This window comes from Schistocerca serialis, chromosome 5, assembly GCF_023864345.2.
Source record: "Schistocerca serialis cubense isolate TAMUIC-IGC-003099 chromosome 5, iqSchSeri2.2, whole genome shotgun sequence".
NCBI lineage: Eukaryota > Metazoa > Arthropoda > Insecta > Orthoptera > Acrididae > Schistocerca > Schistocerca serialis.
In genome coordinates, this window is record NC_064642.1 from 607,026,066 (window position 1) to 607,098,154 (window position 72,089).

Here is a 72,089-nt window from a genome sequence, read left to right on the forward strand (position 1 = left end):
GCGAAACGCAATCTGACTTTCAATAATCTCTACAAAAGAATGGCCCTGACTAACAATAACCTATACCTTTCATGAATCACTTACCTCACAAAAACCTTCGTTACTCGAACTACTGCAATACAACGAGCGCCAATACTGCCAGCTAAATAAAAGATTCTAACTACTGAAGGCACTAACTACTGATAGGCATAGTTAGCAAATAAAAGATTTTAATAGAGAACAAACAATGTATTTACCTTAATAGTGTTCAAAAGTCATAACAAATAATATATCAGTTCATGACATCCAGTCTTACAAATTTACTGTCTCTGATGGGCACACGTCCAGTTCATCCGCTCTCAAAACTCCGCCATCTCTCTCCCCACATCCACCACTGCTGGCGGCTCACCTACAACTGTCCAACACTACAATAGCGAATATTCTAACAATGCTAACCAGCCATAGACTGCACACAGCACAGTCAGTGATTTTCATACAGAGTGCAACGTGGCGTTACCAACATAAAAAACCTAAACAGCCTACTTACACCTAAACAGCCTACTTACAGTAAGAATGTTCAAATGTGTGTGAAATCTTGTGGGAGTTAACTGCTAAGGTCATCAGTCCCTATGCTTAGGCACTACTTAACCTAAATGATCCTAAGGACAAACGCATACACTCATGCCCGAGGGAGGACTCGAACCTCCGCCGGGACCAGCCGCACTCGTCGTAAGACAAGACAGTCTTTTTGTATATCGAAAATGAATATTCCACGAGGAAAATGCTCCAGACGAAGACTATAAACATCCTAGCCTTCGCACCACTTCTATGCTTTCATCATACATTTCTCTATTAATAACCTATTGCTTCTAAGATTCTTTTCAGACCACGTCCGAATCTGAATTCACTTTAGAGCAGATAGATAAATTAATACCTCTTACAATCATGATCATTTATCATTTGAAATCAAATAAATCACACCAACGTATATAAAGTATTTTACATTCTTGAAAGTAAAATTCGTTAGGGTCAGGAACCATCAAACCAATCCCAATCTACACCTATCTACTAACCAACTTGCAACTACAGTAAGTGGTAAGAATGTAGCAAAATTTAACTTTTCACTATCGATGATTCTCCAAGTCCCTAAAATGTCACTATCATTATAAATCAGAACACCTCGTTCGGGTAAGTTCAGTCAGTTTAAGTAAACTTCCTCTCACACGAAAGAGTAACTTATGGTGCATGAAATTGAGTGAGTAAAACACAAGGACACATCCTAAATCAAAACTTAAGTAATTAAAATTAGAGATCACATAACCACACAAATACACTCCTGGAAATGGAAAAAAGAACACATTGACACCGGTGTGTCAGACCCACCATACTTGCTCCGGACACTGCGAGAGGGCTGTACAAGCAATGATCACACGCACGGCACAGCGGACACACCAGGAACCGCGGTGTTGGCCGTCAGTTGGCGCTAGCAGCGCAGCATTTGTGCACCGCCGCCGTCAGTGTCAGCCAGTTTGCCGTGGCATACGGAGCTCCATCGCAGTCTTTAACACTGGTAGCATGCCGCGACAGCGTGGACGTGAACCGTATGTGCAGTTGACGGACTCTGAGCGAGGGCGTATAGTGGGCATGCGGGAGGCCGTGTGGACGTACCGCCGAATTGCTCAACACGTGGGGCGTGAGGTCTCCACAGTACATCGATGTTGTCGCCAGTGGTCGGCGGAAGGTGCACGTGCCCGTCGACCTGGGACCGGACCGCAGCGACGCACGGATGCACGCCAAGACCGTAGGATCCTACGCAGTGCCGTAGGGGACCGCACCGCCACTTCCCAGCAAATTAGGGACACTGTTGCTCCTGGGGTATCGGCGAGGACCATTCGCAACCGTCTCCATGAAGCTGGGCTACGGTCCCGCACACCGTTAGGCCGTCTTCCGCTCACGCCCCAACATCGTGCAGCCCGCCTCCAGTGGTGTCGCGACAGGCGTGAATGGAGGGACGAATGGAGACGTGTCGTCTTCAGCGATGAGAGTCGCTTCTGCCTTGGTGCCAATGATGGTCGTATGCGTGTTTGGCACCGTGCAGGTGAGCGCCACAATCAGGACTGCATACGACCGAGGCACACAGGGCCAACACCCGGCATCATGGTGTGGGGAGCGATCTCCTACACTGGCCGTACACCACTGGTGATCGTCGAGGGGACACTGAATAGTGCACGGTACATCCAAACCGTCATCGAACCCATCGTTCTACCATTCCTAGACCGGCAAGGGAGCTTGCTGTTCCAACAGGACAATGCACGTCCGCATGTATCCCGTGCCACCCATCGTGCTCTAGAAGGTGTAAGTCAACTACCCTGGCCAGCAAGATCTCCGGATCTGTCCCCCATTGAGCATGTTTGGGACTGGATGAAGCGTCGTCTCACGCGGTCTGCACGTCCAGCACGAACGCTGGTCCAACTGAGGCGCCAGGTGGAAATGGCATGGCAAGCCGTTCCACAGGACTACATCCAGCATCTCTACGATCGTCTCCATGGGAGAATAGCAGCCTGCATTGTTGCGAAAGGTGGATATACACTGTACTAGTGCCGACGTTGTGCATGCTCTGTTGCCTGTGTCTATGTGCCTGTGGTTCTGTCAGTGTGATCATGTGATGTATCTGACCCCAGGAATGTGTCAATAAAGTTTCCCCTTCCTGGGACAATGAATTCACGGTGTTCTTATTTCAATTTCCAGGAGTGTATATATACACTCTTCCGAAAAATAAAGAATTAAGTTCGTCATCAATAAAAAGAATTAATAAGTTACTTACTAGATAAACACTTTCTAAAGTACTCACTATGCGGTGTGTAGTCTCTAATTAGTAACACTGATCTCACTACGGGTGTGTCATAGTCCAACACTAAACACAATTACTATAAATTTAATCATAGTCCTTCACTCCTTACTGTTCAATTGCTAATCACTACTAATTTAATCGTCATAATCCTATTCACACGGTTAATCATTTCACATGATGTTTCGTAATATCGTGCTGGGGGTACAGTCCTGTGATTCGTAAACTTTCTGGATACGCCAATAAATACGCGCCAGGGTTAGGAATCTTCACAATTATGAATGGTCCAATGTATAGTAGTTGCCACTTCCTATTCTTTTTGAAAAGTAATGAGGATCGCTGATGCACTCGCAGCAATACCTTCTCGCCGTTCTTGAATGTCTGGATCCATTTGAATTTCCTGTCATAATACTTTTCTCTGATTCTGACCCTCTCGGTGAGATTAACCAGAGCTTGTCTAATTTTCTCCTCCCAAGGTATGTCTTCGAAATTTTATGTTCTCATTCTTTTCTTTTCTTTCTTCTAAACATCAATTCAGCAGGCGTGAATATGGTTGAGGCGTGAATATGGTTGAAGCGTGAAGCTCATTGTTCATAATTTCCTCTTATACAGGTTTATTAAGACGCTTGCCAACCGGACAGAAGGTATGACAGTATGTCCTATGTGGCCCGCCCAGTTAGCCGTGCCGTCCAACGCACGGCTTTCCGGGCGGGAAGGCGTGCCGGTCCCCGGAACGAATTCGCCCGGCGGATTAGTGTCGAGGTCCGGTGTGCCGGCCAGCCTGTGGATGGTTTTTAAGGCGGTTTTTCATCTGCCTCGGCGAATATGGGTTGGTTCCCCTTATTCCACCTCAGTTACACTATATCGGCGATTGCTGCGCAAACCTTTTCTCCGCGTACGCGTACACCATCGTTATTCTACCACGCAAACATTGGGATTACAGTCGTCTGGTGTGAGACGTTCCCGAGGGGTCCACTGGGGACCGAACCGCACAATAACCCTGGGTTCGGTTTGGGGCGGTGCTGGGGTCAATTGACTGCTGTAGCATGTTGTGGGGTTGTGCACCGCTGAGGGCTTCGGCGGGGACGAAGCCTCTCCGTCGTTTCTAGGTCCCCAGTTCAATACAATACAATACAATGTCCTATGTGGCATAACATCGGGATGACACTAATATCCTTTGATAATTTCAAGTTTTTCTTCAATAACAACTGAATGAGATAATAAGAGACTTGATAATTGATGCTTCTGTTCATCAGTGAGGTTCAAGGGTTCCTTCAATTTCTCGATTACTTGATCTGGAAATGTTCACTGTGTTCGTGGTAAACAAATTTCGGCATTTATTATTTGTGATGATCAAGCTTATGCTGGCCACACGCCAGTACCTCTCGTATTCCTTCTTTCCGTATTAAGTCAAGCCCCACTAAAGAACCGTCGATTCAAAATTTAGCTTTCCCTGATGAGAAATCTATGCTTCCGTTCCTCTCTCTTATGCTACTAATGCCCAGAATACAATCCACGATCAACTTTTCAACAATCAGGAATGCACATGTAATTGCTGTATTTCCCAATTTCTACTTCAATTGTGTCTGCATCCTGACACTTGTGGATATTGTTCTTAAGATTCCTGTAATTCTACAGTGCCAACGGTCTTGCCGCAGTGGTAATACCGGTTCCCGTCAGATCACCGAAGTTAAGCGCTGTGGGCTGCGCTAGCACTTGGATGGGTGACCATCCGGTCTGCCGAGCGCTGTTGGAAAGCAGGGTGCACTCAGCCCTTGTGAGCCACACTGAGGAGCTACTTGATTGAGAAGTAGCGGCTCCGGTTTCGGAAACTGACATACGGCCGGGAGAGCGGTGTGCTGACCACATGCCACTCCATAACCGCATCCGGTGACGCCAATGGCATGAGGATGATACGGCGGCCGGTCGGTTCGTTGGACCTTCAAGGCCTGTTCGGGAGGAGTTTAGTTTTTTAATTCTACAGTTCTCCACTGGCAAAATTATTAGTTTTGATTTCCGCGATAGCTTCTGGAACAAAGCACTTAAAATCACATTACCCGAAGCTCCCGGGTATAATGTTACAGTGACTGGAAGTTCTTTGATTGTAGCAAGGATTTCCGACACTGGCACGAAAGAATAAACCTTGTCACATCGATAAATATCCTTATACAATTCCTCCGATAATTTCTTTCCGTCATTATACCGTAGGATCTGAACTGCTGGTCACAGCACCTATTCGAATCCCTGACCGCGTCTCTGCGGCAAGAGTGGGTGACGATTAATTTGCTGGACGAGCGTCATTGCCACTATTTGCTTCGTTTATTAACTCGTAATTATTGGTGTCTGCATGGGTCAATCTCCTGGCATAGACTGCAGTTGATTCTGTTGTTGCTGTTGTGAAAAGTTATTGTCTCAAAACTGGATAGTTAACGGTTGCTGTATATTAGATTGGAGTGGATTTTACCTCCGATCACCTCTAATGAATTTGTTTCTGGCTGGTCGGAAGCTGCTACCATTTTCATTTCCCGGTTGTTCTCCAGGTTATTGTTTGAATTACCATTTGGTACAATGCTTATATTTGCTTTACCCATTCGGTTGGTTTTTTGTGCATTACTACCGTTTACAAGACCATTTGGTGTGTGATAGGCACCAGTGTTTCCATTATTATACCCATTATTTGATCCTGACGTGCACTTGAGGTCTTCTTAGATTATGTCGATCGAATCTAATACACAGACAAAAAAAATTTTCGTCTGACACATTAACTAGATGATTCCTCACACTGGCCGATAATCTAGCTTTTAATATTCTCAATATGTCCTGTGGTGGTAAAGGATCGTCCCAGTAACGATATTTATTAAGATATTTTTCGAAGTACTTTCTTAACGTCCCTTGCTTGAATGAGAACAGCTCAGGGTAAAATAGTTCTTGCCGCAACCATTGTTGAATTCCACGCGACCAGTATTTTGCTAAGAACGCCTGCTCAAATTCAGCGTCAGCCCAACAAGATTCGCATGCGTCGGTTGCCCATAGTGCACCTTCTCCTTGAATATAACCTGATACAAAGCTTATCTTCTATGCATCAGTCCAGTTCCATGGCAAAGTTCCCCTGAAGCTTCGCACGAACACTACGGTATTTACCGTCCTCTTATCAGGATTATATGACTGAAATTGGCGATACTTTAGCATTTTCTCTTCGATATTAGGTGTAGAATACATGAAGGGCTTATTTCAATAGTGGTACAAGTCCATTTTTGTTCATTTTGAGATACAGAGTCCTAAGTTAAATGAGGGCTGAAAAATCTGCAGTTGAGATACCAGAAATATTCAAGCATATGGCTTCTTGCTAGAGATGAACCATTCTTTCTGTTTGGATCATTAATTTCAGGGGCATTATAGGCAGAAAAGTGAAGGTAATAGACTTGTACCACTATTGAAATAAGCCCTTCACATGTACTGACCCGTAGCGGCTTCTTGTGGCATATACAGGGGATTACAAAACGGCGAATATACGTTTGGATTTCCGTAACTAGTCGCGTGGCCCAAAGTTTGCGGTCGTGGAGCTTGATATACCTTGCTACCACTCGAAACTCTTCTAGCTTTCCTTTGGTTATGTTGATAGATTCCCCGACTTGTTACTTCCATTTCACAAAGTCAGAACCTAGGGGCGTCTTAACCTCTTTTAATCAGTTTGTAAGTAGGCTGTTTAGGTTTTCTTATTGGTAATGCCACGTAGCGCTCTGTGTGTGAATCACTGGCTGTGCTGTGTGCAGTCTGTGTCTAGTTTGCATTGTTGTCTGCCATGGTAGTGTTGGGCAGCGGCAGCTGGATGTGAACAGCGCGTAGCGTTGCGCAGTTGGAGGTGAGCCGCCAGCAGTGGTGGATGTGGGGAGAGAGATGGCGGAGTTTTGTAATTTGTCATGAACTGCTATATATAATATGACTATTAAGGTAAATACATTGTTTGTTCTCTATTAAAATCTTTCATTTGCTAACTATGCCTATCAGTAGTTAGTGCCTTCCTTAGTTTGAATCTTTTATTTAGCTGGCAGTAGTGGCGCTTGCTGTATTGCAGTAGTTCGAGTAACCAAGATTTTTGTGAGGTAAGTGATTTGTGAAACGTATAGGTTAATGTTAGTCAGGGCCATTCTTTTGTAGGGATTTCAGAAAGTCAGATTGCGTTGCGCTAAAAATATTGTGTGTCAGGTTAAGGACAGTCGTGTAGAAATTGTTCTAAGGGGACGTTTCAAGTTCTTAATGAAATTTCCTTCTGGCAATTCATCCATGGATAAGAATGAGATACCAGATTTTACACAATCTGTTATCGCCTGATTCAGCTGCCGTTCCTTCGCCTTTGCCCAGTTGTCGATCTCCTCCGAAAAGTAACTATTATTTACCTCAAAATTTTCATTGATTTAATCTTCCTGTCCTGAGGAACTATTTTGCAGTGTTTTGCTGATGCTAGCAACCGTTTCTTCTACCTGATTCTGTCGATTCATAATTTCATTGACAGTATCACCTCTCTTTTAGATCTCTATCGGAAATTTGTCTTGTGCCTGTCGCAACTCTTGTCATTTAACAAGGCCTCTTGCTTTCTGATAAGATCAATTACCGTCTCTTGCATTTCGTTTTGATTTTGAACGTTCAGCAGAATTACGTCGACCTGTGTTTGCGTTTCAGACTGCGCTTGTGCTATCTGATCGACTTGAATTTTCATATCTTTTTGCTCTTGAGCCATGGTTGACTGCTCTTGTGTCATGGTTGACGGCGCTCGCAACATAAGAGACTTGTTATCAGATAGCAAACTAGACTTCTGCATAATTAAGGTGAGGGGATCAATCGCGGATGCTGAGGATCTAGCTAGATCCTGTGCCGCAGCTGTGGGATCGTCTATAGCGCTCGTTTCATCAGTTGACTGCATTTCGCTTTCTTGTTCCGCGCGAGTTAAAACCATGAAATACTGCCAACAATTTCGTTAATTCTACTTTTTCGATTAATACACACAATAAATTTAGTCACTATTTCACATGCAATTAAAATCTCGTAGCACTTCAGAAACTACCGCTACAGAAGTTTGTCTGCAGAATGATAGCGAATATGGAAAACAACCCTTTACAGAGGACAGCAATAGAGTCCTTGCCATTTCTAGAAGAAGTGGCATGAAAGATAATTGGTTAGAGGTTCTGCCTTTATACAGGGTGTTACAAAAAGGTACGGCCAAACTTTCAGGAAACGTTCCTCACACACAAATAAAGAAAAGATGTTATGTGGACATGTGTCCGGAAACGCTTAATTTCCATGTTAGAACTCATTTTAGTTTCGTCCACCTACGCTCAATGGAGCACGTTATCATGATTTCATATGGGATACTCTACCTGTGCTGCTAGAACATGTGCCTTTACAAGTACGAAACAACATGTGGTTCATGCACGATGGAGCTCCTGCACATTTCAGTCGAAGTGTTCGTACGCTTCTCAACAACAGATTCGGTGACCGATGGATTGGTAGAGGCGGACCAATTAAATGGCCTCCACGCTCTCCAGACCTCAACCCTCTTGGCTTTCATTTATGGGGGCATTTGAAAGCTCTTGTCAGCGCAACCCCGGTACCAAATGTAGAGACTCTTCGTACTCGTGTTGTGGACGGCTGTGATACAATACGCTAGTCTCCAGGGCTGCATCAGCGCATCATGGATTCCATGCGACGGAGGGTGGATGCATGTATCCTCGCTAACGGAGGACATTTTGAACATTTCCTGTAACAAAGTGTTTGAAGTCACGCTGGTACGTTCTGTTGCTGTGTGTTTCCATTCGATGATTAATGAGATTTGAAGAAAAGTAATAAAATGAGCTCTAACATGGAAAGTAAGCGTTTCCGGACACATGTCCACATAACATATTTTCTTTCTATGTGTGTGAGGAATGTTTCCTGAAAATTTGGCCGTACCTTTTTGTAACACCCTGTATATGGTCTTCCTTCGAGTTTCTGGTCTGAAATTCGCATGTGACGGACCTTCGTAGTCTGCACCAAATGTCGTAGCAGCAGTATTCGTTCCATTGTGGCATGAAACAGATACACACAAATATTATACACAGAGTCCTGGCCTAAGCAAACGCCAAGTTAACTTCCCTCCCCCTCTGAAATTGAAGTTAAAAAAATGGCTCTGAGCACTATGGGACTCAACATCTTAGGTCATAAGTCCCCTAGAACTTAGAACTACTTAAACCTAACTAACCTAAGGACATCACACACACCCATGCCCGAGGCAGGATTCGAACCTGCGACCGTAGCAGTCCTGCGGTTCCGGACTGCAGCGCCAGAACCGCTAGACCACCGCGGCCGGCAATTGAAGTTAAATAGTTATGACTGAATAACATGTAGTTACTTGAATGGAAGCTTTTGGATGGGAGAAGTCGCTTCCTCAATATTTTTACGCAGTTATCTTCCACACTTCCAGGTACAAAATTAATTATTCGTTGAATTCTTAAACGCATAAAACAAAATGAATAGAAGTTATGGTTCATAATCATACTCTGCTTGACGCTTGTTGTCGAAGTTAGTACCTGGAATAAAATCTCTGTGGACCTGCAGAATTCCGGCAATCGTCGACTCTGAAAATTCTTAAAATAATCAGAGGCACAATTGTACGTCTAGGGGATGCCATCTTGGGTGGTATGACGTGCTCACTCTGCAACATGATAATCAGCGTCCAAATCGTGTATCAATTTCGATAACGTCCAGAATTTAATCTCTTAAAATAGAGCATGAGAGATCGTCATGCAGGCTCTACTAATTTGCCAGGACACAAAGTTCCCTACGAGTTAGGACACACCAAATAATTTTCCGAGACACGACAAGGGGGAAGTAAAAGTAAACAAAAAATTGAACATACCATCCCCATTCATGAAATTATATTTTTCCATAAACTATTTTCCTAGTTACATTACAGTATACATCATCCTCTTGTATGAGATGAAATGTTATTACAATTAATGGAATTGTATTCCATATTCAAGATGACAGCTTACAATAATGTTGCTAATTACAATTCCACTGCGAACCTAATCTCCGCAATTCTCAGTCAGAAATAGTACTTCCATCGTACGTGTAATATTCCATATTATGTCAACAGTGTTTTTATATCACGAGTCAGAGATAATCTGTCTCTCGCAGTCGTAAGGAGTCTTTGTGCCATAAAAATTGCTTGCTCGGTTCTGCGCCGTTTAATCACCTGCTTTTCTTATTTCTTTGCTTCTTCTGATTTAGAAAACAGATGTCTGTAGGATGTAGAGCAGCGTACTAGACTGTTGCCAGCTTGTCCCCTTCGGGGGGAATTGGAAATCAATAAAGGAGAAAAAATAATTCTGCATAATTGTGCTATGTAAGTAAAATAATGTTTGTGAGGCTACAACTGGGAAGTAATGACCAATGAGTGTGTGTAATGCTCGCCCACCACTTTTAATTTACAATAATTTATCGTCGAGATTTGGTGTCTGTGCACAACATAAAACAACCCCAGTGAGAACAATGAACTTGTAGGACAAAAGGTTTTAGTTGTTGTTACTGTCATTTAATCACGGAAAGGGATCTTGAATTCTAAGTCAATACTAACAGGCATTTATTTGCTCTAATGACCGACGTAAATCACAAGTAATTTAACAGAGAACAAAGTTTTCTTAAACTTATCAAATTACTTTAACACAGTGGGGAGGTACCAAAAAGTGTGGAAGACTACGGAGAAGGCGCAACGAGATCTACTCATTTGGGCAGCTCGCATAGCCGAAGTTAACGGTACAACAGAAAGCCTCAAACTGTAACCACATTAAGCAACACAAGGTGTGTGGCAAACTAAGCAAAACTGAGCTGCTCAGAATATTGATCACGCTAACATAATAATTACACATTTGCCCAACAACAGCTAGTATACGCTGATCAGCACTAGATGGTGGCCCACAGAGCAACAGCACAGCACTGCAGCCCGGAGCAGAATGGCTCAAAATACACTCCTGGAAATGGAAAAAAGAACACATTGACACCGGTGTGTCAGACCCACCATACTTGCTCCGGACACTGCGAGAGGGCTGTACAAGCAATGATCACACGCACGGCACAGGAGTGTTGGCCGTCGAATGGCGCTAGCTGCGCAGCATTTGTGCACCGTCGCCGTCAGTGTCAGCCAGTTTGCCGTGGCATACGGAACTCCATCGCAGTCTTTAACACTGGTAGCATGCCGCGACACCGTGGACGTGAACCGTATGTGCAGTTGACGGACTTTGAGCGAGGGCGTATAGTGGGCATGCGGGAGACTGGGTGGACGTACCGCCGAATTGCTGCATACGACCGAGGCACACAGGGCCAACACCCGGCATCATGGTGTGGGGAGCGATCTCCTACACTGGCCGTACACCACTGGTGATTGTCGAGGGGACACTGAATAGTGCACGGTACATCCAAACCGTCATCGAACCCATCGTTCTACCATTCCTAGACCGGCAAGGGAACTTGCTGTTCCAACAGGACAATGCACGTCCGCATGTATCCCGTGCCACCCAACGTGCTCTAGAAGGTGTAAGTCAACTACCCTGGCCAGCAAGATCTCCGGATCTGTCCCCCATTGAGCATGTTTGGGACTGGATGAAGCGTCGCCTCACGCGGTCTGCACGTCCAGCACGAACGCTGGTCCAACTGAGGCGCCAGGTGGAAATGGCATGGCAAGCCGTTCCACAGGACTACATCCAGCATCTCTACGATCGTCTCCATGGGAGAATAGCAGCCTGCATTGCTGCGAAAGGTGGATATACACTGTACTAGTGCCGACATTGTGCATGCTCTGTTGCCTGTGTCTATGTGCCTGTGGTTCTGTCAGTGTGATCATGTGATGTATCTGACCCCAGGAATATGTCAATAAAGTTTCCCCTTCCTGGGACTATGAATTCACGGTGTTCTTATTTCAATTTCCAGGAGTGTAGTAGTTCACGGCCCTCGACTGCCGAACCTTTCCAAAATACCATTGGAGGGAACGTCTTATTGTTATTTCCACTGTGATAGACGAGAATATCTCGTATTTCACTTTAAAAAAAACCGGAACTTCGCAAGAAGCATGCCGGTGGGATGACCCGGTTCGTTTGGATACCCAAAATTCTGGAGTAAAACAATTGTCTTTCTCATTCTGGTGGGGCAGCATCATGACATGCCGACCCTTGATGCTCATGCAGATAAGGCAGAAAATGTCAAACTCAATTACTCTCTCTGTGGAAGATAGAAGCGGTACGGTATCCGCTGCCCTCAGCTACGCCAGGGGCCTGGCTCTGCCCACAAAAGCACAAAGCAGCCCGCAGCCTAGCTTCTGAGAAAACTGCCCACCTGCCTGAGGAGGCTCACCTCTCTCTATGGTATTTTCTGGCTGCTTTCTGCCAATGACAGGAGTCTGACACAATACCAGTAGTGCAGTGTGAAAAACACACTGTCTTTCTTCCAAGACCACATTTCCAGTACTCTCAATAAAATAACCACGAAATAGTGGCAGAAAATAAAACAATATCACTTGATGGCGTGCGACAGTAATGTCACAATGAATAGTATTTGATTTGCTGATAGCAGAGCAGTCTTAGCAGATTCGGAAATGCTGGATCTAGCAAACTCCACGGCCATTACTGAATGGTGAATAAAGAATGTAACAGGAAACGTTAGCCTTCTGAAGAGGGGCATGAATGCCTGAAACTGGTTATGGTTCTAAAATAACAGCATTTTTAAAGCATCTATAGATGGTTGCTTTATCACCAGTGGACGTGAAAAAATTTTTCCTGATATCTTGGACGATTACAAACTGAAAATAAACACTAACAAGACTAAAATAATCGTGATATTACTAATCGAACAGGAAAATAAGGGCAAAAATTTTACAATGCAAATTCAAATAAATGAGTTTTTCTACTTGGGAAGTAGAATAACAGATGGCAACAGAAGGATAAGGAATATTAAAAAGCCGGCCGGAGTGGCCGAGCGGTTCTAAGCGCTACAGTCTGGAACTGCGCGACCGCTACGGTCCCAGGTTCGAATCCTGCCTCGGGCATGGATGTGTGTGACGCTCTTAGGTTAGTTAGGTTTAAGTAGTTCTAAGTTCTTCGGGACTGATGACCACAGAAGTTAAGTCCCATAGTGCTCAGAGCCATTTGAACCATTTTTTTGAATATTAAAAGAAAAACAGTCATGATCAGACAAGTCTTGAGGAGAAAGACGAATTCAGTAACAAAAAGTCACCTTAAAATAAAAGATAGAAAGAAATACATCAAAGCGTTTATTTCGAGCATTTTGACCTTTGGATATGGAGGATGGACTCTAGGAGCAGAAAAACAAGCAATAGGAATGTGAATATCGGCAAGAGTTACTGAACTAACCTGACTCAACAGAAACCAATGGGAAAATAAGTTACCGAGAAAAGTGTACAGCGTAAAGTCGAAGGCCGGCACGCCAGTCAGGAACGACAGAGAAGAGACAAGACGTCAGACAATTGCCCGCTGACCGACACCTTTCCAGGGCGAAAACGTGACAGCATCGGCCCCTATGCGGAGAGGACATAAGCGACACGCCCGATTGGTCACGGCCCAGTACTACAGCAGCTTCAAGACTAGCAACTTGGATAGAAGTATCAACTCTAATCACTTGCTTGTACTGTCTATGTAACACGGACTTAGGATTGTTTATACTGAAGAACGTTGCTTATTTTGTTTGTCGCCCTTTGCTTGCGACACATCTGTGTAATCGCAAAGATAAGCATTGTAATCTTTTCATTTTGTAATAAAACTCGTTAATACGATTTGTTTGAATGTTGTCTAGCTATCCGAGAAAGTAGGTTTCCTAGACACCCCATATTTGACTACTAGGCTGAATTTAACAAAAAAGGTCATTGGTTAGCGTGATACAGAGAAGAAAATTAATTGGACATCTAATTCGACGTAACGGCTACGCAGGAAACATCTCTGAAGAAGAAACTCAAAAGGCAGGCCCAGAAGAAGCATAACGGTTATTATTGGAAAGAACTGCAGCCACTAGAACCAAATAGTAAGGATGGCGAAGGAAAGAGAAGGATGATAAAAGATAGGGTGAGGAGCACTCTGCGACTGTCTGCTGAGGGTGCTGTAGTGTACGCGAAAATGTCGTCGTTGAGCGACTGTGGAAGGATACAAGATTGCTTAGACAGAATATATATTTGGTGCGACGAATGACAGCTTGCTCTAAATGAAGTAAAAATAAGTTCATGCGAATGAGTAGGGAGAACACCCCTGTAATTTGCGAATACAATATTTGTGGTGTGCTGCGTGACAGTCTGGTCGATTAAATACGAGGGCTATCCACAAAGTACATTACGTTTTCGTTTGTGTCCGTTAGGGGTGGGGCTAGCGCGGCCATCTTGGTGTCATGGCATTCCGCCGCTCAGTCGGCATCCTGCCATGCTAGTGAGAGGTTCGTGCCGTACTCCGTTGAGTTACTGTGACAGTTTGAAATGTCAGCGTTAATTGAAAATGGTGTGAAGTGCGTGCTGTAATAAGGTTTCTGACTGCAAGAAAACTGTACACCGATAGAAATCTATCGGCAGCTTTGTGAAGTGTATGGGGACAACATAATCACTGAAGGTGGAGTGCGTCAATGGGTCATAAAATTTAAAAATGGCCGAACTAACGTTCACGACGAAGAGCGAAGTGGAAGACCCAGCATAGTGACTGCCGAACTTGTCGAAAAAGTCGATGCCGCGGTCCGTGAAAACCGTTATTTCACAATAACGGAACTCTCTATGAGTTTTCCCCAAATTTCAAGAAATTTGTTGCACGAAATCACTACCGAAAAGCTTGGTTACCACAAGTTTTGTGCAAGATGGATACCAAAAATCTTGACAGAGATTCACAAAAATCAGCGAATGGCTGTAGCGTTAACGTTTTTGGACGCTTACGAGAAAGATGGCGACTCATTACTCGATCGCATCGTTACTGGTGACGAAACATGGGTTAAGCATGTGAACTGCGAGACAAAATTGCAGTCAATGCAGTGGGGGCACACAAATTACCCCCAAAAACCGAAGAAATGCATGTAGACAATGTCGGCAAGGAAGGTGATGGCGACTGTCTTTTGGGACAGAAAAGGTGTGATTTTTGTGGATCTCCTGGAAAGAGGCACTACAATAACTCTCAAAGGTATTGCCAAACTCTGCACAACCTCAGAAGACCAATACAAAACAAGCGCAGGGGAAAGTTGGGCTCAAAGATCTTGCTGATTCACGACAACGTCCGGGCTCACACTGCAAATGCCACTCGTGAAGTTCTCGAATCTTTTAAGTGGGAGTTGTTTCCTCATCCGCCGTACAGCCCCGACCTGGCACCGAGCGACTTACACTTATTCCCAGCAATGAAGAAGTGGTTGGCTATGCAGCGTTTTGATGACGACGCACAGCTTCAAGAAGAGGTAATCACGTGGTTGAAGGCGCAGGCGGCCGAATTTTACGACGAAGGAATTTCCAAGCTCGTCCATCGCCACGATAAGTGCCTTAATTTAAATGGCAACTATATAGGCTCTGAGCACTATGGGACTTAACATCTTAGGTCATCAGTCCCCTAGAACTTAGAACTACTTAAACCTAACTAACCTAAGGACAGCACACAACACCCAGCCATCACGAGGCAGAGAAAATCACTGACCCCGCCGGGAATCGAACCCGGGAACCCGGGCGTGGGAAGCGAGAACGCTACCGCACGACCACGAGATGCGGGCCGGCAACTATATAGAAAAGCAGTATTTAAGTGTGGCTTTCATCCGTATATAATAAAAAAAATTCCAATACTTTATTTATTTTTAATTCCAAAACGTAATGTATTTTGTGGATAGCCCTCGTATCTGCGAATAACGATGCATCAGTAACGACGTTCTGCCAACGGTCATTTTGAGAGGGCAAATGAGTAGACAGAGTTTAATTACGCTCCGTTACTCCGCCTCCGTAGCGTAGCGGTAGCGTTACAGCTTTTCATGCAGGGGACCCGGGTTCAATTCCCTGCAAGAGACTGAAGGCTCTGTGTCATACATCATCATTTTATTTATCATTGACTCGCAAGTCGCCGAAGTGGCGTCAACTAAAAAGGACTTGCAATACGGCGGCCGAACTCCCCCGAATGGGGCCTCCCGGCCAATAATGCCACACGATGATTTCATATTTTCATTGCACTCTCTCGATCCTGTGGTGTGAATCCGCCCCTAAAGACGGAAGAACCAGCAATGATCAACGGCAATCTGCATGAGGATGCAGAAGGCAATCGAAACCAGTCCATTAAAGACACATAATGTGTTTCCTGTAACTGAAAACGTGCCATAATGGTCTCCTCACTAGCAAACGATTCCGGATTCGTAACCCATTCGAATCTCAGAGGGGACAGCCAGGGCGGAAGCACCCATGAGAAAATGGTTTCATGACGAACGAAGAGTTCATTCTACCAGTCGTATCATGGAATATCTGAAGTTTGAACACTGCCGGAAAGCTAGAAAATTTGAAAAGGGAAATGCAAATGCTCAATCTAGACATAGTGGAAGTCACTGAATTGAAATGGAAAGAAGATAAGGATTTCTAGTAAGACGAATATAGGGACTTACCAACAGCAACAGAAAATGGTATAACTGGAGCAGGATTTGTTATGAAAGTAGGGCTGAAAATGTGCTACTGTGAACAGTTTTGTTCTCTTGAGTGTATGCTTTCCCGGCGTAAACAGCTGGCGAAGAGTTCTCGGGCTTCCAGCCGGGTGGCGGTGTCTTCAAACAGCTGGAAGCCCGAGAACTCTTCGCCAGTTTTGTTCTCATTAGAGTCGATAGCGAACCAGTAATCAGATTTTGGATTGTTAAGTTGTACCCAGGAACAAAAATCAAGGACAGATAACATTTCAGTAACGATAAAGAGTCGCACAAGCTCCGACATTGTCGCGAATAAAACAGTGACCCATGTATACAATAAGTGGCCTTTAATTTACGTCTATGGTCACAAACTTTATGTTAACAGATTACCGGTTTCGGTCTATAATGGCCATCATCAGCTCTGTTTTATAAAAACAAAGTCCTACTGTACTGCAGCCATAGTGGCATCGTCAAATGTTAAATGCAGAATCAGCACCAGCATCGTCATATATATATAAATAACATCATATAACCGAGTCATGTTGTCAGTAGTTACTGACTGACTCGCAAGTCGCCGAACTGGCGTGGATATTGCGAAAAGGAATGCCAGAGTAGGCAGTTCAGTTGAAGAGGAGTGCACCTCTAAATATGGCAATAAACGATATTGGAGAGACGAACATAGATACGAGGAAGTTAACTACTAGGAAACATTGGGTAACAGAAGAAATACGAGGGTTGTTCAAAAAATTCCAGAACATTCGTAATTTCGCGCCAGGGGTGTTGGAGCGAAACGCTGTTGGAATCCCTGCACACGCCTGTGTTTAATCTATGACTGCGAGAAGTTTCATTGTTCTATCTCTGTCACTGCGCAGTGCTGCATTGAGTAGAACATTGTGTCTTTGGGAATTTCGAGATGGCAGAGCTACAGGAGCAATGCGTCTGCATTAAATTTTGCATGAAACTTATGGAAACCTTTACAAAGACACACCAAATGACACAGGAAGCCTACGGTAACGCGCTTGAGCCTTACTTTATGTTATGAATGAATCACACGGTTTCAAAATGGCTGGAAAGAAGCTAAAAATGACCATTGTTCAGGATGTCCTTCGACGTCTACCGACAACGTTCATATCAGGACCGCCAACAAAATTGTGCATGTCCATGTAAGATTGACTATCCGAGAGATTGCAGAAGAATATAACATTCAGCATCTTGGAATGCATCTTGTTGCCGCCAAGTTGGTCCCGCGGCTCTCGAGTCAAGGGTAGAAAGACCTTTGCCTTGCAGTCTGCGAACAGCTTTTGGTTCGCGCAAATGAGAATGAGATGTCACTTAAGAGAACTGTAACTGGCGTTGAGACGTATGTCTACATGTATGATGTTGAGACCAAGGTTCAGTCTTCACAACGCGTCGGGAACGGTTCTCCGAGATAAAAAGAAGCTCATCGGGTCAGGTCAAATGGAAAAGACATGCTGGTGGTTTTGTTTGACTTTGGGATTATTCATCATGAAATCATACCTCAGGAAGAAACTGTTAACCGATGACGCTATCGGGACGTGTAGCGATGCCAGCGAGAAAATGTGAGAAGGAAGAAGCTTGAAATGTGGTGAGAATTCATGGCTCTTTCAGCACAATAACGCACCCGCACATTCATCCTTGTTGGTGCGTGACTATTGCACAAAAAACCAAATCACTGTGCTGGCTCATCCTCCATTCTCTCCAGATCTGGCCCCTCAGAACTTTTCTTTGTATTTTCAGCCCTGAAAACCTCGTTGAAAGTACGAAGATTTGCAACGATGGATGAGATAAAAGAAAATACGCAGACGGCGCTTCGTGCGATCCAGCAAGAGGCGTATAAGGACAGCTTCCGGAAGTGAAAATGGCGTTGGAAGCGATGTATCAATTGTGGAGGAGAGTATTTCGAAGGAGACCATGCACAATGAGAGTAAAAGGTAAACGTACAAAAATTTTATAGACAAAATTTCGAAATTTTTTGATCAGACCTCGTAGTTCAGTTACTTGACGAAAGAAGGAAGTACAAAAATGTTCAGAACAAGACGGGAATATAATTCACTTATTAGTGAAATAAGTAGAAAGTGCAAGGAATCCAAGGCGAAAAGGCTACAGTAAAAATGTGAAGGAAATCGAAAAGAAAAATTAACGTTGGAAGGACTGACTTTATATATAGAAAAGGCAAAACGACTTTCGGTAGAATTACAAGCAAGGATGGAAATATTAAGAGTGCAAAAGCAATTCCACAAGTAAACGCAGAGGAGAATGCGAATAGGTTGGAAGCGTACATTGAAGGCCTCTATGAGGATTGAGGATTTAACTGATGACTTGATAGGAGAAGAATCAGTCGATATGGAAGATATAGAGGATCCAGGATTAGAATCAGAATATAAATGATGTCTGGAAGACTTGAGGTCAATTAAGCCAGAAGGGGTAGACAACATTCCATCGCAAATTCTAAAATCATTGCAGGAAGTGGCAACCAATGACTGATCTAGTTGTTGTTTAGAATGAGTGAGACTGGCGACATACCATCAGACCTTCGGAAAAATATCATCCACACAATTCCGAAGAAACAAGAGCACATAAGTTGTAGACCAACTGCACAATTAGCTTAACAGCTCATACATCCAAGCTACTAACGAGAAAAATATTTAGCAGAATGGAAAAGGAAAATAATGTTCTGTTAGATGACGATCAGTCTGGCCATATGAAAAGTAAAAGCACCAGATAGGCACCTCTGGTGTTGCAGCTAATAAGTGTTCGAAAAAGTGCAAGATGTTCGAAATTATGAGAAAAATAGGAGTAAGCTATCGGGAAATGTACAATACATACTAAAACGAAGAGAGAAGAGTAAGACTGGAAGTCCAAGAGTGAAGTGCTCGGATTAGAAACGGTGAAAGGCAGAGATGCCATCTTTCACTCTTGCTGTTCAATCTATACATCGATGACGTAATGATGGAAATAATATGGAGTTTCAAGCGTGGGATTAAAATTAAGGGTGAAAGGATATCAATGACGAGTTCACTAATGATATTGCTGTTATGAGTAATACTGAAGAAGAATTACAAGATCTGTTGAATGGAATGAAAAGTCTAATGACTACAAAATATGGATTGAGAGTAAACCGGAAAAAGACAACAGTAATGAGAAGTAGCATAAATGAGAATAGCGAGAAACTTAACATCATAATTGGTGATCACGAAATAGACGAAGTTAAGGAATTTAGCTACTTGGGAAACAAAGTAACAAATAACGAACGAAGCAAGGAAGGCATAAAAAATAGAGTAGAACTGGTAAGGTGATATTCCCGGCCAATAGAAGACTACTGATGTCAAACGTAGGCCTTCATTTGAGGAAGAAATTTCTGAGAATTGCATAGCATTGTAAGGTAATGAAACACGGACTGTGGTAAAACCGAAGCAGCAGAGAAGCGAAGCATTTGAGATGCGGTGCAACAGGAGACTGTTGAAAATTAGGTGGACTGATACGTAAGGAATGAGGAGAGTCTCCACAGAATCAGCGATGAAAGTAGCATACGGAAAACACCGACAAGAAGAGGGGTCAGGATGATAGAATATGTTTTAGGACATCAGGGAATGACCTCCATAGGGGGAACTGTGCAGGGTAAAAACTGTAGAGGAAGACAAAGCGGAATACATCCAGTAAAAACTTAGGACTTAGTCTGCAAGTGCTACTCTGCTATGACGTGTGATGGAACTAGCACGTTGAGGTCGGTTGTAGTGAAGGCGTATATTCGACGCCGGCTAATCGGAAGCATTCCAGAAAAGAGGTACCGCATGTAGAACGCTAGTGCGACCCATTCTTGAATAATGTTTGACTGTTTGGGATCATCGTCAGGTCGGATTAAAGAAAAACATCGAAGCAATTGATAGGCGTGCTGCTAGATTCGTTATCATTAGTTTCGATCAACATATGAGTTAAATGGGGATGCTCTGAGAACTCTAGCGGAAATTATTTTCAGTAAATATTTGGAAAACCCTGGAGAGAAGACGATGTTCCTTTCGCGAAACACTGTTAAAAGAGTTTAGAGAACTGCGTTTGTGGCTGACAGAGTTACGTTTCTTTTGCTTCCAACGTTCATTTCGCATAAAAATCACAAAAATAAGATAAATTAGGACTCGTATAGAGGCATAAGATAGTCGTTTTTGCTTCGCTCCATTTGCGAGTGGAACAGGAAAGGGAATGACTTGTGGTACTAGGTGCCCGCCGCCAAGTACGGTCTGGTAGCTTGCGGATTATTTATGTATGTATGTAGAAAGACTGCAGCAGGATTTTGGAACATATATTGTGTTCGAACACTATGAATTACGTCGAAGAGAATGATCTATTGACACACAGCCAATACGGATTTAGAACACATCGTTCTTGTGAAACACAACTACCTCTTTACTTACACAAAGTGCTGAGTGCTTTCGATAAAGTATTTAAAATTGAATCCATATTTCTAGATTTCCAGGCGACATTGTACCTCAGTAGTGGCTTGTAATCAAATTGGGTGCTTATGGAATATCATCTCGATTATGCGACTGGGTCCGTGATTTCCTGCCAGAGAAGTCACAGAACGGAAAGTCACAGAAGTGATTTCTGTCGTTCCTCAAGGTAGTGTTATAGGCTTTCTGCTGTTCCTTACCTATATAAATGCTGTTTGCAGATGATGGTGTCGTTTACCGCCCAGTAAAGTCATCAAAAGATCAAAACAAATTCCAAAATGATTTAGAAAAGATATCCGTATGGTGCGAAAATTGGCAGTTCACCCTAAATACTGAAAAGTGTGAGGTCATCCACACGAGTCTAAAAGGAATCCGATAAACTTCGATCACACGGTAAATCAGTCAAATCAAAAGGCCGTAAATTCAACTAAATATGTAGGAATTACGATTATGAACACGTTAAATTGTAAAGAACACATAGAAAATGTTTTGGGGAAAGCGAAACAAATACTGCGTTTTGTTGGCAGAACACTCAGGACATGCAACAGGTCTACTAAAGAGACTGCCTGCACTAAGCTTGTTCGTCCTCTTTTGGAGTACTGCTGCGCGGGTGTGATCCTTACCAGATAGGATTAACGGGTACATTGAGAAAGTTCAAAGAAGAGCAGCACGTTTTCAATTATCGAGATATAGGGGAGAGAGTGTCACTGACATGATACGGGATTTGGGGTGGACATAATTAAAACAAAGGCGTTTCTCGTTGTGGCAAAATCTTCTCACGAAACTTCTGTCATAAACTTTCTCCTCTGAATGCGAAAATATTTTGTTGACGCCGATCCACATAGGGAGAAACGATCATCATAATATAAACAGGGAAATCAGAGCTGGCACGGAAAGAAATAGGTATTCGTTTTCTCCGCGCTCTGTTCGAGAGTGGAATAACGAGAATTATTGTGAAGATGGTTCGATGAACCCTCTGCCCGGCACTGAAGTGTGACTTTCAAAGTATCCATGTAGATGTAGCTGTAGCTCAACAAGACGTTAGTTTGTGATGAAGATCACAAAACCTCGAAACGGACGAACGATAATAAATGAGCCCTGTATAACGTTCCTTCTGAATAGGAAGAGCTCATTCATTTCATCTCCATCTCCGACGCGCAAGTCGCCCAATGTGGCGTCGAACGAAATAAGTACGAGTACTTGCCCTCAGCGGCCGAACTTCCCCAAATAGGGGAATCCCGGCCCACAATGCCGTACGCTCATTTCCATTCCACTGGCTGTAGTTAATCATACTTGCTAAGTTAATTAATGTTACACAGAAATAAAAGCTTGACAATCCCTTCAGTAAAATGTGTACTGCTTCCATTCGGCGAACATTTTTCTGCTCTGTTTCCCCCCCCCCCCCCCTCCGATATAACAGAGTTGATGATGTAAACAAAGAATTAGACTCATAGTGTGATAAGTCATTGTTTATTAAGTAATCTGTCGAAATGAGTTATATTATAGTGAGCGTTCGGGCCGGCCGAAGTGGCCGTGCGGTTAAAGGCGCTGCAGTCTGGAACCGCTACGGTCGCAGGTTCGAACCCTGCCTCGGGCATGGATGTTTGTGATGTCCTTAGGTTAGTTAGGTTTAACTAGTTCTAAGTTCTAGGGGACTAATGACCTCAGAAGTTGAGTCCCATAGTGCTCAGAACCATTTGAACCATAGTGAGCGTTCGGACAAATTATATCTCTGAAGAAGAGATATTTCATGAAGAAATACATTGCAAGGAGAAAACTCGCTATAGCCTAGTTCAGAATCACCGTAACAACATGTGATTATTACTTTTTAAGAGAGTGTGAATGTGGTTGTCTTCCAGCTACATGGTGCAGGCGCGGATCAAAGACATCCCAAGGAACATTGTGTTAAAAGCATTTACATTGTTACACACCCGTATAATGATTTACAAGTTTCCCAAATAACTTTCCGCAAGTAAATTACTTTTACTCTCAAAAACCATAAGGAATTCTAAAAAAGTGCAAGCTGTATGTAACACAAGATATTTGTCCATTTTTCGCCTGAGTGCTAGGCCTCGTAGATGCCTTTACGGCCTGTCCCGTACACAATAGAAAATCCAACACTGTTCGTGAGTTCACAGACAGAACCGGTAAACCATACAAGTCGAGAAAAGCAAGACACCGAGAGAAGGATCCTACACTAAGAAAAAAGACACAGACATACTGACTTCCCGAAAGGAAGCAGGAACTACTGAAAGAGACGGTTCAAATGGCTCTGAGCACTATGGGACTTAACATCTGAGGTCATCAGTCCTCTAGAACTTAGAACTACTTAAACCTAACTAACCTAAGGACATCACACACATCCATGCCGGGGGCAGGATTCGAACCTGCGACCGTAGCGGTCGCGCGGTTCCAGACTGTAGCGCCTAGAACCGCTCGGCCACACCGCCCGGCGAAAGAGACGGTAGCCCCCACATTTAGACGCTCACATTGCCGAAGTTTTGCGTAGGGATAGTGCTACGATAATACTGGATTATGAGAGCACAATTTTAAATCCTATAAATTACGATATTGTCAAAGTTGGAAAGTCTGATGGTATTATAATTCTTAAATTAGTTATATGACGAACTTCTCAAATTTTCGGACGAAAGCCTAAAAAATGATAAATTTTTCTGAATGATGACATCTTGAAACCTATATTTAAGCAATATACTATGCATTTTTCTAGATAAATTATTATTATATTAAATAGTTCATATATTTTATTGTTATTACTATTATCAAAACCATACGCACCTTTAGTACAGTACATGTTGGAGTACCAGCAAATTATATATATTGGGGAGGGGGGGGGGGGGCAGAGAAGGCAGAAGAAAATAAGAAACTGGTCACCACTAGATCTGTGCCTGACATTAAATCACGTATGTAGGCTGTAGATAAGTTAACAACAATCAGGCCATTTTTAGTCACTCCAGAGCTCACTTATATTTTGTGATTTTGTCTTATGTCAAGGTGTTCCAGTCAAGAATAATAAACATACGCCACACCTACTGGAATCGATATTGCAAACCTGGTAACATCCAGAATTAATCGCACTGTCACTGCTCCCATCTTCCCAAAATTAATAGGTATATTTGGAAATAATGGAGTGCAATGGATCCTATATGAATCTTCAGTGTTACTATCATATTCAAATACTGTAAGCTTATGTTCATAAGTAACCATTTTTCTGTTTCAGTGAACAAACTACGCTCTCTCCAACTGTTCCGCATATATTTTCTGTTATCATTTTCATGAAGGTCGACACGCTGCTTTCCTTTCTAGCTAATTTTCTAAGAAAGTCGACATGTTTTTTGTTCTGACTGATAACATTGTACCCGACTGCCTTATCGTTCTTTAGTAGGACTTCACACGTAGGCACACGGCGTTTAGTTTTCTTTATGCAGTGAAACGTTGCTGATGCTACCCCGAACGTGTGTGAGTACTCTCAAAACTTTCTTTGTATAAAACACAGCATCTGGCTACGATATAGAGCGTGTTCGGAAATTCCCGTTACAAACTTCGACCTGAAGAGGGGAGTGAGTGCACAATATTCTGAATAGGAACTTGTGTCCGGAAACATACCATTTTCGTTCTATAAATATTTCAATTCAGATTTTAACTCGTCCACTTCTTCTTGAGGAATCAAATTAGGCGTGACGCAGTACAATTATTACGTAAGAATTCGAAAGGAAACATAATGAAACACCCATTTATCACGTAAGCATATTTGATTGTTTAACGCTTAAACATTACGAGTTAGCTTTTTCCAAAACAAAAAGGAACCCAGCATGCTGTACGTACAGAACAGTACTGACGCATTACAACAGCGGCTCGATGTGATGAAGTGATGAATGGATGTTTCGTTATGTTTTCTTTGGAATTGTTATCTAATATTTAAACACCGTCACGTCTGATTCAGTTCCTCAAGCAGAAGTGTATGAGAACAACATCTGAACTTGAATCCGCCATAGAACAGAAACGGTATGTTTCCGTATACAAGTTCCTACTCAAAATATTATGTACTCACTCCCCTCTACAAGTATTAGAAGTTTGTAAAGGGAATTTTCGAACATCCTGTAGTTAACTTATGTGATCATGTCGTACTGTTGCCGGCCGGTGTGGCCGAGCGGTTCTAGGCGCTTCAGTCTGGAACCGCGCGACCACTACGGTCGCAGATTCGAATCCTGCCTCGGGCACGGATGTGTGTGATGTCCTTAGGTTAGTTAGGTTTAAGTAGTTCTAAGTTCTAGGGGGCTGATGACCTCAGATGTTAAGTCACATAGTGCTCAGAGCCATTTGAACCATTTTTGTCATACTGTTCACACCCTCCTTTTGGTTTATGTAGGTTTTTCGCACGCAGTTGTTGAGTTATGAAATCTTACGGAATACGTTTTTCATCTGTATTTTTCACAATTTTGAATTTAACGTGAAAGAGTGACTGAACTATTGTTAATCCTCAGAATCATTATAAACGCGGGAATCGTGATATCTGTGTGAAATGTTGCAGAAATGGCAATTCCTTTTATCACACAACACCTATCGTATATCCCTAAAATCATTTCTGTGTTAATGTTCTTACGTCTGTGTTCGGAATAACGAACTTCAATAACTGTAAAGATTGTTTTACTCCAGCTGTCTGCTTCACTTCCAAACCTTGGTTAGATTTTGGCTGTTAATGTATGAAATGTTCCCACTTTCAGCAATGTATTTCCTTTTCCTCAAGGCAAGTGTGCCCCTTACAGAGCAAAGAGAGAGAAAGAGATAAAGAGAGAGACAGAGTGAATCTTGGAAGGAAGGTGCTTTCCTTCACGTACTCGTTGCTGATTGGAAAGGGTAAAATAATTTGCAGCGTATTCTTTTTGTAAATTAGGTGATACATTAAATTATCGGGATACTAATTTCCTTTGTTTTGATAGTTAACACTAACACATAAAATACACTTGTGATGTTAAAGAAAGATAGTTAATATTCCTGTCTAGAGTTAGAGAGAGATTTTGACCATTATTTCTCTCAGGAGTACCATTCCACCGAAATTTTAAGACAGATTATGGTGCATAAAAGCTATCCTTCGGATCTCTACAAGTGTACAGGTTGTTCAAGGGCTAACAGTGTTCTTTCCAAAGGATAAGAACTGCGTTCAGGCCCCGGTCAGGCAAATAGTTTCAGTCTTCAGGGAAGCTTCAGTTCAGAATAGACACTGCTGCAGTGTCTAAATCAGGATTATTACTGGATCTTTCGTTCCAAACATGGCTTAAATATGATGCCCACAACGGTTTCCGTTTAGAGCTGTAGTCCACAGCTGCATATTCCAATATCGGTAAATGGGGAAGATGCAGTTGTGTTTATGTATGAAGTTCTCGAAACTATTCGGTTATAGAAGTGCTAACATCACGTTCGTCAGTTATCGCAGAACCAACCTAAACGATTGTACCTGGTGTTTGGCAGCGTTGCTCATGATATTCGTGGTACTAAAGGCTAAAAACTAAAATTAAAAAACACCTCAATGACGAAAAGAATAATAGCTCTTAGAGACTACAAAAAAATCTGGGAGAATTGGATTCCCTGTAACACTAGCTCGTTGCAAAAACAAGTGAATTATGAACTGAGTACGAAATTACATAAAATTTATGTGTTGTTCTTTATAAAAGCAATATAGCAAAAGAAAACAGTTCTTCATTCTTCCCTAAGCACTAAATCATACAAATGCATTTGCATAAGAAAATTAGCTACGATCATTAACGGCGACAGCGCACTATAAAGAACTGCTTAGACGCTATGATGAAGGTCTGCAGTTCAGTGTTTTAATGAAGATTCCAAACAAGTCAATTCTAGTGTAGGGGCATCATATATAATTGTAGAATTCTTGAACTTATTATCAGTTCCAAAATTACACATTTCCTTGAGACGGGAAAGCTCCTGTCCACGAATCAGCACGGTTTTCGAAATCATCACTCGTGCAAAACTCAGCTTGTCTTTTTCTCACATGATATCCTGCGAACCACGGAAGGAAGGCAAAAGGCAGATTCCATATTTCTAGATTTCCGAAAAGCGTTCTACAGGATGCAGACTGTTACCGAAGATAGGAGCATACGGAATAGCTTCCCAGATACACTTCGTGATCAAAAGTATCCGTCACCTGGCTGAAAATGACTTATACGTTCATGGTGCCCTCCATCGGTAATGCTGGAATTCAATATGGTGCCGGCCTTGGTGGTCTAGTGGTTCTAGGCGCACAGTCCGGAACCGCGCGACTGCTACGGTCGCAGGTTCGAATCCTGCCTCGGGCATGGATGTGTGTGATGTCCTTAGGTTAGTTAGGTTTAAGTAGTTCTAAGTTCTAGGGGACTGATGACCACAGTAGTTAAGTCGCATAGTGCTCAGAGCCATCAATATGGTGTTGGCCCACCCTTAGCCTTGATGACAGATTCCACTCTCGCAGGCATACGTTCAATCAGGTGCTGGAAGGTTTCATGGGGAATGGCAGCCCATTCTTCACAGGGTGATGCACTGAGGAGAGGTATTGGTGTCGGTCGGTGAGGCCTGGCACAAAGTCGGCGTTCCAAAACAACCCAGACGTGCTCTGTAGGTTTCAGGTCAGGACTCTGTGCAGGCCAGTCCATTACAGGGATGTTTCTGTCGTATAACCACTCCGCCACAGGCCGTGCATTATGGACAGGTGCTCGATCGCCTTGAAAGATGCAGTCGCCATCCCCGAATTGCTCTTCAACTGTGGGAAGCAATAAGATGCCTAAAAGAAGAAGAAGGCCTGTGCTGTGATAGTGCCACGCACGACAACAAGGGGTGCAACCCCCCCCCCCCCCCCATGAAAAACACGACCACACCATAACACCATCGCCTTCGAATTTTAATGTCGTCACTACAAACGCTGGAAGATGACGTTCACCTGTCATTCGCCATACCCACACCCTGCCATCGGATCGCCACATTGTGTACCGTGATTCGTCACTCCACACAACGTTTTTCCACTGTTCAGTCGTCCAATGTTCACGCTCCTTACACCAAGTGAGGCGTCCTTTGGCATTCACCGGCGTGATGTGTGGCTTATGAGCAGCCACTCGACCATGAAATCTAAGTTTTCACCTTCCGTATAAATATCACAGTACTTTCAGTGGATCCTGATGCAGACTGGAATTCCTGTGTGATGGTCTGTACGCTTTTATGCTGTACGTTGTAACCTCCCCACAAAAATTAATTAATAATAATATGAATAATGAATGTGATTCTAATTTAGTGTAACCTCTCTACAGAAATTCATTCACATTTAACCTCCACACAAAATTTGTTTCCCATTTAATGTACGCACAAAATTCTTTACTCATTTAATGTAAGCTCGAAACAGAAAAATTCCTAAACCTCGTAATAAAAAATAAATTCAGTAACCTGGTAAACTTTGGACGACAGCAGTGCTGCGTCATGGCCCTGTAATATCATTCTGAATAACAAGCAAAAACTCTTACCTCAATAAAGTCGCCAACTATCTGCTCTTACAACAACTTTTTCCGGCACAGTTCTATGCAACGCTGGCCGATAAATTGTCATTTATGAAAGGAAGCAACTGATTTTTCTTTTGCAACAATCGGAATGATCATGGATTGGAGAAATTAGTAAATTCTTTAAATTGAAATGAATGCTTGTTAGAAATTACTTTATATGACAAAGATTATTATTAGGACATTTTTAAAAGATTTACATGGGAGTTCACATAACATTACTAGATAAGCGCGACGCTGCTTTTACCTTATACTATAACGCTCAGGCTCCGCCATCCCGCCCAGCCAACACGATACACCAGACCAGACTGCTCGCTAGCAACAACTTACTGCTACTGCTACACAGTTCCTACTGCATACAACACTGCTCTTTGGTCTCAGATTCTCTTACAGCTTACATATCGCAGCCAGCGCGTGAGCAATTACATCTGCTCGAGTGCGCTAGCAACAAATTCCTTAATCATGGACCTCTTACAACGTGTCCGTAAGTGACACCCAATCACCAGACCACATTCTAAGTTCGTGCGTTCTACGGAGCACCACATTCTGCTCTCTCACGATGTCTAATGAGTACTGAGGCCGCTGATGTGGAGTACCTGGCAGTAGGTGGCAGCACAATGCACTTAATACGAAAAACGTATGTGTTTGGGGATGTCCAGATACTTTTGACCATTTAGTGTATGTGAGTGGCTTGAAGACTTCTTAAGTAACAGAACACAGTACTTCGTCCTCGACGGCGAATGTTCATCAGAAACAAGGGTGTAGTCAGGGATACCTCACTGAAGAGAGATAGGGTCGCTGTTATTTTCTATATACGAGGTGTGGCTAGAAAAAAACCAGACTAGTACTGGTGAAACAATAAAACGAATGCAATAAGGCTGAAAGTCGCGTGGCCTGTCACGTGACTCTCGTTCCGCCTACTGCTCGAGTTTCATCTGCCTCCTGCACTCAGTCTGCCCGTGCCGTCTGTTTTAAGTAGTTGACGTTTTGTCTGTGCGTCGGAAAATGTTGAGTGTACAGAAAGAACAGCGTGTTAACATCAAATTTTGTTTCAAACTAGGAAAATCTGCAAGTGAAACGTTTGTAATGTTACAACAAGTGTACGGCGATGATTGTTTATCGCGAACACAAGTGTTTGAGTGGTTTAAACGATTTAAAGATGGCCGCGAAGACACCAGTGATGACACTCGCACTGGCAGACCATTGTCAGCAAAAACTGATGCAAACATTGAAAAAATCGGTAAACTTGTCCGACAAGATCGCCGTTTAACAATCAGAGCAGTGTCTGAGTTAACAGGAGTTGACAAGGAAAGTGTTAGGCAGATTCTTCATGAAAGTTTCAACATGAACAAAGTGTGTTCAAAAATGGTTCCAAAGTGTCTCACAATTGAACAGAAGGAACGCCGAAGAATGATTTGTTCTGACATCCTGGAAAACATTGAAAGTGATCCCACCTTCTTACAAAATGTTATTACTTGCGATGAATCGTGGTTTTTTACTTACGATCCCGAAACTAAACGCCAATCGATGCATTGGAAAACTCCCGGTTCTCCACGACAAAAAAAGCACGAATGTCAAAATCGAAATTCAAGGCAATGATGATTTTTTTTTTTTTTTGACATCAAAGGGATTGTGCACATTGATTGGGTACCAGAGGGACAAACAGTGAATCAGCATTACTACATTAGCGTCCTGGCTACCCTACGTGAGCGAGTACGGAGAAAACGGAACGATTTGTGGAGAAAAAAGTCATGGATCCTTCACCAAGACAATGCCCCAGCTCACAGTGCGTTTTCAGTGAAGACGTTTTTGGCAAACCACAACATTCCCATCTTAGATCATCCACCCTACTCACCTGATTTGGCCTCCTGTGACTTTTTTCTTTTCCCTTAAGTCAAGTCAACTTTGAAAGGAACTAGATTTGATACTGTTGAAGCAGTAAAAGAAAAAGCGACGGAAGTAATGTATGGACTTACCGAAAATGATCTGCAGCATTGCTACGAACAGTGGAAAATTCGTATGGAGCGGTGTAGAGACCGAGGAGGAGAGTAGATTGAAGGAGATAACATGAAATTGTAAATAATTGTAAATAAATGTTTTTTCCAGCATCAGACGGTTTTTTTCTAGCCGCACCTCGTACATAAATGAAGTGGTGGACAGGGTGAGCAGCAACCTGCGGCTATTTGCTCATGATGCTGTAGCGTCCGGGATGGTATTGGGTTGGGTTGTTTGTGGAAGGAGACCAGAGAGCGAGGTCATCGGTCTCGTCGGATTAGGTAAGGATGGGGAAGGAAGTCGGCCGTGCCCTTTCAAAGGAACCATTCCGGAATTTACCTGGAGCGATTTAGGGAAATCACGGAAAACCTAAATCAGGATGGCCGGACGCGGGATTGAACCGTCGTCCTCCCGAACGCGAGTCCAGTGTGGGATGGTATTGTCATTAAGTGACTGCAGGAGGGTAAAAGATGTCTTAGACAAAGTTTCTAGTTTGCGTGATGAATCGCAGCTAGCTCTAAATGTAGAAAAATGTAAGTTAATGCAGATGAGTGGGAAATAAATCCGTAAAGTTCGAATACAGCATTAGTAATGTGCTGCTTGACACAGTCACGTCTGTTAAATATCTAGGCATATTGTTGTAAAGCGATATGTAACGGAACGGTTTATTGGGCGAATTTTAGGAAAATGTGGATCATCTGTGAAGGATGCCGCATAGAGGACACTATTGTGACCCATTTTTGAGTACTGCTCAAGTGTTTGGGACCCGCACCAGGTGGGTTTGAAGCAATACATTGAAGCAATTCAGAGACGGGCTGCTAGATTTGTTAGCCGTTGGTTCGAACAACACGCAAGTATTACGGAGATCCTTCGCGAACTCAGATGGGAATCCCTGTAGGGAGAGGGACGTTCTTCTCGAGGTACGCTACTGAGAAAAGTTGAATCTGACTGCAGAACCGTTCTACTGCCGCCAGCGTACATTTCGCATAAAGACCACGATGACAAGATAAGAGAAATTAGGGTTCATACACAGGCATATCGATAGTTGTTTTTCACCCACTCTGTTTGCAAGAGGAACAAGAAAGGAAATCACTAGTGGTGGCACAGGATGCCCTCTGCCACGCACCGTACGGTGGCGTGTAGTGTATATATGTAGATACAGATGAAGATAACTCCATTTTGGGCTATTACATTCTGGATTATGTGCTGCAGTACAGCACATACAACACGGAGAAGGAAGCAATGGATGGCAGTAAATGGAGAAGCTGTGGACCTGCTAACACAGGAAAAGACTGACGATGACAAGTAAACATTTGGTTCAAACACTGAATGGTTAGTCATAAAACTTTTTTTATTTATTTCTATCGGCCTTCTGACTGGTCTGATGCGCCCCGACACAATTTTCACTCCTGCGCCAATCTCCACATTTCAGATAAGCACTTACATCGCGATGTGTTCGATTTATTCAAATCTCTCTCTTACTCTAAAAGTTTTGCACTATGCTGAACTATTATCTGATACCTTTATAGATGTCGTACCACCCTGTACCTTTTTCTTGTCAGTATGTTCTGCATATTTCTTTCCACGATAATTCAACATTTAATTTCTGCATTTCGATTCTTATCAGCCGACTTAATTCTCAGCACAACTCAGTAACACCACAACTCAAACGCTTCCATATTTCTCTCTACCGATGTTCTCATGGTTCATGTTTCACGTCCAAAGAACACTTTGCTTCAGACACACATTCTCAGAGCTTTTTGCTACTAGTAGGCTTCCCTTTGAATTGTTTAATGTTCATGGTATTGCTTTTAAGTTCACTGAAAATCAGGTTGGCTTCTTTATATGCTGAATTTCTCCTACCGAAGACAATTTTTTTTTCGATTTCTTCACATTTCTATGCAGTTATTTTGGTTTATCTTACCTACACTCACTGTTCATTTCATTCCTAAGTGGCGTATATTGCAGTGTTCCGGCATTTTCCCTGATATTTTTCTCTCTTCCATCAACTGAGTATCTATTCTATTACACAAGGGGTCTTCGCATTTATCTTACTTGCTCTGTATTTGTTTTTCCAGCTTCTGTGATTGCCATTTTTAGTGATATCCATTCTTCTTCATCTGAACTGCCTATTGTGTTATTCATTATCGCAGTATCTACAGCCTTAGAGAACTTAAAACGCACCTCGTCGTTCCTTCATATTTCAGCGTCTAACTTCTTTACACATGGGTTGTTCCTTATAGTTATCGCAACCTTTAACATACGTTTCGTCATCACTTAATTGCAGTATCAGTCTGTATCTTGTCCTCGGTGCACCTGATAATCACATGTCTGATTTCGAAACCTCTGCTCCACCACGATGTAATCAAACTGGTATCTTCCCGGGTCTCCAAGCTGTTTCTAAATGTACCTCTTGATCTTCCGATTTTTGGACAGTGTGTTCCCTATTACCAGTCAAAATTTATTGTAGAACTCGACGCCTTGTCTCCTGTGTCATTCCTACTATCCAACCCTTATTCGTCTGTGATGCAGTCATCTACATCCTCCCTTACCACAATGTTGGAATCCCTCATGACTGTAAGATTTTAACTTCCATCCACATACAGTGTTCCTAATTCAGTGCCCTCATATACTCTATCTCTTCATCTGCTCGTTTTACAAAGGTAAGTATACCATAACTGTTGTTGTCGGCCTTGATTTCCTGTCGAACCGGTAAGAGCAACCCTATAACTGAACCGCTTACTGTAACTACCTTCTTGCTCTACTTTCCTATTCATAAAGAATCCTATTCCATTATTACATTTCTGATGCTCTAGATACTGTCCTGAATTCACCTGATGAGAAACCCTTATCTTCTTCCCATTTCACTTCATTGAGTCCTATTGCACCCACAGGGTGTCCCAGAAATGTTGGGACAGACTTCGAGGGGTTGTAGAGGATATCTCGAGGAAAAAATCGAGGCTAGAAAACCCTGTCTTGAAACGTATCCAACGACTATTTTCGAAAATGATGTCTGTGAGAAAGTAGGATGATAACTATATCTTTTCTGACACCTTTGTTGTAAATAGGTTTAACAGTGGTACATTTGTACCTGTCAGAAGAAATATTTTGTGTTGATAACTCTTCTCATAAATAGCTAGTGACGTGATTTATTAAGTTAGAACAGTTCTTCCAGGTTCTAAATTCCATCTACAACATGAAAGAGCTTTTGTGAGAACTTTTATGAGTGTGATACTGTCAGTGGTAGGTTGAGCGCATTACGTCTACTTCCGTAAAGTTCTACAGAATCTATTTTTACTGCATTCCCTTGCTTCTTCAACCTAACTACTTTATCCTTTTGTTGCTACAGTTACAAATTGACCATTGCAGCTTGTGACTCATTAACCACAACAGTCATTCCGCTTGAGATGGTATCTTGTATACTAATTGGCTGTTCTGGCTCTCATTTAACATATCCCATATTGTTTTAATTTTGTAATCAGTACTATTAATCTCTGTCATTTTGTGTATGTTCTGGATCTATTAACAAATCTCCTTAAGTTAACACAGTGTTTCTTGTAGAATGCAAGTAACATACGTTTTTTCAACATCTTTTGGTTACACAGAAATTCCTCTTTTCCTTTTAAATGATATTTTACTCACTTCTGTTACCTACAGCAAACTTGCTTTTTATAGTAGACTTTCTGAACTATTTTTTGGAAAAATTACTTACAAACACTGACAGAAATTAGTTACCAAATACATTGAAATTCGCATTATCATTCATTTCCCTGTTTATCTCTTTCCATTCCACGCGTTTAATCTTATTTTTAAAACATTGATGTAAGAATTATTAATGAAGATGTCTTTTGCATAAATATGTCTCGGACCAAAATAGTGTTGCCATCCTGTATGTCTGTCTGTTAAGATTCGTTTTTCTCAGGAACGAGTGGAGGTAACAAGTTGAAATTTAATGTCACATACTATGGTCTGCGGCCCACTGCGGCATAAAAATTTTAACTTTTCATCAATGTAATCAAAAGATACGTATGTATGTCTGAAGTGCATTGCATAGTAGACCGTTATACACGTGCACTGCAAACAGTATTTACATGCCTGGGCAAAGCCCACAACATTAATAAATCACTTCCTATGAGGAGAATCACGAGCGAGTACAGGACGTGGGGCACACGGTGACGATGGGGGGGGGGGGGGGGGGGGGGGGGGGGGGGGGGGGGGGGGGGGGGGGGGGGCGCTTGGGTCCGGCCCTGGAAGCATGCCCAGACAGCCAGAGTGATTACAGCGACCACGTGCGTAAAGAAGGAAATCTGGATTCGAGTACCAGCCTGGCACAAATTTTCGTACATCGCCGATAAACTTTACAGCTGGGGCTCATCATATTCACAACTGCAAATACACTTAACCATACAGCTATAGATTAGAACAGTGTCTGTTCCTTCAGACATGCATGCAACTCTGAAGTACATTGCATAGTAGACCGTTATATATAGACATTGGAAACAGTATTTTTTTTATACTCGCAAACTCACTCATGAAAACCCATAGCGTATTTGATGTTAACTTATGGGGTGCTTCCTGTTGACCTATAATCGTGATATTTATGAAGAATCAAGGTTTCACAGTAAAAGTAACTGAAAAAATACGAACATTGTTAATTTTTAATTATAACAAATAAAAAATATTCTTTTGCCATTACAAACTTACATTGCACTTGTAATCTGTCATAAAATCATAAAATGCTGTAGAGATTTTGATCTGGTTTTCTGTAATAGGTAGAGCGAGTTACAAGCAAGGTTTGTATATACAATTTATAAATATTTCATGGCTATTGGCCGTGCTACGATGAAATAAAGTCACCTACTGCTGTGGAAACAACGCCTTTGACATCTAGTAGTGATAAGTGTAAGACCACCCGACTACCAACGCCATGCTGGTGCTAGCATTACAATTCCTTTATGAACTGCTTTTTCTACATACAAACATCCTCTGGCAGTCTTTGCGTATGATGCATACAGCATCTGTAATGTTTCAGAGCAAAGCAATAACGGTATTTGATTCAGGATTGCATTTCCATTGTTTCGGATGAGGTTCCAATATCCCATTAAATACCCGTTGAAGCACACAGAACATTCAACAGATGTGTAACAGCAATAGACCTATGGCTGGCTCTATTGTTTTCTCTCTGGAGACTTCCGTTAAATCTTACCATTAATTGCAACAGGAACAAGAGCAGAGAAGTCAACGCGCATCTGCAATTTCAATTAGTGCAACATTTCAATATAACTCCAAACAACGAATAATTTAAATAGCGAATGTGAAATTACACAAACAATTTAAACTTAAAACATTCTTGAAAGTCTTGGAATTTTCGGGACCGAGATCCTGCCAGTGTTGACATCGATAACAGGCAAATATCGTCGAGATTCTCAATTCCGAGGATGAATGAACCATCTATAAACATAATTAAATTTATATGAAACCTTCGAAATTTAAGTCCTACTCGTACTTCCCCGGTTTCTTTTTCTATCAGCAACTTTTAAGGAATCTACGTTGATATAGCTACAAACTATTAACTGTTTCCTTTTATTTGACAGAGGAATCAAACAAAACTGAACCTACCAGAGACTTTCTTAGTGTGGATCCATAAGACTGTAGCATCTTACACGCACATACCAGGTTCTGATTTGCGCAAATATGACTGAGTCATTATTTTTTACTTTTTGTTCGTCTTTTACGTATGTAGCAACACCTCATTTTTTTCATGTTGATCTTACGTAAAAATGATGCTAGGTTATATCCACATTTATTTAATTTTTTTATCCGTGTAGTTACACGACGTTCAAACAGGCAAAGAACATTTATGTCTTCTGAATTTTCCAATCTTCTAAACATATAAGAAGTTCGTTTGCATTGGGTCTCAGTACCCATATTCATGAATTTAGCTTTACACTTAACTTTTGTATCCCTTTTACTCAAATATCGGATTTCGACTTGACTCACGTGTGATGAAATACCCCTGCTGTTCCAACTGAAAAATCGCTTCATTGTCTGGTGCAGTCCTTTTCCATGGTTACCTTTCGAATTCCTGTCTTATCTTGAGGTGTATGTATGTTGTCATCATACTAAACACTTTTGCTGCCTACGCAAACAGCACGGTGGCACACACATGCATCAAACAGGCAGAAGTATGCGTACGGAGTCATTTAATGTGGAACGACCACATATAAATTATCGTAGGGAAAGCAGATGCCGGACTGAGATTCAGTAACAGACGAAAGAGACAGCTTACGAAAAAAACTGCAGCTGATACTTTTGCTCGTCCATCTAGGACCCTTCCCAGATAGGATGGGTTTTTTATTTTTTATTATTATTTATAGTAATTTATAGTAACACAAAAAGTAAAGATAGAATGGATTAAGGAAATAAAGAAGATTTAAAGAAGATCAGTGTGTTTCGTCACTTGGTCGCTTAGTAGGCGCGAAAGCGTTATGATCGCCCGTCTCCAGTACCAGACGCATATCAATGCTGTTAACTGTTAAAACTCCGAGACAGTACAGTGCTAGAAGATTCAGCCAATATACTGATACCTCCTACATATATTTTACGAAAAGACCATTAAGCCAATATTAAAGAGATCTGAACTCTCGCGGAGGCTCGCCAACAATCTTCCTTCCCGTGCACCACCGAAACAGAAACGGAAGAAAGTGACAATGCTACACAAAGTACCCTCCATCACGCACCATAAGGTGGCTTGCGGAGAGTAGACACGGATGTAGGTGGCAATCTTTGAGGTGCCTGGTCCAACTTATCTCCAATGTTTGCTAAACCAAACAGATGACTCCATAGTACAAGATGTTAGGCTCGTAGAGCGCAATAAAAAAAGAACCACGCTGTAATGTGTCTGCAGTCACAGTCTTTCCCAATAGACTGACAGCGATATGTTGCAACGGAAAATATACCATTCCGGCAAGAGCATATTTTTGTAGTCCATTCGATTCCATATTACCGGCGTAACTAATGCTGTACTATCGTATTATTTTTCCAACTGTGCAACCTGGTGTTATCATGCTGTAATGGAGGATGTAACGTCATATCGCGGTATTCTCCGTACTGTTTTCAAAGGATGAGTTCAGTTTTGGATAATAGTAGTTACAAGTAGACACATTGACTGTGAGAGGACAATAGATGATATTCAAATGTGTATTGAGAAAAAATGTAATCGTTATTTCTCTAATTGGAATTAAAACTCTGTCGCAAAAGTAACAGCCTTTAGTTTTTTACATGGATGAGAATTTAAAGAAAATCAAATTAAAAATAAAAGAGAAAAAAATGAACTACGTTAAAATATCTTCTGTGCCACCTTCCTTGTATGTTTAGTGTTTCATTCTCTTATGCGATACACAAAGTAAATGTTAATTAATTAACAATAAATCAATAACTAAGCAAATGTTCTTGAACGTGGCTTTGTACGAGGGTTACGCACAAAGTAATGCAATGAATTTTTTTCTCAGCCGAAAACAATGTTACGAATGTGAAACGTTACGTATGTATTATTTGAAGTCTCTTGAGTGAGCGCGCAAAGTTTCCGTCACTTCCAACAGATAGCGTAGCTGCGGGACAGTTCCAAAATGGCGTCTGTAGGTGATGACATACGTTACAAGCAACGTGCCGTCATTGAATTTCTTACTGCAGAGAAAGAAACTGTGGAGAATATTGACAATCGGTTGTGCAAAGTCTGTGAACATTTGCTGTCGACAGAAGTACAATTAGTGGCAGAGCACAGAGGATAAGGTTATCAGAAGGCGGTTGGGCGGAGCTCCACGATATGCAGCAGTCTCGGAGACCATGCACAGCTGTCACACCTCACATGTTGCAGCGGCTGATGTCGTTCGCGAGGAGAGACGCATTACGACTCGACAGTTGGTGCTGCATCTGTCAGTGATGAGGTGATTCACACGGTGAAGCACTGGCTCTGTCACCAGAAAAATGATTGGTACCGACACGACATACACGCCTTTGCTTCGTGCTAGAGGAAGGCCACAGAATGGGGGGGAGATTACGTGCAAAAGCCGGGGGTGCAGATAAAACACCATTCTTTCACGCGTGTAATTCTCATTATGTTCAATGAAGAATTTTTGTAGAAAAAAATGCGGTGCAGTACTTTCTGGGTAACCCTCGTAACTACACACTCAAAGAGATGAGGTGTGTCAGGTGTAGGACCTGGATGTACATAATTGTGTGATTTTTATGACTTTTATTTAACGTGGATCATTAACTTTAGGCCATGACTAAACTGTTATTATTACCATTTTCGAAACTCCAATCTTAAGCACACTAGTAGTAGACCTCTGTATTATTGCACTTGGTGAGAAAGCGCTTTGGTCGGCTTATCGTGAGTTTTTATCGTGATATTTCACGAAAATACCCTTAACCCCTTCTTAATACCGGGTGATCAAAAAGTCAGTATAAATTTGAAAACTTAATAAACCACGGAATAATGTAGATAGAGAGGTAAAAATTGACACACATGCTTGGAATGACATGGGGTTTTATTAGAACCAAAAGAAACACCCCATGTTGCTAGACGCGTGAAAGATCTCTTGAGTGCGTCGTTTGGTGATGATCGTGTGATCAGCCGCCACTTTCGTCATCTTGGCCTCCCAGGTCCCCAGACCTCAGTCCGTGCGATTATTGGCTTTGGGGTTACCTGAAGTCGCAAGTGTATCGTGATCGACCGACATCTCTAGGGATGCTGAAAGACAACATCTGACGCCAATGCCTCACCATAACTCCGGACATGCTTTACAGTGCTGTTCACAACATTATTCCTCGACTACAGCTATTGTTGAGGAATGATGGTAGACACATTGAGCATTTCCTGTAAAGAACATCATCTTTGCTTTGTCTTACTTTGTTATGCTAATTATTGCTATTCTGACCAGATGAAGTGCCATCTGTCGGACATTTTTTGAACGTTTGTATTTTTTTGGTTCTAATAAAACCCCATGTCATTCCAAGCACGTGTGTCAATTTGTACCTCTCTATCTACATTATTCCGTGATTTATTCAGTTTTCAAATTTATACTGACTTTATGATAATCCGGTATATACACAACTATCTTAAAATCATTCTCGGTGTGATGTGCTTTCCCTAGTCGGCACTGTACCTCTTTACTCTAACGTCACTGCGTGTTTCCGATAACGGCTACAGGAGGCCAAGTTCGATAATATCGTGGTTGGGTAGTACTTATAGAGTAGTGCATGATTTTGAAAATTTTCTGTTGTTGTTGTGATCTTCTATCTGTAGCCTGGGATGATGCAGCTCTCCACGCTAGTCTATTCTCCACTAGCATATTCATCTCTGCACGACTAACTCTGTCCACATCCATTTGAACTTGCTTACTGTATTCATACGTTGGTCCCCCTCTGCAACCCGTCAGTCTGTTACTAAACTGATGAGTCCTTGATGCCTCAGGATGTGTCCTGTCAACCGATCCCTACTTTTAGTCAAGTTGTGGCATAAATCTCTTTTTCTTCCAGATCGATTCTGTACTTCCACGTAAGTTATACTATCTACTCATATAATTTTTAGCACTCTTCTTTAACTCCAAATTTCAAAGGCTTCTGTTCTCTTCTTCTTTGAACTGCATATCATCGATGTTTCACGTCCACGCAAGGCTACACACCAGACGAATATAATAAATTCAGCAAATTGTTTCGTGTGCAAGTTATCATCGCTTATCTTGTCGGTTGTCATCTTTGCGTGTGTTACCTATTTCTATGTTTAAAAGTATTCTGTCCAACATAATGAGACTCGTGAAGAAGCTAACTGGTGCACAAAGGAGAAAACTATCTAGTGAACGAATAAAGGTATATCACGCTCAAGTTAAAATATTTAGTGAATACTTTTCTAAGACTGCACATGCAAATTGCAACCGCCCTATCTGTAGTAGTAATATTAATTGCTAGAGGTGAAATTTTGACACCATTACATGAAAGTTTTGGTGTCGGTGAAATGGCTGGTTCAAATGGCTCTGAGCACTATGGGACTCAACTGCTGAGGTCATTAGTCCCCTAGAACTTAGAACTAGTTAAACCTAACTAACCTAAGGACATCACAAACATCCATGCCCGAGGCAGGATTCGAACCTGCGACCGTAGCGGTCTTGCGGTTCCAGACTGCAGCGCCTTTAACCGCACGGCTGTCGGTGAAATGAGTGGCGACAGTGGCAATAGAATTAGAAATAGGAACGACGCTGTTGTTCATGTTGATGTGGCTTTAAAGCCTGGAGCTTGTAAAGGTTGCATGGAGTTTGGGGACACGGAACTAGAGGAGGACAGTATCGGTGACAAGAGAAGTTGTGAAGAGTGTATGGATGTAAACACGACAGTTGACACAGGAGGTGCTAGTACACATGTGGACTTTGCAAAAAAATTGTGTTTTAAAGATGCGAAAAATGAAAAAAGAAAAATTCAAAGACCCTGCGAATTGGGTCAATAACGATGCAGTATGAGAGTTTATTGCTGCTCCACTGCTAGGCAAAACGTAAGTGGGATTTTGATAACTCAAAATGAGAGTATTATACTCGTATTTTCCACTTAGAATCCTCAGTAAACCATAAAATGGAGAAGAGAATTTCGGGCAGTGGTTTGTTTTTTCTTTGAAGATGTGACGTATTTTGCCTCATTTGCAGACTCTTGTAATAGGAGGAAGTTGAAAAATGATAATAACTGAAATGAATCAAACTCTTTTAATAGTTTTAAAAACTATTTGCCTCTTTTCTTTTGGTCCTTTGAATGAACCACTTCGGTTTGATTTGTTTCGTTGTTACTCTACGGTGAAATTAACTGTCGCGCGCCGGCCGCGGTGGTCTTGCGGTTCTAGGCGCGCAGTACGGAACCGTGCGACTGCTACGGTCGCAGGTTCGAATCCTGCCTCGGGCATGGATGTGTGTGATGTCCTTAGGTTATTTAGGTTTAAGTAGTTCTAAGTTCTAGGGGACTGATGACCTCAGAAGTTAAGTCCCATAGTGCTCAGAGCCATTTGAACTGTTGCGCTTCCTTTCTAGGGATGTAACTATTGTTATTTCTTGCTATCAGCTTATTGTAATGTAATTGTAAATTGTCCCATATGCATTGTTTCTTCTTATTATGTGTTAATGATAATATTTATAAAAATTGTAATTATGACTTGTCCCTATCCACGTGTGGCAACACACTGTAGGGATTCTGAGATCAACAAAAGTCACATCAAATCATAACAAAACCTACTACATACTCCATATTCAGAATCCAAGAACATTTAAGTCGAAATTGCTCCTCCCCTCACTCTGATGTAGTATTCCTTTTTACAGCAAAGAGACAACTGTAAGCAGAAAGATCAATTTGATCTCGAGAGTCCTTGACATGTTTCTTTTAAGTAATTACATTAATACATATTCGTGATGTGGTCGTTTTCCACAGAAAGTATATAAATATTCGTTGTATAAATTCAAACAACTTTTTCTTGCTGTAGTTTAATATTTATTTACGTTCTAGACGCGTTTCGCCTTTTATACGCATTATGACACCTTTAGTGGATTTAATCTAGAATAATACAGGCTTCTTGCTCGTAACAGTTCACGTCATAATTTTTACGTGAATACATTATTCTTTATAGAATTATTTCATGGAGGTGGTGTTGTGCAGCTTTAGTGAATGTTAAGAACTGCGTTATGCAATGCACAACTGTATTAGTATATTTTATTAGAGACGATCGATATCGATCTGGTATCAGACCACCATAGGATCCAAAAAAACAGCTATGTAAATACAAATGCGTAGCTGATGTGAGGCATTTTTTGAACCAGGTGATGGTTTGATCCTAGACGGAAACCGATTGTCCCTAATAAAGTATAGTGATACAGCTGTTTGCATAGCTGAGATGTTTTTTGGACCCGATGACAGTCTGATCCTTGACCGAAATGGATCTTCTCTAATGAAATATGCTGGAAGAGTTCTGTATTGCATAATACAGTTCATAATATTACTTATGTTATTTGTAACATTTATGTACAGCATACACAAATAAGAAAAGGGACACCAGGTGAACAAACAGTATTGCGACAGAAATCGCTCACAGATATCACGAGAAAAATCTTCAGTCCTCGCCTGAGCACTAGTGTTGTTTTACATCATTTAAATAACGAAGTATGAAAATTACAAAACGAGCAGATCTCTATTTCGAAATACGTTGACTTTTCATAAGGAAAGCGACAGTGTGACCTTTAACCTAAGAGCAGATCTCGGCAAGTAGGAAGAATAACTGTAAGTGATAATTTATTCATGTAAACATTATTCTGTGATTATAATTTCAATCAGTGATGCTCCACAGCTCTTACGTATTTGAAAAATGTCGTATAAACACCTTGACATGCTAGTAAAAAAACTTGTTTTACACAACAAGTTGCCGGCCGCGGTGGCCGAGCGGTTCTAGGCGCTTCAGTCCGGAACCGCGCAACTGCAGGTTCGAATCCTGCCTCGGGCATGAATGTGTGTGATGTCCTTAGGTTAGTTAGGTTTAAGTAGTTCTGAGTTCTAGGGGACTGATGACCTCAGATGTTAAGTCCCATAGTGCTCAGAGTCATTTGAACACAACTAGTTTCAGTCGTCTGAGCATCATCAGGTTCATAAAATTATTCACAGTACCATGATAGGCGAATTATAAAACCGTTATCGTGAGGTCATAAAATCATGAATAATACACTGTCATCATATCACAATGTAAATTACGTCTCACTCTAAGCAGTTCCGACATGGATGTATACACTCCCTAGCAAAATTTTTATAGATTGATGACATAATTTATATTCCCAGAATGAGATTTTCACTCTTCAGCGGAGTGTGCGCTGATATGAAACTTCCTGGCAGATTAAAACTGTGTGGCCGACCGAGACTCGAACTCGGGACCTTTGCCTTTCGCGGGCTGTGAGTACCGGGCGTGAGTCGTGCTTCAGTAACTCAGTTGGTAGAGCACTTGCCCGCGAAAGGCAAAGGTCCCGAGTTCGAGTCTCGGTCGGGCACACAGTTTTAATCTGCCAGGAAGTTTCATATCAGCGCACACTCCGCTGCAGAGTGAAAATCTCATTCTGGAAACATCCCCCAGGCTGTGGCTAAGCCATGTCTCCGCAATATCCTTTCTTTCAGGAGTGCTAGTTCTGCAAGGTTCGCAGGAGAGCTTCTGTAAAGTTTGGAAGGTAGGAGACGAGGTACTAGCAGAACTAAAGCTGTGAGTACCGAGCGTGAGTCGTGCTTCGGTAGCTCAGTTGGTAGAGCACTTGCCTGCGAAAGGCAAAGGTCCCGAGTTCGAGTCTCGGTCGGGCACACAGTTTTAATCTGCCAAGAAGTTTTATAATTTATATTACTTACCAATATGATGACAGTGTATTATCCATGGTTTTATCACCTGACGATAGCGGTTTTATATTTAGCCTAACATGATGCTATGAATTGTTTTATGAAGCTGATGATGGTCACACGACTGAAACTGGTTGTATAATTATAATATTTTACTAGCAATTCAAGGCGGTATTATGACATTTTTCCATTATACTGTGGATTGTGTCCAATGTGTAAGTATCCATGTAAAACTGAAACTATATTATATCCATATTAAATCCACTGGGAAATGCGTTTCATATACGAGGGTTGGAACTTAAATAGTGACAACTATTTATTCACAACCTATACGAAAGAGTTACATGTTTGCACCTGTTGCCGTCCTTCAGAGTAGTCACCAGCGTTGTGTAGAACCCGTTGCCATCGATGTGGAAGGCGTTGTATACCGTTAGCAGAGCCTGTTCTGTTGATGGTGCGAATGGAGCGGTCTACTGCCTGTCGAATCTCTGGAACAGTTCTGAAGCGAATACCACTTTCAGAATCAAATCAAAATGACAAGGACTTAAGTCCGGGGAGTATGGTGAATGGTACAGTACTTCCCACCCGGCCGCAGTGACCGTGCGGTTCTAGGCGCTACAGTCTGGAACCGAGCGACCGCTACGGTCGCAGGTTCGATTCCTGCCTCGGGCATGGATGTGTATGATGTCCTTAGGTTAGTTAGGTTTAATTAGTTCTAAGTTCTAGGCGACTGATGACCTCAGAAGTTAAGTCCCATAGTGCTCAGAGCCATTTGAACCATTTGTGAAGTACTTCCCAGTCCAACGACCGAAGAGAGCAGCCACAGCTTGCACTGTATGCGCCCGCGCATTGTCGTGCAAAATGATGGGTGGGTTGCGCAGAAAGTATCGCCGCTTCTTTGGCAAAACTGATCACGGGTAATGCTCCAAAACCGAACAGTAGTACGACTTAAGTCCGTGTGACGTTGATATGATTCTGAAGATGAAGGAACCACTTTGTGGCATTAGCTTCAGAACTGTTCCAGAGATTTAATAGGCAGTAGACCGCTCCATTCGCATCATCGACAGAACAGGCTCTGCTAACGGTATACTACGCCTTCCACATCGTTGGCAACGGGTTCTACATAACGCTGGTGAATACTTTGAAGGACAATAACAGGTGTAAACATGTAACTCTTTTGTATCGGTTGTGAATAAATAGTTGCCACTATTTAAGTTCCAACACTCGAAAATGGGCTAAATGCGTCTAGAACGTAAACAAATATCAGAGTGCAACAAGAAAAAGACGACAGAATTTATAAAGCGAAGGATGCCGTTATTGATTAAATGTTTGGTAACGTGGAATCTTAATTTTGTAGGACAACAGAAATGTTTATGAAAACAATGAACGTATGGGGGAGGGCGGGGTGGTTCGTGGTGCTGAAAAATCTGTGACCTAGGGCACCACTGCCTGTAAATCTGTCTCTATTGTAATTTCACGATTTCATTGCTTGAACAACACTTCAAAGGAAATTCAACTCACGAAATCTACTACTATCAAAAGTTGTAGTAAGTAAATTTCCCGGTTCCTATGTTGCAGATAATTCTTTTGCTTTTGTCGCTGCTGTCGGCTGCTGCCTCAGTCGGTGGTGGCACCTCTAGTGTCGCCGGCACTGCGAAACCTCCACCAGCCGGAGCCGTCAGTAGCTTCCCGGGACAGAAGAGGCGCGCACCTGACAGGAAACGTCCAGTCAGCGCGCAAGGTCAGGGAACGCAGACCCGCCGACCAACACGGAAGCCAGCGAAACAGCGGCCTGCCAGGAGACCGCAGCGCAGACCTGTCCAGCAGACACAGGGCAACACGCAGGACACGAACGGCAACCAGGCGGGAGCAGCTGCGTCCGACCCCTGGCAGACTCCTTCCTACCTCGTTTGCTATCTGTACCCTGCATCCCCAGTCTACCAGGATATCAGTCCAAATCAACCATTTGCCGCCACCAGCAACGGAGCTGTGTATCCGCCTTACATTGGTTACAAAATCTCAGCACCGACGAATGTGGGAAGCGGCGCATCTGACGATTCGGTGAATAAGATGTTTGTGCCGCAAATGGGGTACCCTAGCCCACTTTATCCATCGAGACTAGTATGTCCGCTTCACCAATCTGTGAGCGCGTACAATACAGTTTCACCACTGCCAGTTGCACAATATGTTGACAATGATTCAGACGACACGCCGGCTACTAATGATCCTAATATATTTGTTGTGGATACAGATGCTGGAATGTTCAATTATCCTTACAATGGGGAATCCCCAATGCCCTACGACAATGTCTACGGACCATCTGGGCTTGCACCAGAGAATATGTACCCAAATGGTGGCTATGGGGCACCTCAAGCATTTGGTTACCCACCTCAATTTCCCTTTCGAGCTAATTTATGATCAAATATTTTTTTCAGATGACCGTCAACAGCATCAAATTACTTGGAGAAATGCATGATACACACTATGCTGTCTTACAGTGCATTTATTCACAACCAGTTTCGATCATGGACCGTCTTCACAGTGGAAAAACATCTATTGCGACAACTTCACATGGCATACATGCTATTTAACCACGAAAGTGTATGCCGTTGCTGACGTGAAAACGTAAGAAAACTCATGCTTAACTCCGTCATACAGGCTTAACCAAGCAGAAAACATCGTTGAAAACACGGAAACAATGTAAGAGCAGTAAGTCCACAGTAGGTTGTGCCTGAGGAATGGCGCAGCCCACTTACTGCTATTACATGTTTTGATGTTTTCAATGCTGTTTTCTGCTTGCTTAAGCCTGTATTGTGGCATTAAGTATCAACTCTTACGTTTTCCAATCAGCAATGGCGTATACATTCCTGGTTAAACAGCATGTATACCATGTGAAATTGTCGCCGTAGATATTTTTCCACTGTGTGTGATCAAAACCGGTAGTGAATAAATGTATTGTAAGGCAGCACAGTCTGTATCATGCATTTCTCCAAGTAATTTCTGATGCTGCACACACTCGTTATGGATTATGGAAATGTTTATTACAAAATAAAAGAACAGAAAATGTTTTCATTTAAAAAATTTACAGTGGCTGTAAAAAAGACCATTGATGTGATTCGTTTTTCGGAACGTTTACACAGAGTATGTCGTGAGCTGCGACTGATTATTCCGAAAGGCTTAAAATAATTTAACTACGCTTAAATCACTTCTCAAAATGATAGCGACTGTTTCACACAAGTATAGGAAGTATATATCTTTTTCATTTAATGTGCCATGTAAAATCCAACTTGATGTAAATAAACTGGGAGAGCATTGCCGTGCTTTATTTCTACTCAGCTGCACAGCACTATACTTCTGTTGGTGATCATTCTTAGCTCTTCCAAGCATCAGCTCTCTTTGTGATAAACTAACCGCGAAGAACATTAGGACGGAAAAATTGTAACGTTTCAAGAAATTTCTCTATTGTGAATTCTTTGATAAGGGTATTTGCAAACGCATATATTTCAGAATCTTTTCGTGGGAATTCACATCCTGAATGTGTTTTAAGAACGAAAACGCTGTTAGCTAATTTCGACCGTTGGACATTCTCAAGTGCCTGAAATACATCCACAAAAAGTTGACTGGCTTACACATTACAATTGTATGTGTGGTGTCTGTTCCTTCAGGTATGTTCGAAAGCACAGGCTGCGCAAAGTCGTGATTCCGCGCCGGTGTGTTTACGTGCTGAAAGACAAATAACGACGTCGGCCGCATTAACGTACTGAAATAATCCAATGGCGACAAGTGATAATTTGTGTCGCGCTTTATGCGTGCGATCGCCTAACACCTTGGCTATCCGAGTACGTTTCACGTACAACCCAAATTCCCAACTTGTCACACACGGCTTCTGTAGCGGCCCTCTGGCCATTTTCCTCATTGCTCGCAGCATCACGCATGATTTCTGTAGGAGGTACATCAACACTGAAGATATCATGAAGTACCGTCAAGGCTTCATTATATGTGTGGTATCAGTTCTTTCCCTACCTTTCTTCATATACAGAATGACTCATGGGGGCGTAAATGTCGAGAAATAACCCAAAGTGGATGAGAAACGTTGAACACGTGACGTCACATCGTCGCAAGTGTAGTGTCTGGGCTTGTCGATCCTGCCATAGCCGGTAGGGGGCAGTGCTACACATCGCATATTGGGCGATGCAATACTTGCATTCAAGCAAACGGTACAACGTTCAAACATCTTTTGAAAAAGTGGCCTTTTGTAAGGGTAGAGTCACAGAATTGCTATCCTTCATGTAACCAAACGAAAGCTGTTCTTATTTTGTGTTTCTTTCCCTTTCTCCCTTCTTCCCTTATTTACAAACTTTATTTAGTACAGAAAACTTCGGTCATTTACTGGTAACGTCGCAATTTTGGAAGCTTTACTGATTTACTTGTGACGCAGTACGGTACGTTATGTTGTACTGTACTTTACAATAAACTAGTGGAGACCGCGAAACCGATAAATAAAATAATGTTACCTCAATGTAAACGCATAACCGTCTGACGCAATGAAAAACAGTACTGCTTGTCCACCGCAGGACTCGATCCCTGAACCCGAGCCGCTAAAGTTGCATATGTAAGCCCGGAGCCACGCCACGCGGACTTGAATGCTTGACCTGGTTAGGGAATATATATATATATATATATATATATATATATATATATATATATATATATATATATATACTCTGTATGTGTGTAAAAAAATTTCAAAATTAAAAAATAAAATAAAAGTAAATAAAAAATTTTCAACTTTACTACATGCCATTTACGCTTTTAGAATTTGTTTTGCTTCATAGCACAACAGTAGAGGTATACAGACATTGTATGTTTTTATGTATATAGTCTGTTACTGTATTTTAACACACTACTTTGTTTATGTACCATTAAACTTCTTGAAAATTCCTGTAGACCTTTGTTAATACTTTAGTAGTTTCTGTTTCATTTTATGCACCTACTAGTGTGCCCCGTTAGGGAGTCTGGCATAATCTCTAGTTTTTCTAACTTGGTGCTGCAAATCCCAATTTTACATCTAACGTAACATACGATGTATGATCTTTGGATTTGGCATTGTTAAAAGGGCAAGATTTATAAGCTTTTAGTTACGCTCGTTTCTTTGCAACTATAGATACTGCTACAATATTGTATCACATTATGCAACAATTTGTGTGTTTCACGCTCATAGTTCCGAAAAATCTCCTTTTTCCTTCACATGATACCAGAAGATTCCAACATTTGTGCTGTCATATGCCAATAGATAACTGGGGCAAATATGTAGCCTGAATTGAAGCTGCTAAGTACTGGCATGAATTAATCCACCTTTACTTCCTCTACTTTACACCTGGCGTACATACTGTGAAAATCAAATAAGCTGATCAGCATAGACCTGTGAGTACGTGATCAGACAGTAATACGGTATTAAATGTTTCGAAATTTTTATAACTTTCAAATTGTTGCATCTTTTTGTATACGGTTATGTACTGATATGAATATACGCCATTCAGGCAGATAAGATTCCATACTGTTGCATTATATCACCATACTTGGGTAATAGAAAAATTGTGCCCTTTTCATATATAATCTGCTACTGTTTTTAATATAATACATAATGTATAAATCTTTAATACATTTAAATATCCAGTTACATACCGTTAATGTATCACTAACATCTGATCTTGAACATCGTATGGCATGGCCCAGTGGGAGAGTCCGACGTGATCTTCTGTATTTCTTACTTGGTACTGTAAATTCCAACACTACATTTAACATAAAACATGATAAAGTTCAGTTCTTAACTTTCAATAAGATTGTTCTTATAGTTACGCTATCGCCATTTTGAACTGTTGCTGCTGCTTCAGAAATGTATACGTTGCTCAATAAATTTTTTCGTGTGTTTTATGCAGATAATATCGATAAAACTCTTGTTCCCTTCACATCATACTGAACGTTTCATACTTCGGTGATTTCATAACCTAATACGTAACTAGGGCGAACATACAATTTGGATAGCGACAGTTAACTGCTAGTATGATTCAGCCTAACTTTACTATATCTACTGCATATTGTAAGAAGCAAGTATGTACCAACACAATCTCTAACAGATACCTAGGCAATCTGTAATGTATAACGAGCACGACTCACATACCGTTGTTTTGTTATTGTAGCTTATAGTCTATCGATTTGTGTCTCGATTTGTGCTCTGCTTGTAACGCTTAAGTGTAACGAACATAACTTGCCAGAAAATATTGCAGCACAACCGTACATAGTATTATCGACCATCCACGGATATAATTCTAAGCATCTTTGGCTACATCATAACAGCTGTGTCTGTGTTATGATATGGCAGCTTTCTGTATGCGTATTACCAATGGACGTAGTCTAGGGCACTACTGGATTGTATTTATGATACGAAAGCACATGAAAACGATGTGTGCTGTTGCATATGTACTGGCTGTTTAGTCAAATTTGATGTGAAGCTTGAGGCTTGTGATAAGCAAATAACTTCGTCTATCAGGTATATATGTACGCCAGATCTTTCATGTAGATAGATCTGTATAAAACAATGTCTCCCTTTTTGTGGATGTATTTCAGGTGCTTAAAAATGACCGAGGTCGAAATTAACTAATAGCATAGACAATTAAAAGATTATAGCCTGCTTGTACCATGTTTTCGTTCTTAAAATATTTACTTCATATTAACTATATGTAGGAACAGTAGTCATTGACGTCAAATTCTCTCTGTGTCCCTCTTCCTCTATCTCTCTAAACCAGGGACTGAAGCGTGAACTGAATATCCCTCGCATGAAAGCAGTAGAAGTCCGCATAAAGTTTTATTACACATAGATCAAATATCACAAAAATAATTCATATGATTATATTCATTATTCTGGTAATTAATGTAGACATATGCATTCGTATAAGTAATGTAGCTATACATATCTTTTTACATACGGTGTTTATTACCTACATTTCATTGGTAAAATTATAAAGTGAAAAAGCCGAATTTATTTATTTTTTCAGAGTCTCTCCTTTGTTTTGAACCTCAATCAAATGAACATAACTTTGTTAACAACAAACGTTAAATGATTCAGATTTGTATCGTTGACATTACTAGTAGCAATAATTCTTTACGTGAAAATGGAACACATGCACGTTAAATCAAGATATACACATACAGTTCACCTCTACTATGGCAAGATGACAAAAAGTCGCCATAAGAATTCCGTAGAACAGCGATTCGACTAGCCATTATGACAAACCGGCAAAACATAACTTCAAGTTTGGTTGACGGATAGTACGCAGTACCGCAGGAAAAAAAAAAAAAAGTTTCACCCATTTATTTCCGTCATATATTAATAATGTATCACAGAGTTAAGAACCGTCTTACCTGAACTTCACCCACATGCTAAATATAGAACACTGCAAACTAAAAACACAGCCAAAATACAAGCAGACGGCGTGAAACGTTTTGATTGTTACTTCAAACCAATACAGAAGAGCAGAACACTTACTTCACTGCAGAACCACTGTTATCAATTTTTCTTCACGAAAATAAATTTCTTTTTCTTTTCTGTTTACTTTATTAATGAGAGTTCACAGCGGAGAACGCGAACTGAGAAAGCAATCAACGCGAGAGATGTGGAAAGCCTATAAGGGGACACAGGAGAGCAATAACAAATCGAAAGAAAATGAAAATAAACCCACAGATCATTTTATTACCAGACAAAGAGGTTAGCCAGTCACGGATATAATCTGCATACGGGATTAATAATCCTTCGTCAGTTAAACCCCACAGCCTGAGTGTGGTTTTTCGGCTGATCACCGCACTCGGTTAGGCAAATGCCGGGGAAGTCCCTAATCTCCGTCTCAGAAAAAGCGTAAGAGATGAAATGCGATAACATAAAGGGACGAAGTTTACACGATGTACCGACACACGATGTACCGCACACGAGTTTCCCCCTTGAACTAACTGACAACTGTGGCGGTAGGAAAGGTTAAATCAAATTAAGTTAAATCAAATTATAGGTAAATCATGAACTGGAGCGAACCCTGTGTACACGTATGTTACGTAGACCCACTTACAACAGTAAGAACTCCAAGTCGTAGCATTGTGATTCTCGTTCAGGAGCAAGTTCTGTTAAAATCCTGTTCGCGAAATATACACTGATGAGCGAAAATAATTTAATATATCGTGGGAACAGTTCGGAGATAATGACTGTGACAGTACACTCTGTCATAAAGCAGTATGTGTGAGGCAATGTTTTCTGGGCAATTCCTGAAATGGACTGCCCTGACCAGAGTCCCAACCCACATCGAATGGAACACCTTTGGGACCCCAGTGTCCCACATTAACACCTTCTTTGCTTTCGGCTCTTGAGGAAGACATTTAGAAAAATTATTGGAAGTGTTCCGAGCAGCGTTCAAGCGGACATACCCCGTATTAACCTCCATTAATAAGTATCTGAATAATTCTGATCACATAATGTAGGCTAAACAGTTTTATAATGCTCATATATCTTCCGCTTGGAAATGATGACAACGACATGTAGACTTAAACACTGAAGCACCAAGGATACTGGTATAGGCATGCGAATTTAAATGCAGAAGTGTCCAAACAGGCAGAATACGGCGCTGCGGTCGGCAACGCCTGTATAAGACAAGTGTCTAGCGCAGTTGTTGGATCGGTTACTGCTGCTGCAGTGGCAGCTTATCAAGATTTAAGTGAGTCTGAATGTGGTGTTAGAGTCGGCGCACGAGCAATGGGACACAGCATCTCCGAGGTAACAATGAAGTCGGGATTTTCCCTACGACCATTTCACGAGTGTACTGAATATCATGAATCCGGTAAAACATCAAATCTCCGACATCGCTGTGACCGAAAAAGATCCTGCAAGAACGGGACAAACGACGACTGAAGAGAATCGTTCAGGGTGACAAAAGTGTGCCGGCCGCGGTGGTCTAGCGGTTCTAGGCGCTCAGTCCGGAACCGCTCGACTGCTACGATCGCAGGTTCGAATCCTGCCTCGGGCGTGGATGTGTGTGATGTCCTTAGGTTAGTTAGGTTTAAGTAGTTCTAAGTTCTAGGGGACTGATGACCACAGATGTTAAGTCCCATAGTGCTCAGAGCCATTTGAACCATTTTGAACCATTTGACAAAAGTGCAACACCTCTGCAAATTGCTGCAGATTTCAATGCTGGGCCATCAACAGCTGCCAGCGTGAGAAGCATTCAATGAAACGTCATCCATATGGGCTTTCAGAGCCGAAGGCCCACTTGTGTACCCTTGATAACTGACGATACAAAGCTTCACGCCTCGCCTGGGACCTTCAACATCGACATTGGACTGTTGACAACTGGAAACATGTTGCCTGGTCGGACGAGTCTCGTTTCATATTGTTTCGAACGGATGGACGTTTACGGGTATGGGGACGACCTCATGAAACGATGGACGCTGCATTTCAGCAGGGGACTGTTCAAGCTGGTGGAGGCTCTGTAATGGTGTGGGGTGTGTGCAGCTGGAGTGATATGGGACCCCTGATCCGTCTAGCTATGACTCTGACAGGTGAGTCAGTGGGGAGTGAGATGGCGGAGTTTTGAGAGCGGATGATCTGGACGTGTGTCCATCAGAGACAATAAATTTGTAAGACTGGATGTCATGAACTGATATGACTTTTGAACACTATTAAGGTAAATACATTGTTTGTTCTGTATCAAAATCTTTCATTTGCTAACTATGCCTATCAGTAGTTGGTGCCTTTAGTAGTTAGAATCTTTTATTTAGCTTGCAGTATTGGCGCTCGCTGTATTGCAGTAGTTCAAGTAACGAAGATTTTCGTGAGGTAAGTCACTCATGAAAGGTATAGGTTATTGTTAGTCAGGGCCATTCTTTTGTATAGATTATTGAAAGTCTGATTGCGTTGCGCTAAAATTATTGTGTGTCAGTTTAGTGTTGATCAGAATAGGTAAAGAGCGAAATGTCTGAGTACGTTCAGTTCTGATCATCTGTTTTAAAATCAAATAGTGTAAGAGGTTTATCAGCACAGTAATTCATAAATTTTTCTAAGGGGACGTTTCAACATATGTAAGCATCCTGTCTGATCACCTGCATCCCTTCATGTCCATTGTGCATTCCGACGGAATTGTGCAATTCCAGCAGGACAATGCGACATCCCACACGTCCAGAATTGCTACAGAGTGGCTCCAAGAACATTCTTCTGAGTTGAAACACTTCCGGTGGCCACCAAACTCCCCAGACATGAACATTATTGAGCATATTTGGGATGCCTTGGAACGTGCTGTTCAGAAGAGATCTCCGCTCCCTTGTACTCTTACGGATTTATGGACAGCCCTGTAGGATTCATGGTGACAGTTCTCTCCAGCACTGCTTCAAACATTAGTCGAGTCCATGCCACGTCGTATTGCCGCATCTCTGCGTGCTCGCGGGGGCCCTACACGATATTAGGCAGGTGTACCAGCTTCCTTGTCTCTTCAGTGTGCATGGAACTGATTTAATGTCTTGAAGTCACATAATATGTAGACATCGAACACATTTAGGTGTGAGAGTGGGAGCACAAACTGTGTACAGCTTATGTTACCTGTACTTGGCCTTTTAGTTAGTATGACAAAGTATCTTTTGTAGACACACCATAAGCTGATCCTCAGGTTTGGATCAGATTTTATTTCATATTTATTTTAAAGTATGCTTTGTCATGTAGAAGTGACACGATTTTTATATTTCATGCTTGCAATTTTGTTTTTATGTTTTCAATTGCAGTTGCAGAAGGTTCAGCGGCGAGTAAGATTCAGTGATTGCATCCGACAGCAAATAGAATAAACTATGATCACTTCCAATTGTGAGAACTTTGGCGTTACAATTCGTGTTCGAGCATCTCCAGCCCTCTTCACCAGTGCACAACGTAACAGCTCTCGGCTGAATTACCTGCCGAGCAAGTTGAGGTGCTCGGACAAGGGGATTAGTGGACGTTTCCTAGACGCAAATTCCAGTGGCCGCTGTGTACAGGATACCGCAGCAGTGCTGCCATCGTGAGAGGTTAATTTGCCGCCAGGAGCGTGCGTGTTCCCGCAGCGCTGCCTGCTTGCGTTACGTGACGGCGGGAAGTGCGCTCTCCCCGCCAGCAGAGCACACCAAGGCCGCCTGCTGCCGCCTTACGGAACCAATTGGCCTGTTATCGCTGCTCTGACTTCACGGCCGTTTTCGCCGTACCTTCCGACTGAGTTACTCAGCGGTGTACAAACTCTCCTTCCAGCCTGCCGCTACGGAGACACAGTAGTACATGTGTACTGAAGCACGGTGGATTAAAACAGGCCACCTTGGGTTTCCGCAAGCCTGGCAAGCTCCAAGAGACCCTTTCAGCCAGGTGCGCCTGAGAACAGGTTGCACTGTCAGTCCAACGTTACTAGCCATGTATACAGGGTGTTACAAAAAGGTACGGCCAAACTTTCAAGAAACATTCCTCACACACAAAGAAAGCAAATATGTTAAGTGGACATGTGTCCGGAAACGCTTACTTTCCATGTTACAGCTCATTTTATTACTTCTCTTCAAATCACATTAATCATCGAATGGAAACACATAGCAACAGAACGTACCAGCGTGACTTCAAACACTTTGTTACAGGAAATGTTCAAAATGTCCTCCGTTAGCGAGGATACATGCATCCACCGTCCGTCGCATGGAATCCCTGATGCGCTGATGCAGCCCTGGAGAATGGCGTATTGTATCACAGCCGTCCACAATACGAGCACGAAGAGTTTCTACATTTGGTACCGGGGTTGCGTAGACAGGAGATTTCAAATGTCCCCATAAATGAAAGTCAAGAGGGTTGAGGTCAGGAGAGCGTGGAGGCCATGGAATTGGTCCGCCTCTACCAATCCATCGGTCACCGAATCTGTTGTTGAGAAGCGTACGAACACTTCGACTGAAATGTGCAGGAGCTCCATCGTGCATGAACCACATGTTGTGTCGTACTTGTAAAGGCACATGTTCTAGCAGCACAGGTAGAGTATCCCGTATGAAATCATGATAACGTGCTCCATTGAAAGTAGGTGGAAGAACATGGGGCCCAATCAAGACATCACCAACAGTGCCTGCCCAAACGTTCACAGAAAATCTGTGTTCATGACGTGATTGCACAATTGCGTGCGGATTCTCGTCAGCCCACAAATGTTGATTGTGAAAATTTACAATGTGATCACGTTGGAATGAAGCCTCATCCGTAAAGAGAACATTTGCACTGAAATGAGGATTGACACATTGTTGGATGAACCATTCGCAGAAGTGTACCCGTGGAGTCCAATCAGCTCCTGATAGTGCCTGCACACACTGTACATGGTACGGAAACAACTGGTTCTCCCGTAGCACTCTCCATACAGTGACGTGGTCAACGTTACCTTGTACAGCAGCAACTTCTCTGACGCTGACATTAGGGTTATCGTCAATTGCACGAAGAATTGCTTCGTCCATTGCAGTTGTCCTCGTCGTTCTAGGTCTTCCCCAGTCGCGAGTCATAGGCTGGAATGTTCCGTGCTCCCTAAGACGCCGATCAATTGCTTCGAACGTCTTCCTGTCGGGACACCTTCGTTCTGGAAATCTGTCTCGATACAAAGGTACCGCGCCACGGCTGTTGCCCCGTGCTAATCCATACATCAAATGGGCATCTGCCAACTCCGCATTTGTAAACATTGCACTGACTGCAAAACCACGTTCGTGATGAACACTAACCTGTTGATGCTACGTACTGATGTGCTTGATGCTAGTACTGTAGAGCAATGAGTCGCATGTCAACACAAGCACCGAAGTCAACATTACCTTCCCTCAATTGGGCCAACTGGCGGTGAATAGGGGAAGTACAGTACATACTGACGAAACTAAAATGAGCACTAACATGGAAATTAAGCGTTTCCGGACATATATCCACATAACATCTTTTCTTTATTTGTGTGTGAGGAATGTTTCCTGAAAGTTTGGCCGTACCTTTTTGTAACACCCTGTATGTTTCCGTAGGTAGTTTCACTGCAGCTCATTTATCACAACGGTAGGAGCAGCAAAATGAGCAAACCAAAGGAGACTGAGGAGAAATTGAGAATTGGAGAACATAGACCTGTCACAAAACAGAGCCAATGTCTAGCAGGGGAACAGTTGCTGTGTGTTTCTGAAGCAGCTACAAATAAATCGCTACGTGTCTCGCAATACAAATTGTGTGAATAGAAACTAAACACTCATTCCGCAACCTCGAATATGATACGACATGTTTATAAAGTTAACCAGCACTTCCCTCCCCCATAAATATTTGAAAGAGGACAAGACTTAGTAGTGGCTGACAAGTGTGAGGAAATGTGAAGGACTTGATGCCATTTAGTTGTATATAGACTTAGGGAAAACACTGAGTATCATTGGAAGTAAATTCCACATTCTGGTGGTATGCAGCATAGTGCGAAGAAATTATGATACGATAGCTTTTCCTTTCACACATGTACTTTTTAGATTAACATAACATAAAAAAACCTAACTTTGTATTAGCTGTAATGCATTTTGGGAAATTAGGATGAGCAGTTTTGGCCACTCAGAGTGATTTCAGCGAACCTGCAACACACGTTCTGCAAAAATTATTTAAAACTGGTATAAATGGGATCATGTCTGGCTGAAACACACTAAGGGTGCAGAAATTAGATTTCTAAAAGCTTACTGTAATGGGCGTTGCAGTATAATAGATATTTTCAGGTTCTTAGGTGCAAAGAATCTTGACTTTTAGAAATGGTTCGGCTTGGTGCAAAAAAAATGAATTAGAGGTGACCTGGTGACAGTCCGAATTGAGAATAGCCAATACTAGTCAAAGGATGGTGAAGTTGCCGAGAAACCATTCATATCGAAGTAAATAAATAAGCCCAAAATACGCCAAAGAGAAAAATGAACCAATAAATTCCGCCATTTTCTCGCCCAAAATTAAAATACACTGAAGTGCCAAATAAACTGGTACAGGCACGCGTATTCAAATACAGAGATATGTAAACAGGCAGAATACAACACTTCAGTCGGCAACGGCTACATAAGACAAGTCTCTGGCGCAGCTGTTAGATCGATTAGTGCTGCTACAATGGCAAGTTACCCATATTCAAGTGAGTTTCAGCGTGGTGTTATAGTCGGCACTGGACTGATGGGACACAGCATCTCTGAGGTAGAGATGAAGTGAGGACTGCTGGCCAGGTTGGCCGAGCGGTTCTAGGCGCTGCAGTCTGGAACCGCACGACCACTACGGTCGCAGGTTCGAATCCTGCCTCGGGTATGGGTGTGTGTGATGTCCTTAGGTTAGTTAGGTTTAAGTAGTTCTAAGTTCTAGGGGACTGATGACCTCAGAAGTTAAGTCCCATAGTGCTCAGAGCCATTTGAACCATGAAGTGAGGACTTTCCCGTACGACCATTCCAAAGTGTACTGTGAATATCAGGAATCCGGTAAAACATCAAATCTCCGACATCGCTGAGAGCGGAAAAACATCCTGCAAGAATGGGCCCAATGACGACTAAAAAGAATCCTTCAACGTGACAGAAACGCAATCCTCCAGCAAACTGCTGCAGACTTCAAAGCTGCGCCATCAACAAACATCATTGATATCGGTTTTCAGAGCCGAAGGCCCACTTGTGTAACCTTGATGACTGCATGACACAAAGCTTTACATCTCGCGTGGGCCCATTAACACTAGCATTGGACTGTTGATGACTGGAAACATGTTTCCTGGTCAGACGAGTCTCATTTCAAATTGTATCGAGCAGATGGACGTGCATGGGTATGGAGACAACCTCATGACTCCATGGACTCTGCATGTCAGCAGGGGATTGTTCAAGCTGGTGGAGGCTCTGTAACGGTGTGGGTCGTGTGCAGTTGTAGTGATATGGGACCCCTGATACATCTAGATACGACTCTGACAAAAAATCAAATGGCTCTGAGCACTATGGGACTCAACATCTATGTCGTCAGTCCCCTTGAACATAGAACTACTTAAACCTAACTAACCTAAGGACATATGACTCTGACAGGTGACACATATATAAGCATCCTGTCTGATCACCTACATCCATTCATACTCAATGTGAATTCTAACGGACTTTGACAATTCCAGCAGGACAATACGACACACCACACGTCCAGAATTGCTACAGAATGGCTCCAGGAACACTTTCTGTGTTTAAACACTTTCGCTGGTCACTAAACTCCCCAGACATGAACATTATTGAGCATATCTGGGAAACCTTTCAATATGCTGTTCAGAAGACACCTCCACGCCCTCGTACTCTTAAGGATTTATGGACAGCCCTGCAGGGTTCATGTTGTCAGTTCCCTCCAGCACTACTTTGGACATTAGTCGAGTCCATGCCACATCGTGTTGGAGCACTTCTGCATGTTCGTGGGGACCCTACACGATATTAGGCAGGTGTACCAGTTTCTTTGGCTCTTCAGTGTATATTTCATTGGACCACAGCTTGAGATACTCGGGTAAAAAAAGACTTTTCATCCATTTCCATGCCCCCCTCCCTAACCACACTGCCCTCCCTCTCCCTCTGACTGTATCCTCCTCCCCCTCTCTTTCCACCTGCCCCTCTTCCTTCTTCACCTCCTCAGAGCCATTCTACACCTTCCACTTGCCTCATGCATCTCCCCCTCTCCCAACTTTCTGTCCATTTCCTTCTCCCCCTCTGTCCATCTCCTCCTCTATCCATCTCAACACATACCCAGTAATGCTCATTGGCACATGCAGCCACTGCAGAGCAGTTCAATGAAGCAAGCCAATACTACTCCCATAGCACACCTGACAGTCATTGCAGGCTACACATCAGGGGCTTGAAAGCCATTTATTGCCCCTAACATAGAAGCAATATGCAATGCAGGTGCATAAAGCAGGCCAATACTACTCCAATGCAAAACACTTCTCATACAGGACAGCCTATGTGTTGGGGTCCAGTAACCCCTTTCTTGCCCCTGGTATCTAGGCTGCCCTATAAAGCAGATTTATTTGGAATGCTCTTTTAGCACAAAATTTACCTGTCATACAGGGCAGCCTATATGCCAAGGGCTGAAAAATACACGTCTTTGCCTGTATCCCCAATCCAATCGGAGCTAGGAACTTACAAACTCCACAGTGCTGATACTTGTGATGCTTGATGTTTCTGTGCCAAATTTGGTTGAAATCGATATAGGGGTTTGGGAGGAGATCCTGGACACACATACATTCACTCTGATTTATGTGTGTAAATAACAGAAGATATCAACTCTTACACAGTCATTAGCCTTACTGTATCAGAGAGTAATGTTTTATTCTAGACAAATAAGATGAACACTAATTTTTCCATGGTATTCTCAACCATACAACGATATAAAATATTAACATAAACAAGTAGGTGGAAAGCAATTGATGTGAGCGTTTCATGATAGGAGAGGCATGAGAGAGGGAAGCATGCTGAAGGTGGCCAAACATAGAGGCTCACTGTGTGTGTGTGTGAGGGGTGGCGGTGGGAGTGGGAGGGGGAGCCACGAAACAGCTGTTGCAGTCAATAGGCATTTTATTGCGCCACTCACTGAAGGAGTAAACTTCCCCAGCTCCACCTGGCACTGCTACCGTAGGCAACACTAACGTTGCCCTTTTGAAGACCCTTTCCAGAATTATGGGTTAATTAAGCTCGTAACATCAAGGTTGCGTGGATCAGAGGAATACTAATCTCAAAAGTAAAGGTGGCTGCCGTTCGCTGCATTACACAAAAATGGTTCAAATGGCTCTGAGCACTATGGGACTTAACTGCTGTGGTCATCAGTCCCCTAGAACTTAGAACTACTTAAACCTATCTAACCTAAGGACATCACACACAGCCATGCCCGAAGCAGGATTCGAACCTGCGACCGTAGCGGGCGTTACATAAGGGAAGGGACCATCAGCATCTTGTGAAATGACACTTGTTGCTTCAAATACATACTGTAGAACATACTTGCAAAAATCATTGCAGAGGCATATCCACATATACAAATGGCGGTAGTATCACATCCATACGGTATAAAAGGGTAGTGCATTGGCAGAGCTGCTATTTGTGCACACTTGATTCAAGCGAAATGGTTTCGGAAGTTATTATGGCCGTATGATGGGAATTAACGAACTGTGCATGCAGAATGTCTGGGAACTCATCATTCCCAGATCCGAGTTTCAAGAGTGTGCTAAGAATACTAAATTTCAGGTATTACCGCACTAAGGACACTTAAGGACAAAGATTAGTGTTGTTTGTCATTGCTGACATACAAACAACACTGCATGAAACAACCGCAGCAGTCAATGTGGGACTATGACGAAGGTGTCCGTTATGACAGTGCGGCGAAATTTGGCTTTAATGATCCATGGCACAGATGATCTACGTAAGTGTCCTTGCTATCAGCACAGCATCACCTCCTGCACCTCTCCTGGGTTGGTGTCCGCATTGGTTGGACCCTACACGACTAAAAGATCCTGGCCTAGTCAGATGAGTCCCGGTTTCATTTGATAATAGCTGATGGTGGGGTCTGAGTGTGACACAGATGCCACGAAGCTGTGGACGCAAAATGTCAATAAGCGACTGTGTAAGCTAGTGGTGGCTCCATAATGGTGTATGCTGTACTTACATGGTGTGGACTAGGTTCTGGGTATGTTCGGCTACTTGGAGACCACTTGCAGCCATTCATGGACCTCATGTTCCCACCTCCTGCACCTCTCCTGGGTTGCTGACCTCATTGGCTGGACCCTACACTACTAAAAGATCCTGGCCTAGCCAGGTGAGTCCCAGTTTCATTTGATAATAGCTGATGGTGAAGTCTGAGTGTGACACAGACGTCACAAAACTATGGACCCAAGATGTCAATAAGCAACTGTGTAAGCTAGTGGTGGCTCCATAATGGTATATGCTATGCTTACATGGTGTGGACTAGGTTCTGGGTATGTTCGGCTACTAGGAGACCATTTGCAGCCATTCATGGACCTCATGTTCCCAAACAACGTTATTATTTTTATGGATGGACCACAATTGCATGCGGTTAATTTGAAGAACATTCTGGACAGTTCGAGAGAATGATTTGGTCACCCAGATCGGTCGACATGACTCTCATCATACATTTATGGGACATAATCGATTGGTCAGTTCGTGCACGAAATCCTGCACTCGCAACAGCTTCCCATTTATAGTTCAAATGGCTCTGAGCACTATGGGACTTAACATCTGAGGTCATCAGTCCCCTAGAACTTAGAACTACTTGAACCTACCTAACCGTAGGACATCACACACTTCCATGCCTGAAGCAGGATTCGAAACTGCGACCGTAGCGGTTGTGCGGTTCCTGACTGAAGCGCCTAGAACCGCTCGGCCACAGCGGCCGGCTTCGCAGTTATGGATGGATATGGAGGCATCATGGCTCAATATTTCTGCAGGAAACTTCCAATAACTTGTTGAGTTCATGCTATGTAGGGTTGCTGCACTGGGTGGGAAGATACGACGTGATATTAGGAGGTATTCCATGACTTTTATCACCTCAGTGTGTTACCAACTGAAGTTATTGATGTGGCAATGGTTCAAAATTCGTTTTACAGAAAGCACCATTTTCTCAGGGAATACATCACTAACAAAAGATATTTGATCTTCTCAAGTCATTGAAAATTATCGACACTGTCCATTATAGACTTCCTTCCAAAATATTAAGTAGGGAACAGTTTCAAAGCTATGAGGACATCACAAGTAAGTGAATTTCTTGACTACCTACTATTCCTGACAACCTACCAATGCAAGGCTTAAGTTTCATAAATATCATTCACTTGAATAATTCTGTCACAGCTGTGGCTTCTTGGGTGCTAATTTCTTTCAGTGCCATTTCAGAAGAAAAAAAAGACAATAAATTTTTGTTTTTCATATCATTCATGTATATGTGGACTCAGTTACTTCCATGAAGTCTAGAGTTGCCTTTCTGTGTTGTTGACCAATCTATCGTGTTCAGAGTTCAAGTTGATGTGGAGTTGTGGTGTTAATGCTGCAAGTTTTATTTGTTTGAGTCCACTATGACTGCACAGCGGGAACAGGGAGAGCCAGCTGGCTACTTAGATCGTGTTTTTCTGTTGTCAATAACTTTTGCTTTGAAGATATCGATGTTAGAATATTGTATGTCACTTAATAGGTACACGCTCTCTCACAGTCATTTTTTTCAGGTTGCAAGTGATATGTATGCCCAGTCTAACGTAATATAGGTAAAATTTTACATAGACACACATGTAAATCAAATTAATTGCCGCAAACATCTCCTGCAGCATGCGTATTACGCACATTGGGGCAGCACATGGTGGTGGTGGGCGGTAAGATGCCCATATAAATCGAATTAGTTGTTGCAGACTCTTCCTGCAACAGGCACTTTATGCACATTGGGGCAGCACCTGGTTGTGTTGGGTGGTAATATCCATTGACAATATATCTTGTGTAATGCCCTACTTGGGAAAATATTCTGCAGTCAGACTACAGTCTTTATGTACTGAGTAAAATCGAAAAGTAATAGCACTCTCTCATCGACATGTTCATTGAGGATCAAATGAAAATAGCCTTTCAAAACTTATATTCAGTTTTCCACTTTTCATCGCCCCAGCACGAATATTCCATGGACACATTGGTGCTAGTTCCTTTATCATGCGCTACTAATTGTTCCCTTATGTGTGATGCAATTGGACAAGATGATATTCATAAAATGTTGCCTACCATCACTATTCTACAAGAGTTCACCTACAATAAACACGTTCATATCTCTCCCTAATGTTTCTGCTGTCTGTACACTAAAATGGTCTTTTTCGACCTCTTCGCCAGCCATGACTTCAGTGATATATCTTATGTAACACAATCGTACAAACTTGACCAGAATATTTTTTTTATTGAATCACTTCTCCTCACGCATTTTGCCCACTAACCATCTTCAAACGACTAACTGTCGCTGTGATTATAAACAGTAAACACACAACACTAACATACATTCTTGAAACGTACATACCAAATGAAAATCAAGTATTTTAATGTAATGTTTAAAATGTTTATTTGACACCACAAACGGGCGTCAAGTCACAGTCACGAAAACAATGAAATTTTTACAAGGTTACGTAACTACTTTCGACGCCCTGAGTCGTCATTTTGCAATGTAATCAAAAATCTGGAAAAATGCATTAATAATTGCAACCACACTTCTTTCAGATATTAGCAAAAATACACTGAAACCAGTAAACTGAAGCAAAGGCAGGAAAAATGTGTCACAAGACGTCTTGAAAAATTTTGGTTGCTTTTCAAATGTAATCAAAAATCCGGAAAAATGCATTAATAATTGCAACCACACTTCTTTCAGATATTACCAAAATATACACTGAAACCAGTAAACTGAAGCAAAGGCAGGAAAAAGTGTCACAAGACGTCATGAAAAATTTTGGTTGATCTGTCATCTCACACCTTAATGCAGTGTAATGAGTTTTCATCTACACTGCATTAAGGTGTGAAATGACTGATCAATCAAAAATTGTTGTGACATCTTGTGACCCGTTTTTGGTGCCTTTGATTGTGTTTACTGCTTTCAGTGTATTTTTCGTAATATTTGAAAGAAGTGTGGTTGCAGTTATTAATGCAGTTTTCCAGGTTTGTGATTACATTTTAAAACGATAACGCAGTGCGTTGAAACTAGTTATGTAGCCGTTTAAAAATTTCATTGTTTTAGTGACTGTGGCGTGACGACCGTTTGTGGTATCAAATAAACATTATAAACTTCTTTCGGTCACACTCCATGATGACAGTTATGTCGAAACACAAAATTTGTAATGTGTTTTGTAAACGCCGAAAACGGCGCTACTGATGCACGCAGGACAACGAGATCCAACTCCAGAACGACACACATGTGATAACAAGATCACAAAAAAACACTACTGAGGATCCTTCGTAAATGGAAGCCAGTGAAATGCACATAATTGAACACCCTTTTATATAGTTTCGTAGCAAATAATAGTAATAATAATAATATACAAGCAACTAAGGAAAGAAAGAAAACACAAAAATGAACAATTTACTGAACCTGCACACAGATTTCCCATGTGACTCCAACTTTGGGCCATTTAAGTGTTTTCATAACTCCATTAGTGTCGTAGCCAGGTGGTGGTGGTGGTGGTTAGTGTTTAACGTCCCGTCGACAACGAGGTCATTAGAGACGGAGCGCAAGCTCGGGTTAGGGAAGGATTGGGAAGGAAATCGGCCGTACCCTTTCAAAGGAGCCATCCCGGCATTTGCCTGAAACGATTTAGGGAAATCACGGAAAACCTAAATCAGGATGGCCGGAAACGGGATTGAACCGTCGTCCTCCCGAATGCGAGTCCATCATAGCCAGAATCCCCCTCCATGAACCATGGTCCTTGCCGGTGGTGGGGAGGCTTGCGTACCTCAACGATACAGGTAGCCGTACCGTAGGGTATCTGTTGAGAGGCCAGACAAACGTGTGGTTCCTGAAGAGGGCAGCAGCCTTTTCAGTAGTTACAAAGGCAAAAAGTCTGGATGATTGACTGATCTGGCCTTGTAACACTAACCAAAATGGCCTTGCTGTTCTGGTACTGCGAACGGCTGAAAGCAAGGGGAAACTACAGCCGTAATTTTTCAAGAGGGCATGCAGCTTTACTGTATGATTAAATGATGATGGCGTCCTCTTGGGTAAAATATTCCGGAGGTAAAATAGCCCCCGGGCGGGGACTACTCAAAAGGACATCGTAATCAGGAGAAAGAAAACTGGCGTTCTACGGATCGGAGCATGGAATGTCAGATCCCTTAATCGGACAGGTAGGTTAGAAAATTTAAAAAGGGAGATGGATAGGTTAAAGTTAGATATAGTGGGAATTTGTGAAGTTCGGTGGCAGGAAGAACAAGACTTTTGGTCAGGTGCATACAGGGTTATAAATACAAAATCAAAGAGAGGTACTGCAGGAGTAGGTCTAATAAAAAATTTAAAAAATAGGAGTACGGGTACGCTATCACAAACAGCATAGTGAACGCATTATTGTGGCCAAGATAGACACGAAGCCCACGCCTACTACAGTAGTACAAGTTTATATGCCAACTAGCTCTGCAGATGATGAGGAAATTGATGAAATGTATGATGAGATAAAAGAAATTATTCAGGTAGTGAAGGGAGATGAAAATTTAATAGACATGGGTGACTGGAATTCCAGAGTGGGAAAAGGGAGAGAAGGAAACATAGTAGGTGAATATGGATTGGGGGTAAGAAATGAAAGAGGAAGCCGCCTGGTAGAATTTTGCACAGAGCATAACTTAATCATAGCTAACACTTGTTTCAAGAATCATGAAAGAACGTTTTTTACATGGAAGAACCCTGGAGATACTAAAAGGTATCAGATAGATTATATACTGGTAAGACAGAGATTTAGGAACCAGGTTTTAAATTGTAAGACATTTCCAGGGGCAGTTGTGGACTCTGACCACAATCTATTGGTTATGAACTGTAGATTAAAACTGAAGAAACTGCAAAAAGATTGCACAGGGTTTCAGGGAGAGCATAAGGGAACAATTGACAGGAATCGGGGAAAGAAATACAGTAGAAGAAGAATGGGTAGCTTTGAGGGATGAAATAGTGAAGGCAGCAGAGGATCAAATATGTAAAAAGACGAGGGCTAGAAGAAAGCCTTGGGTAACAGAAAAAATATTGAATTCAATTGATGAAAGGAGAAAATATAAAAATGCAGTAAATGAGGCAGGCAAAAAAGAATACAAACGTCTCAAAAACGAGATCGACAGAAAGTGCAAAATGGTTAAGCAGGGATGGCTAGAGGACAAATGTGAGGATGTAGAGGCTTATCTCACTAGGGGTAAGGTAGATATTGCCTACAGGTAAATTATAGAGACCTTTGGAGAAAAGAGAACCACTTGCATGAATATCAAGAGCTTTGATGGAACCCCAGTTCTAAGCAAAGAAGGGAAAGCAGAAAGGTGGAAGCAGTACATAGAGGGTCTATACAAGGGCGATGTACTTGAAGACAATATTATGGAAATGGAAGAGGATGTAGATGAAGATGAAATGGGAGATATGATACTGCGTGAAGAGTTTGACAGAGCACTGAAAGACCTGAATCGAAACAAGGCCCCCGGAGTAGACAACATTCCATTAGAACTACTGACAGCCTTTTGAGAGCCAGTCCTGACAAAACTCTACCATCTGGTGAGCAAGATGTATGACACAAGCGAAATACCCTCAGACTTCAAGAAAAATATAATAATTCCAATCCCAAAGAAAGCAGGTGTTGACAAATGTGAAAATTAGCGAACTATCAGTTTAATAAGTCACAGCTGCAAAGTACTAACGCGAATTCTTTACAGGCGAGTGCAAAAACTAGTAGTTTAGTATTGGAGGGCAGCGTGGAGGGTAAAAATCGTAGAGGGAGACCAAGAGATGAATACACTAAGCAGATTCAGAAGGATGTAGGTTGCAGTAGGTACTGGGAGATGAAGCAGCTTTCACAGGATAGAGTAGCATGGAGAGCTGCATCAAACCAGTCTCAGGACTGAAGACCACAACAACAACGACCAGAATCTGACTAAGCTATTGTATTGTGCGGACACTTCGACGTGGCAGGTTTAGGGAAGTGGACAGTGCAGTGACTTGGACTATGATAACGTAACGAACTTGTAGAGGTCGGACATGAGCTACTCCGTGCGTGGCACCACCAAACTTAGTTAGCGGCTGCGCTAGTCACAGTCGAATTTCTTTGTGCATTCCACTTCGATTTATGCTGTGTATTGTTCGTTTCAGTTCTGTTGTCACCAATATGCTACAACAGCGGTGGAGTATAAGCCCTTTGACATACAAGAGCATATAATAAGTAATAATAATAAATAACTAACTTGCATATATTGATTTACATACATAAATTGAACTGTTTAAATATATTTATATACATTACAATTAATCGGTTAAACATTTTAAGGAACAAAATTTTTAAAAAGTAAAAAGTTTCAGAACCAGAGGGAATCGAACCAAGACCTCCAATTTGCGGGTCTGTGCATTTTACCACTACACTATCCTGCCACTGAGAGGGCTGCTGATTTAAGTCCCTCACACAATAAACGTACACGTTTAGAAAGCGCTTTACCTTTTCATACACCCTCTCAGGGTAAATATTTTTGGAATTTGAAAGGGATAATTACGTACTTCTACTCACATAGTTTGAGCCACATCGGTGAGCCTCATGCCACATTTGGAAAAGATCTATTCAACTCTTTAAATCTCACTTTCTCCACCAAAGATCAACTGGAAAAGAGCCTCTTTAGCTGATTATCTGCAGAAAACATTTTCATACTGAAAGAAGGAGGCAACTTGTTGTATTAATTTCATTCGTTCACCACTAGATTGATCCTTGTACGCCATCTCAAGTGACATTGTGATTCTGTAACAGCAACTGTGTACTTCAGATATTGAAATATCAGCGTCTTTAATGTGTATTTTCTGTTTGTTTTGGTTCACAAACCCTGTCTTGTTGTTTTGACAGCTTGACATTTAGAAAGGTGTTGTAATTCGTTTTGATTCACAAATGCTGTCTTGTTAGTTTGACAGGGTAACATTTGCAAAGGTGTTTTTGAACCAAAACGAATACAAAACGTAAATTTAAAGACTCTGACATTTCAACATGTGAAGCATAATTTTCTATTGCAGAATCACAAAATCGTTTTTGATTGGCATAGGAGGCTGAAACTAGTCATGTACAAATAAAATCAATACAGTAATAATGAAAATACCTCCTCCTTTTAATAAATTCAATGCTGTGATACGCGCTATGAAAAAAAAGTCTTCCATGCCAAATTTGTGGGCATGCTCGCTTATTTTATGACCATCTTCAACTTTTGGCTGACGGGGTAGTAACGTAACTAAACTGAATGATTAGTTTTATGTATATTAATTGAACTGTTTACATGTAAATTTTAATTTTGTAATTAACTGTTTAATAACGCGAGGAATCACATAATATGAAAAAGAGTGTTGGCAGCAGTGGCAACTGAACCGGAGCCAACAGTCCCCAGTTGGTCACCTTGACAACTTGCCCACGTAGCCACTGCAGCACGTGTTCCTCAAAACTCGCCCATACTCTACACTTCCACAGTACGTTACACACAGTTTCAATGAAAAATACTGTCCTCGTGCTGTGAGCAACGTAGCATTCACACCAGATCATGTGCAGACGAAAACAGAGAACTGCATCCCTTCTCTGAGTTGATCGTAGTGAGGCTGACCATCATGGTTTCTGGATGGCTCGGTCAGTGTGCTACAAAACATTTTTGTCGGTTTTACTTGCATATCAGCATGCATTAAAAGAGAAATAGTGTAATTTTAGTGCGATTTCCAGCTCATATTCGCAGACAAATAGCATAATTTTAGTGCAATATTTACAGTTTGCCGTATTATATTAACACTTGACAGCCGTCCGCCACTGATTGTAATATTATATGAAGTACTTAAATTTTTATGTAATAGTTGTGAGTATAATAACAACAAATTAAATGAAACCACAAAGATTTCTGCAATAGGATTTTTGTTATTGATTGTTTTTTCAACTCACACAAATAATCTGACCTGTATTTTAATAATCTCCTAAAGGAGTGCATCACAAGTTTTTTTTTTATGAAAGTATGGTCTGTACTGCATTTAACTGTACCACATCAACTGAAAATGGAAATTAGTGGTAAGTTCCTATGGGACCAAACTGCTGAGGTCATCGGTCCCAAGGCTTACACACTACTTAATCTAATTTAAACTACGCTAAGGACAACACACACACCCATGCCCGAAGGAGGACTCGAACCTCCTACGAGGGGGAGACGCACATCAGCCGATATCTCGTGTTTTTCTTTTAAAAAAGTCATTCTTTTGCATGTTTGCAATAGCACCCAACAAAAACGTAAGAATCTCGATGATGTTTTTAAATACGGTCACCAGGCTGCAATAGAATGATGCTAATCATTCGGGCCTCAGAATTTAATTGACTTTAGTTTTCAGTGACATTGGCGCTGCTGTTGCATGTATGAAAACCCAGTTTTGGCAGCATCAGTGCACTGGTGAAACATTCTGCCATTCCAGTAAAAGTTAGAAGTCGGTTGTTCTTAGCAAAGTCCATAACCTTCCCCCACCACACTAAAGCACCATTTGACTGTTCCCTGGGGCTTATGTTTCAAAATACTAGCATTCTGTCCATGTCTTTGCAAACTAATTGCTGCTGTAAACCGCTCGATTTCAGTGATTTTTCATTTTCTTAATTCAAAAATTCAAAAAGTGGCTGGCAGTTACAGTTTCGCAGCTTCTTTAACAAGACGAAGAGCGATCTGATACACCTGTAAAATTTTCTGTAGGAGTAAGTGTGAGTGAGTGTGTGTGTGTGGGGGGGGGGGGGGGGGGGTCGGTTGGTGTGTGCAGGAACGCACATTCGTGCACGACGTTTTCAAACGAATGCTGGATTCTACGACCTGGACAGATTTTTTGGTGAGTAAATAAATAAAATAAACATGGAACCAAAATGCCAGTTGCACAAATATCGTTGTTTGAAAGACGAGACACGAATTTTGAATTGTATGTAGGAAATAGCTCCCGGTGTTTAAAATTCTTGCATTAACGAATCAAAGAAAATTCTAAAATCTCGGCACGTTCCTTGATGATACGAGCCAAGTGTTGGTTGATTTGCTATAGCGGACAAGATTTTCATCTTCGAGTGTCATTTCTTTTGTTACTGTGTTTGTTGCCCCAACTATATTCCTTCGCGAAATCTACTTTCGCATCCAACACTTGGATTCCCTGTATTTAACTCATGGGCCAGCTCTAATGCGACAACCTGCGCAATAACATTAATATCCGCACGAACCATCTTACCCAAAGTCATACCGATAACTGTGCCACTACAAAGAATGTGAGGGGTTTAGTGACCTGGTTCCAGAAGCACATCCGAGGAAGGGGGCTAGGAAGAAAATTTCTACAAAAATTTGTAGAAGTGTTTTTATTTTACGTATATGAAATTCCGAAGCTCGGCACTCATTTTCGGAGAATAAAATAATATGAAACTTAAGAGTGATGAAATCGGCAAAGATTCTGCAAAATCGAACATATCTGTGGCAAGTTAAATGTGGTGGTGACGGCATATTATACGCGGGGTCCTCGAAAGCAAACTCTATCTCCTAGCCTGCATAGCCCGTCATCACAGTGCCAAAGCAGTTATGCCACGAGCTGTAGCATCACTTGTGTGTGTGTGTGTGTGTGTGTGTGTGTGTGTGTGTGTGTGTATTAATGCCGCTTATGTTCACAAGTGCAAATATACCGTGATCCCCAAATCGGTACAAAGCAACTCATTACAGTTACTGATAACAACCACTTGCGGAACTAAAATAATAGGGCAAATAGTTTCCAACAAGGAAACAGTTCCGTACACGAAAAGGCAATGTCGAACACCTCACATCGAGATAAACGTCTACGCTTAGTGTATTCATGACCCGTCATCATACATACATACCAAAGCTTACATCGTACTTGACAACTAATCGAACATACAAGACAGATTACTATTAAATACACTCTAAGATAAACAAAGAACACACTACGAAGGAATTATCCGAATGGGACTGAAATCGGTAGATGTGATGTACATGAACAGACAAACAAATGATTACAATTTTGGAAAAATGGATGATTTATTAAGGAGAAAGAGCTTCAAAATTCGAGGAAGTCAATAACACGTAGGTCCACCTCTACCCCTATGCGAGCAGTTATGTGGCTATGCGTTGATTAACAGAACTGTTGGATGTCTTCCTGATGGGCATCATGGTAAATTCTGCCCAACTGACGCGTTAGATCGTCAGAATCCCGAGATGGTAGGAAGGCCCAGCCTCATAATGCTCCAAACCTTCAGCGAGCGTGAAGACAAGCAGTAGAAATTCTTGCCGTATGCGACCGGGCATTATCTTACTGAAATACAAGCCCAAGATGGCTTGCCAAGAAGGGCAACGAAACGGGACGTAGAAAATCGTCAACATCTGTGCTGTAAAGGTGCCAAGGTTGTCAACCAAAGGGGTCCTGATATGAAAATAAATGGCACTCCAGACCATCAC

The 72,089-nt window shown here is 42.0% G+C and overlaps 1 protein-coding gene across 1 annotated transcript; it reads left to right on the forward strand.

Annotated features, from left to right (window-relative positions):
• Positions 1 to 24,345: 24,345 nt before the first annotated feature.
• Positions 24,346 to 48,587, forward strand: LOC126481203 (uncharacterized). Its single transcript, XM_050104801.1, has 2 exons — positions 24,346 to 24,417; positions 45,462 to 48,587. The coding sequence occupies exons 1-2, from the start codon at positions 24,400 to 24,402 to the stop codon at positions 46,299 to 46,301; spliced, it is 858 nt and encodes a 285-aa protein (XP_049960758.1). The 5' UTR covers positions 24,346 to 24,399; the 3' UTR covers positions 46,302 to 48,587.
• Positions 48,588 to 72,089: the final 23,502 nt, after the last annotated feature.